At 46.8% G+C, this 72,089-nt stretch overlaps 1 protein-coding gene and 2 non-coding genes across 3 annotated transcripts; 2 read left to right on the top strand and 1 right to left on the bottom strand.

Moving 5' to 3' along the window:
- The first annotated feature begins 34,195 nt into the window (after positions 1–34,195).
- LOC147668157 (uncharacterized) lies at positions 34,196–38,825 on the top strand. The gene is made up of 2 exons (XM_086948743.1): positions 34,196–35,149; positions 38,277–38,825. Exons 1-2 carry the CDS (start codon positions 34,196–34,198, stop codon positions 38,823–38,825), a joined length of 1,503 nt encoding a protein of 500 aa, XP_086804869.1.
- A 10,584-nt stretch (positions 38,826–49,409) lies between these two features.
- On the bottom strand, positions 49,410–49,482 carry TRNAF-GAA (transfer RNA phenylalanine (anticodon GAA)). Its single transcript has one exon. It is a non-coding gene; the product is annotated as a tRNA-Phe (tRNA).
- Positions 49,483–50,107: 625 nt separating this feature from the next.
- On the top strand, positions 50,108–50,181 carry TRNAN-GUU (transfer RNA asparagine (anticodon GUU)). The gene has a single exon. It is a non-coding gene; the product is annotated as a tRNA-Asn (tRNA).
- The last annotated feature ends 21,908 nt before the right edge of the window (positions 50,182–72,089 follow it).

The following is a 72,089-nucleotide window of genomic DNA, read 5'->3' as shown; positions in this document are numbered from 1 at the left end:
ATGACAAATATTTTATTTATGTGTTGGTTTTGAAAATAGCGAAATTAATAGCTTTGGCATTTACAATGCCAATAGTTTTAACTTTCGCAAACGTGACACCTATAGCATTTGTAATGCAATAGGTGTTGTATTTACATGACTTAGATGTATTAATATTACAAATAACAATGACTTTTATTTTTTAAATAATTAATACTTAATTAAAACTTATTGTAATTTATAATGGCAATAGCTTAAACTTTTGTAAATAACTTTTGTGAAGATTATGTTCAGTGCATTTTATTGTGATGAAAATCCAACAACAGAAGTGAAATATTAACATCTTTTTGTGACATTTGTAATAAAGCTTGAAACATTGAGAGAACATATTAGAACCAGTTGTTGTTGAATGGTTGCACAGAGTGATGCTCTGGCATTGAGTGGTGCTGTGGCCTTGAGTGGTGCTGAGTGGTGCTGTGGCCTTGAGTGGTGCTGAGTGATGCTTTGGCCTTCAGTGGTGCTGAGTGATGCTGTGGTCTTCAGTGGTGCTGAGTGATGCTGTGGCGTTGAGTGGTGCTGTGGCGTTGAGTGATGCTGTTGCGTGGAGTGATGCTGTCGTGTTGAGTGATGCTGTCGTGTTGAGTGATGCTGTGGCGTTGAGTGATGCTGTGGCGTTGAGTGATGCTGTGGCGTTGAGGGATGCTGTGGCGTTGAGGGATGCTGTAGCGTTGAGGGATGCTGTGGCATTGAGGGATGCTGTGGCATTGAGGGATGCTGTGGCATTGAGGGATGCTGTGGCGTTGAGGGATGCTGTGGCGTTGAGGGATGCTGTGGCATTGAGGGATGCTGTGGCATTGAGGAATGCTGTGGCATTGAGGAATGCTGTGGCGTTGAGGAATGCTGTGACATTGAGGGATGCTGTGCGCTGAGTGGTGCTGTGCACTGAGTGGTGCTGTGCACTGAGTGGTGCTGTGGCATAGAGTGGTGCTGTGGCATAGAGTGGTGCTGTGGCATTGAGGGGTGCTGTGGCATTGAGGGGTGCTGTGGCATTCAGTGGCGTTGAGTGGTTCTGTGGCGTTGAGTGATGTTGTGGCGTTGAGGGGTGCTGTGCCATTCAGTGGTGCTGAGTGAATCTGTGGCGCTGAGTGATGCTGTGGCATTGAGTGATGCTGTGGCATAGAGTGATGCTGTGCGCTGAGTGGTGCTGTGCTCTGAATGGTGCTGTGGCAGAGAGTGGTGCTGTGGCACAGAGTGGTGCTGTGGCATAGATTGGTGCTGTGGCATTGAGGGGTGATGTGGCATTCATTGGTGCTGAGCGATGCTGTGGCGTTGAGTGATGCTGTGGCGTTGAGTGATGCTGTGGCGTTGAGTGATGCTGTGGCGTTGAGCGATGCTGTTGGATTCAGTGGTGCTGAGTGATGCTGTGGTATTCAATGGTGCTGTGGCGTTGAGTGGTGCTGAGTGGTGCTGTGGCGTTGATAGGTGCTGTGGCGTTGAGTGGTGCTGTGGCATTGAGTGGTTCTGTGGCATTGAATGGTGCTGTGGCGTTGAATGGTACTGAGTGATGCTGTGGCGTTGAGTGGTGATGTGGCGTTGAGTGGTGCTGTGGCGTTGAGTGGTGCTGTTGCGTTGAGTGGTGCTGTGGCATTGAGTAATGCTGTGGCATGGAGTAATGCTGTCGCATGGAGTGATGCTGTGGCATGGAGTGATGCTGTGGCGTTGAGTGGTGTTGTGGCGTTGAGTGGTGTTGTGGCGTTGAAGGGTGCTGTGGCATTCAGTTGTGCTGAGTGAATCTGTGGCGTTGGGTGATGCTGTGGCATTGAGTGATGCTGTGTTGTTGAGTGGTGCTGAGTGATGCTGTTTACGGTGTGAAGTATTGTGAGTCCAACGAATGGTCACAGAGTTAATGGTTGGGTAAACAAAGCCGGCGCCAAGGATAACGGGCGTGCAGCAACTACAATTAAGGAAGTAAAAACAACCAGTGAGCAATGGGAAAGGAGGTGGGCTGCCTACTAATGCGTGTGGCAACAGAGAGAGAGTGGCGCGCGCTGGGAAAGCTCTTGGCATTGCTGTGGGGGCGGTGCGAGTCTTGCCGGTATTCGAATTCATGATTTCCACATCAATGCGTTTGTTTTCGGCAGTCGTTCAACTCACTGAGCCATTAGGCCTAGTCAACCATTCAAATTCTTGTACACAAACTGAATATTGGGTCTTTCGTAGAATACAGGGGCAATGTCGAAAGTGTAAAAATAAGACTGGCTTGTGTCAGGATCCTCCAAAAGCGCCTACCATATCTTCGAACTACATCTCCCAGAATCCTTAGAAGGGGCGTGGTTCTATAAAGGCAGGGAGGACCATTCCCCCCTTGTTCGTGATTTTGTACTCGCAGTGTTTGTTTGGTGATTTCCGTGGTTAATAGCAGCGGCTCGTTTGTTCTGGAATTCGAGCAGGGAGAAGCCTGATTTTGGCATTTATCTCCGTGAAGACGGCGAGAGGAAAAAACGAAACCGCGCTTTGAAGTTTGAACTTGGAAATCCGAGTAGCGCGTTGTGAAGCGCATTGCAATCATCGGACCTCCGAGGGGAGTTAGCAGCCAAAGTACTTTCGTGGCGATAAGGAAAGTATAGACATCCAAGAAGGAGACCATTTGCAAGTGCCGTGAGTAACATATGCTTAGCGTGCCTTTAACGCGTAGCGTATGTGGAGAAACTTTGTACTTAAATTTAGTCTGCCAGTGTAAAGAACTCAGAGACGATTACAGGCGCGGCGGCGCCCTGTAACAACGCCTTATTGTTGAAGTAAAGAGAGAGCGGGGTGTTCGGGGGGCTCTATTGTTCTGAGCACCACCGCTACGAAGAAAGGCACTAGTGTCTAACACGTCAAGCGCCAAAGCGGAAGGTAGTGGGTTTTCTACACCTTGCCGTGTTTGGAGTTGTTGGTAAAGGAGCAGGCTTAGAGCGGGAGACGGTAGTAGGAAGCTACGTCTTACCGTGTCTACAATTGGAATATATTGGTGCTTTTAACCTGGAACATTTTTCACTGCCAAACACTTGACGTTTGTTTTTTGATTTAAGGGTGGAGTTCACTCTAAGTAACACGTTTATATTTTGGGCACGGAACATTTACTAGGCAGGGTACGTATAACCACAGCAGAGCGAAATTGGTGCATGTGTTCATGTGAAGTAAGAGTGTAATTGTTTTTATTGTTCCATAGGGACTCGCTGTTCGGTTTAGTCATATTCACAACACGGGAAGGAGGAGGAAGACAAGGCATTCTGAAAAGGTGACCTTTTTAGTCTACTTAGTGAGATTGAAATGAGAGTAGGTGTTCCCTTGTGATCAGTGGTAACCTGTACAATTGTGTTCTTGTCTTTCAGCCATCCCTTCCCTGCTGTCCCTTTCCGTCCCCTCCTTGTTTTGTTCCTTTGTTTTCCCTCGCCCTATCCCTCGAACACACGGTGTTTTCAGTAACCGTGTGTTGGTGAGGTCGGGAGGTGGAGTTATATGTACAACGACCGGATCCTGCAGAGTGGAGTCTGACAGAATCACGAACCCACGAATTCCATTCTGCCTGGTCCGGTTGGGGTACATATGGCCACCTTAGATGATGTATTGAGGGCTTTGGTTGTGGTTCAACAAGAATTGGCAGCGTCCAAAGCGGAGGCTGTACTTCTTAAGAATAGGGTTGAACAGTTATCAAAAAACCCTTTTTCCTCAGGTCCTTCTCAGATTCAGGTTACTGTGCCACCCCCTATTCCTTTAGCGACCCCAGAACGATATGGGGGAACCCTAGTAAAACACAAGCTTTCATGACACAAATCATGCTCCATTTCTCTTGTAAACCAGCCTCCTTCCCTACGAACCATTCCAGGGTGGCGTTTGCTATCTCTTATCTAGTGGGGGACGCGGCCAATTGGGCAGTCCCTCTGGTAAAAAGAGATGATGCCATGTTGTCCAACTGGACAGCGTTCAGGGACGAATTTGAGAAAGTTTTTGACAGAAGGGCCACTAATTTCAGCGCAGATAAGGAGTTATTGTCCCTGCGTCAGGGTAGGAGTGACTTGATTACTTATTTAACCACGTTCAACCGTTTGATTGCAGAGACTGAATGGCCCGAAGGCAAAAGAATGTCCCTATTTTATCAGGGTTTGAGGGAGGAATTGAAGAACGCTGTGGCATACATAGATCCACAACCCAACACTTGTGTAGATATGGTGAATTTGGTCCTGAGATTGGATGGTAGGCTGACTGAGCTGAGTGGGGATAGAAGAAAATGGGACAGGGGTTACAATAGTATAGTGAGTTCCCCTCCTAGAGTTCTAGAGGCATCGGAAGAAGGGGCAGAACCTATGGAAATAGGAGCTATTAGATCCCCTCTGTCCAATGAGGAGAAAGAAAGCAGAAGAGTACACGGTCTTTGTATGTACTGTGGCAAAAAAGGGCATTACGTGCGTGAATGCCCTTCTAAGCCCCATAACCCCTCTAGTTGGAACAAGAATAAAAGAATAGCTGTTTCCACTATGGGAAGGGAGACAGACAATGTGGTAGCACCTTCATCCCGAGAGAAAGAGATACCTAATTGGAGACTCACTTCCCTATCTTCACCTGGTATAGGAGTGAATGAGTCACACCTGGTTCTTAACATGTCCTTAGAGTATGAGCAAAAAAGTCATCAAGTTAGGGTTATGTTGGACACAGGAGCCACAGGAAATTTTATTGATAATGGGTTGGTGTCTCGCTTAGCTATACCCAGAGTACCTAGAGATATACCAGAGGAGGTCTTGGCAGTAGATGGACAGCCTATAAAATCGGGTCTAATAGTTGAGAAGACAGCTGAGGTAATGCTGTCAATGGATGTGTCAGAAGGGAGACATGTGGAAAAGATAACATTGAACATCATAGAAGCTCCTCAATACGAGATCATATTGGGGATGCCGTGGTTTACGTACCACAACCCTTCTATAGACTGGAGAACTCGAACAGTACATTTTTTGTCTGGGTATTGTCAGGAACATCTGGTGTCTTATGCATCCTCACCTTTAGAGGTAGTCGCATGTCAGTTCAGGGTGGCCACTTTGGCAAAGAAAGAGGTGGTCACAGTCCGCACTGAGTCAAGTAGTCAGAAGACAGACACATTCACCCGACAGATACTGCCAATCAAGGAGGGAGTGGATGATCAACAGTCTATCATTCCTACAGGGAAGGTTAATTGCATATGGAGGGCGGAGAGGTCCAGTAAGAATGCGTGGCTTAGTTCCCCTGGAAGGTTCCCCTCTCTAGCTAATTCCGGAATTGATGTAAACACTTTGCCGGTTGATCTTCCTTTTGATCTCCATTCTCAGCCATTAGTTAAGGAAAAGGTATTCATATTGCAGAAGGCTCGCAATGGGGTGCAGGGATGTTTGAACAAGGTCAAGGAGGAGTACCTGCAAGGGGTGGGATGTTCCGAGGTGCCTGCTCCTGAGAAGGTGCTGTCTTTTAGTCAAAGTTGTCTTGCTAAGCCGGGCCCTAGAAGGCGCTAGGGACGGGGACATACTGCCAGGATCCTCCAAAAGCGCCTACCATATCTTCGAACTACATCTCCCAGAATCCTTAGAAGGGGCGTGGTTCTATAAAGGCAGGGAGGACCATTCCCCCCTTGTTCGTGATTTTGTACTCGCAGTGTTTGTTTGGTGATTTCCGTGGTTAATAGCAGCGGCTCGTTTGTTCTGGAATTCGAGCAGGGAGAAGCCTGATTTTGGCATTTATCTCCGTGAAGACGGCGAGAGGAAAAAACGAAACCGCGCTTTGAAGTTTGAACTTGGAAATCCGAGTAGCGCGTTGTGAAGCGCATTGCAATCATCGGACCTCCGAGGGGAGTTAGCAGCCAAAGTACTTTCGTGGCGATAAGGAAAGTATAGACATCCAAGAAGGAGACCATTTGCAAGTGCCGTGAGTAACATATGCTTAGCGTGCCTTTAACGCGTAGCGTATGTGGAGAAACTTTGTACTTAAATTTAGTCTGCCAGTGTAAAAAACTCAGAGAAGATTACAGGCGCGGCGGCGCCCTGTAACAACGCCTTATTGTTGAAGTAAAGAGAGAGCGGGGTGTTCGGGGGGCTCTATTGTTCTGAGCACCACCGCTACGAAGAAAGGCACTAGTGTCTAACACGTCAAGCGCCAAAGCGGAAGGTAGTGAGTTTTCTACACCTTGCCGTGTTTGGAGTTGTTGGTAAAGGAGCAGGCTTAGAGCGGGAGACGGTAGTAGGAAGCTACGTCTTACCGTGTCTACAATTGGAATATATTGGTGCTTTTAACCTGGAACATTTTTCACTGCCAAACACTTGACGTTTGTTTTTTGATTTAAGGGTGAAGTTCACTCTAAGTAACACGTTTATATTTTGGGCACGGAACATTTACTAGGCAGGGTACGTATAACCACAGCAGAGCGAAATTGGTGCATGTGTTCATGTGAAGTAAGAGTGTAATTGTTTTTATTGTTCCATAGGGACTCGCTGTTCGGTTTAGTCATATTCACAACACGGGAAGGAGGAGGAAGACAAGGCATTCTGAAAAGGTGACCTTTTTAGTCTACTTAGTGAGATTGAAATGAGAGTAGGTGTTCCCTTGTGATCAGTGGTAACCTGTACAATTGTGTTCTTGTCTTTCAGCCATCCCTTCCCTGCTGTCCCTTTCCGTCCCCTCCTTGTTTTGTTCCTTTGTTTTCCCTCGCCCTATCCCTCGAACACACGGTGTTTTCAGTAACCGTGTGTTGGTGAGGTCGGGAGGTGGAGTTATATGTACAACGACCGGATCCTGCAGCGTGGAGTCTGACAGCTTGCTCTTTTCCAACTCTATTGGTTGGAAGTGGTGCACTGTCAGACTCAGACTACGCGCACGTTGTCGGAATGCCAAGGGGTGGAACCAACTGCACGTGCATTGTCAGTATGGCACAGAGTGAAAGTGACTGTGCATGCATTGTCAATATGGCATTGTGTGCAACTAACTGCATGTGCATTGTAATAATAGCCCCAGGATTGAACCAGCTGCACCTCGATTGTCAGGATGGCACAGGGTGGAAGAAACCAACTGCATGTTAGTATAGCACTGGGATGGAACAGATGGCACGTGGATTGTCAGGATGGCACAGGGTGGAACCACCCGCACATGCATTGTCAGTATGGCACAGAGTGAAACTGACTGCACGTGCATTGTTAGTTTGGCACCGGGGTGCAACTGACTGCACGAACATTGTCAGGATGGAATCAACTGCATTTGCATTGTCAGAATGGCTTGGAGTGAAACTGGCTGCCTGTGCATTGTCAGGAAGGCGCAGAGTGTAACCAATTGCACATGGAGCATCAAGATGGGACGGGGAGGGGGGGGGGGTTGCCTGTACATATGTTGTCATGCTAGCAGCGTGGTTCAATTGCCTGCACGTATGTTCTCATGCTGGCAGCATGGTGCAATCGACGGCAAATATACTGACAGAAAATGTAGTGCAAACAAAATAATACAAACACTCCTTTATGTTGTGTCTGACTATCGAAGTATTTTAGAAAAAAATAAATACTTACATCGGCTTAAACCCCCAACATAATGCTAATAGGGTGAAATACTGAGATGAACATAGTGACGTTACATTTTTACCCCACAAACATTACTGTTTAGGGTAGTATTTATTAATAATTTGAAAAAAGTACAACCTTTTGTAGGTTTGGAGTTGAGCGTAAAATTACTCTGCTCCCAGGGGAAACAACACTGAAGGAGAATGTCTCTGTGTGGCTTGGCCTCTGCTGGTGCCTCGGGCATGTTTACTGCTATCCCGTGCAAATGCAAAGCCATTAATCAAGCAGGGAGGGGGTTGATTGGGGGACGGAGGAGAAACCAGCTGCTGGGCGTGTTCGGGAAGGCAGAGGGAGACTTTTGTTTGCTTTTTTGTTTGCTTTTTGACTAGCTTATATCTTTGAGGGAGAAATTGTATATAAAGCGCCAACAGGAGTAACTTCGCATGAGGCGCTACACCACACTGGTGCCAGTGCACCTCCTGCACACGGGTAGCTATGCCACACTGGTGCAACTGCACCTGCTGCACAAGTGTAGCTATGCCACACTGGTGCCACTGCACCTGCTGCACAATGGTAGCTATGCCACACTGGTGGTACTACACCTGCTGCGCAATCATAGCTAAGTAACACTGATAACACCGCACCTGCTCCACGAATGGTAACTACGCCACACACTGGTGCCACTACACCTGCTGCACAATCATAGCTAAGCAACACTACCACTGCACCTGCTCCACCAATGGTAGCTACCACACACCGGTACCACTGCACATGCTGCACCAATGATAGCTATGCCACACTGGTGCCACTGCACCTGCTGCACAATCATAGCTAAGTAACACTGATAACACTGCACCTGCTACACAACGGCAGCTACCACACACTGATGCCACTGCACCTGCTGCACAATCATAGCTAAGCAACACTACCACTGCACCTGCTCCACCAATAGTAGCTACCACACACTGGTACCACTGCACCTGCTGCACTAATAATAGCTACACCACACTGGGACCACTGCCCCTGCTCCACTAATGATAGCTACACCACACTGGTGCCACTGCACCTGCTGCACAATGGTAGCTACCATACACTGGTACCACTGCACCTGCTGCACTAATGATAGCTACACCACACTGGTGCCACTGCACCTGCTGCACAATGGTAGCTACCATACACTGGTACCACTGCACCTGCTGCACTAATGATAGCTACACCACACTGGTGCCACTGCACCTGCTGCACAATGGTAGCTACCACACACTGGTACCACTGCACCTGCTGCACTAATAATAGCTACACCACACTGGTGCCACTGCCCCTGCTCCACTAATGATAGCTACACCACACTGGTGCCACTGCACCTGCTGCACAACTGAAGCCACCGTCTATATAAACACAGCTGTAGTCAGTAAAGAAAACCAGATCTGCATGAAAAGAGGAAACGCGAGTAATGTCTTTGGTAGAAGGAGAACACAGAACAAACACGAACGCGCGCCACTCACTGCAGACTAGTGAACGCGCCCAGAACATCTGGATTCCATTACCGCGGCCCCTAACAGCTGTAATTGATAATTAATTGCGCTCCCCTGCGCGTAACCGCACAGTATATGCAGGAAGTCTACATTGATAAATTCCAACGGCCTATGGCGTGCTGCCTTACTATAACACAGCCTTGCCAGGACCTATTGCAAAGCATATGCCACAAAAACACCATGAAAATTCTCGCGCATAATGGAATGTCTGGCATTTTTCAACTGCTTTTCTGCAAGCCCTTACAAGAGGGCTTTGAAACTCCGCCCACTTCTGACGAAGTGGCGCAGGCCTCGCCCTAAAAAGGATAAAAAAAATAATGACAGTTTCGTAATGCTATTATCATTTTATTTTGTCCTCCTGCTGGGGCAGCTTTGCATGACGGGGCAGGGCTGCAGAGCAGGGGAGGAGTGGTAGAACCCTCCTAATTGCACAATGACAGTTTGGCCGGCACTCTATGGCCGCCCAAAACAGTCATGCACACTTTCCCTGTTCTCCATGCAGGCTGCATTACAGCCTGCCTGGAGAACATGCCCAGGCCCCCAATCCCTGTTTGAGTACCGAACAACGGCTCTCAGACCAATCACAACGCTGCATTGCAGCATTGTGATTGGTCAGGAGAGCTGGCTGTGCTTCCTGGAGTCCAAGTCGGAGGAGAGCAGGAGCAGAGACACGGAACCCGGCGGCAAGGTAAGTGTATTTTTCAATTTTTTAATTTACATTGTGCCCCGCAACCCGCAACCCCCCCCCCCCCCCCCGCCACACAGTTTCTCCCTGCCCACTCACCACTTGCAAGCCGTGCTGGCCACCACTAATCAGCAGTGCCCAGAGTCCCAAGCCCAACAAAAAGGAGGTGTCAGAAAAATAGGAGGCATAAGGCAAAACTTCAGAGGATAAACCTGCAAAAAGGACCAGGTCCAACAACATCTTTCTTTCTTGGCAGATGCCCCCAAATAACCCTTTTCTGAAGTAGCTCACAGGTTTATATACAATAATCAAAATTCCCTTTAAGGAAGATATATTTTTGTTTTTGTCCTTCCTCAGTATGGCTGGATTAAGCCATTTCTGTGTGCCTATAAAAAGGCCCAAATATTAGGAAGAAAGCACAAAATGTTAATTCTGGTCACAAAAAGAACATTTTGCAAAAACGACATCCCTTAACACACTCACACCATATGGACTTAAGTACCCGGCTTCATTGCACAGGATCCACACTGATGAATGACTTCCTATGACCTAATATACAAGCAATTGATCAATGAACTCTAAAGAGGATTCTCTGTTACACTCATTGTCAATATGTAGATTTGAGCAGATTCTAATATATTTTGACTCACTCATCTGAGTACAGATCTCTTCACTCTGTTTGTACTCCTGACCCATTAGAAAGAAAGACTGATAAAATCTTAGAATATGATGGTAGTTTTGATCACAAAAGCTTGTAAAGCTTGGGGGGAATCTGATCATTAACTTCATTATCTTTTCAATCGCGTCAAACAATGCAGTAAGGTGTAACCGTTTCGCTCATTTCCTCAAACATATATTTATATTTCAGACAACCAACAACTGTCACATGTTTCTTAGCCCATATATCAGTACAGGTTCTATTGCCGCGCTATGCCACACTTCCTAATCCTTCCAAGTCCATTGTAGCTTCTGCCGCTGCCGTATGTGGTGTTCTGCAGACATTCGCGAGTCAAGGAGTACCATCAAGGCACAATAATCTAGCTTCGAGTGACTGCTTCAGGTCACATTATAGTATAACCAGAATGTATTTTTAGATAAATTGAACGCACGCTTTGCAATTTCCTTTTGGAGCCAACTAGGTGGAACCACCATGCGCTTCAATGCCATACATATGGCTTACTGTGTGCTGCAGAAGTGCCAATACAAAATATAGCAAACTGCTGAGTCTACAAGCTTTCATCTGTTAACTCAAGAATAATTAAGCCAATTAAGTGAATAAAGGCAATCTTGCTGTGGAGACTATGACAGTTTAAATACAATAGTGTGCCATCCACATGGTCAGATGCACATAGGTGGTGGGCAGCACAGGTCGTCAGACTCGCTGTAGAAGCATCACTCGCATCATATATTGAGGGTCATCTCTTTAATAGGAGGGTGTTATGTCGTATGTTTCTTTAAGTCCACGAGTCAGAATGTAGAATGGTATGATGTGTTGATTCTATGTGGGACATTCACTCTGTGATTAGCTGTTGAGATTGAAGACATCGCTTCCCTGGCTCCCACCTGTTATTTACCTATCTTTTCTACAAATAAATATATATCTTGGCTACACCCTTGGTCTGGAATACTTCACTACAAATTGGCGACGAGGGAAACTGGAGTTCTACACGATGGATACTAAATAACTGTGCATTACGAAGAAAATATTTATTTTTTAATGAAAAACGGACCGGCAAAGAATTGACGCTGTGAGTTACACTACGTTTTATATATACCGCTGTTGTCCTGACTACGCTGTGTTTTGCTGTCTTATTGTGCCTGGTATCACTCGAGATTTGAGGCCGTTGAGTCACCAGGTTACCTGCATTTTTCAACCCGTGTTCATCGTTCGGTCTGCATGCGCCAGCAAGCTTGAAGAAGACTACGCGCGTCACTATGCATGCGCGACTGTGATTGAAAGCGCATCACAACGCAGGCACGGAAACTGACGTCGGATGCAGGTCACGCAGCGTGACCCCGACGTGGCGGCCATTTTGGAGATTATTATTTACTTTTTTACGAAGGATTTCGACATTGGGACAGAAAGTCTTTAACAGTGTGTAAAATTTCACAGCGCGAAGGAAACGAATAATTACATCATACACTAAGTACATTCCGGTCAAGAATTTAAGGTGAAGTAAATAAAGGGTAGTTATTTTTGATTTGACTTTTACAACAGGTGAGGAAGTCGGGAGAAGGTTGTTTTTATTGAATTTGTATATCATATGTGCTTTATAGTGCATGGAAGAAGGTGACTGCATTGTAAGCACTGCTGATAAGGACAGAGACATGGCACAACAGAATTTTTCGATTAGTTCTCCTGAACCATTTTGGGTTAAAGGTACTCAACCCAATATTAAGTGGATAGAGTGGAAAGAATATTTCATTAATTATTTAGAAGCTGTTGATGAAACAAAGAAAATGAAACCTGAACAGAAAAAGAGAATTTTGCTACATTCTTTAGGACCTATTGGGTTAAAAACCTTTTCTAGGATGAGTAAGTCTGATGATCCCAATTTAGACGAGTTTGAGAACACTATCAAAAATATGGATAAATATTTTGCACCCAAAGTGTGTATTGGGGTCATAAGACACAAATTCTTTCAAAGGGAACAAACTAAAGAAGAAACTGTGGATGAGTGGATGGATGACCTAAAAAAACTTGCCATTGATTGTAAATTTGACAATTTACATGATGACCTAATACGTGATCAACTAGTGATGCACAACAACAACTCTGCCCTACAAGATCGTCTTTGGGTTAATGGAGATGCAACTCTAGATGACGTGGTAGCCATCATGAGGAAGTCTGAAATGTCTGGGAGGTGCGCTACGGTCGTGAAAGAAACTGAAAAAGACTGGTCCAAGACTTCTGGAACTATTTGTAAAATTCAGGGTCCTAGTAAAAATTTTCGCCAACAGCAACAACAAGGGAAATGGACTAACCAACCTACGAGGGTTCAGAATAGGAGCATAGAGGAGAGAAGATGCTACAGATGTGATAGCAAAGAGCATCTAGCTTTTAGTAGACTCTGTCCAGCGTTAAAAAAAAAATGTGGCATATGTGGACTTTTAGGTCACTTTAGTAAAATGTGTCGCAGACGTAGTAATGTGAAGTACGTTTATGAGGAAGATGTAGAGAGTATGGATGAAGTAGAAACTGAGGATGAATGTTGTGTTAAGAATGTTCGAGGGAACTATGTGATTAACATTTCAGAGGATTCCTTAAAAGGTAAACCAATTTGTGAAATATCTCTTGGTGGAGTGATTGTAAGTGTTTACGCAGACTCCGGTTCACCATACACGATTGTGAACGAAGAGGTTTGGAGGGAGAAATTTGTGAACAAGATTGGTGAGCAATTGAATACACCTGATGTTTGCCCAATCAGTTATACAGGAGATAGTATTGGTATGATTGGTTTTAGATGGCTTGTCTTTTTGTTTAAAGGCAGGTCTACAAGAGGAAAGTTGTATGTGGCAAAAGTAGGACCATCAGTTTTGGGGTGGTTTGACCAGAAAAAATTGCACATTATTTTGGACTCAAATTCAAAAGATAAAGTACTGATTTTGGATGACTGCAGCAAGATGGGGGAAGTATTGTCAGAAAGCTTTCCTAAGGTATTTAGCAATGAACTTGGTGTTCTAAAGGGGTTCGAACATATAATTATTTTAAAGGCTGATGCACAACCTAAGGTTCACAAGGTGAGACCCATACCTATATTGATAAGGGAAGAAGTTAAGAAGGAGATTCAAGGATTGCTTGCTAAAGGTATTATAGAGGAAATTGAGACGTCTGAATGGATTTCTCCGATTGTGGTTGCCCGGAAACCCAATGGAAAAATCCGTTTGTGCATTGATTTGCGCCACTTGAACAATAACATCGTGGTTGAGAAATTTCCCCTTCCCAAAATCAACGAAATGGTATCTTCCCTTAAGGGTGCAACGTGGTTCTCCACGGTTGATCTCTCTGCCGCTTACCACCAGGTTATGTTAGATCCCGATTCTAAGAATCTTACGGCATTTATAACGCCATTTGGTTGCTACCAATTCAGGCGTATGCCTTTTGGGTTGGCCTCAGCCGCCGCTGTTTTCCAGCGGCTGATGCATAAGTTGTTCGGAGACATGGACAGTATCTCCTTTTTTCAGGATGACATTCTAGTTGCGGCAAAAGACAAAGTGGGTCATGATTCTAAATTAAAACAAGTTTTGGAAACCCTACAGTCAGCAGGCCTGACTGTGGAGTTATCCAAGTGCAAATTCAGCCAGAGGAGTGTTTCATATTTGGGACACATTATAAGCGAAGAAGGTGTCAAACCCAAACCTGCATTAGTAGAGAATATTGTAAAATTTCCTGCACCTGTTTCAAAAGATGAAGTAAAAGCGTTTCTCGGCATGGCTGAGTATTGTGCCAAGTTTATAAAAAAATTTGCTGCAAAAGTTTTCAACATACGTGCACTTTTGAAGAAGAACACTAAGTTTATGTGGAATGAATTGTGTGAGGATGAGTTTAAATTGGTTAAGTTCGAGTTGCAAAAAGTGAATGCACTTGCCAGTTTTGACCCAAATATTGACTGCCTTTTAACCACTGATGCAGGCGACAAAGGCCTGGGTGCTGTGTTATCACAATGTGATTTGGATGGTAAAGAGAAAATAATCTTGTTTGCATCTAGGGCTCTTTCCCCTGCTGAGAGTAGGTACCCTATCATTGAGAGGGAAGCCCTTGCGTGTGCGTGGGCTTTAGAACATTTTCGAGCATTTGTTTGGGGCAAGCCTGTGATCATTCGTACTGATCATAAACCATTGATCCGTATCTTGTCATGTGAGGGTATGTCTGGTGCGTCGGCAAGGTTAGCCAGACTATCTATGAGGATGAAGGAGTACATTTATAAAATGGTCTATCTACCTGGAAAAGATAATCGTATTGCTGATTGCTTATCTAGACTTCCACCTCCTCTAGAGGAATGCGATGATGATCCTTGGAGTGAATACTGTGTGGCATTGGTACACGATTGTGGTGAACCTGCCATAAGTAAGATTGAATGGTTGGCTGAACAGGAAAAAGATGTTGTTTTGAAAAATGTTTTAGAGTACATTTGCAAAGGTTGGCCCAAGAAGAGAGATATTCCTGGGTTGGATGCCTTTTGGCAGATCCGCATGGAGTTGTCCTCTGAGAATGGTATGCTTTTTAGGGGTGATAGAATCGTTCCACCTGTGTCCTTGAGAAGGAAAATTTTACAACTTTGTCATGTACGGCATTTTGGAATTATGAGAACCAAGTCTGTTGTTAAGGGGATGTTTTGGTGGCCAGGTTTTGACAGCGCAATAGAGGAGTTTGTAAGGAAATGTGAGGTCTGCATGTCCGCTGATAAGACACTTAGGACCTTTAAGCCTAAAATGAGTGATGGTTTAATACCGGACTTTCCTTGGGACACCATTGCTATTGATATTATTGGACCCATTGGTGACTCCAAAGAATATGGGTTGGTTGCTATTGACCTTTTCTCCAAGTGGCCAGTTGTCAAGTTTGTTGAGAGAGTTGACACTCAGACTGTGCTTAAATTTTTAGATAAAATGTTTATCGTGGAGGGTTTACCTGTTTGTGTGCTGTCTGACAATGGTGTCCAATTTACGTCCAAGCAGGCTAAGGAATATTTTGACAAATGTGGTATTAAACATAAGACCACAGCATTGTACAACCCTAGTGGGAACGGCACTGTTGAAAGGTTCAACAGAGTGATCAAAGGCGTTATTCAGGCCTCTGTGCATAGTAAGCTAGATTGGAAGGTGCAAGTACAGAAGGCAGTTTGGTCATATAGAGTTACTGTGCAAAACAGCACTGGCATGTCCCCGTTCACCATGATGAGAGGCAGAACAGCGAGGTGTAAGTTTAACCCTGGGTGGCTTTTTGATGGGAAAATAGCGAGTTGGTCTCCTGTTGATGTTAAGGATAAATTGGTGTCTACTCATGATAGAAGCAAGGAGTTTTATGATTGTCATCATAACACTAAAGATGTCCTTGTCAAGGTTGGAGATTGGGTGAGAGTTAAGAAAACTTTTAAGGTACCTAAGGGCGTGAGTCGCTTTGAACCACCATGTAGGGTTGCTGAAGTTTTAAGGAATTCAGTAAGATTAGACGATGGAAGGGTGTGGAATCTTAAAAACATTGCCATGAATCCTGATCAAGATTGTGTAGAGGTGTTTTCTAATCCTAGTGTCAATAGTTTTGATTGGGTAGAAGATCATTTTGAGAATAGTCATGTACAGTCTCAACTTGCTAATGATTCTGTGTCTGCTTCTGAACAGAATATTTTCAGGCAACCCAGTTCTTCCTTGTGTAATGAGGGGGGAGTGGGCGAAGGTTGCAGTTCTGATGTTCAGACAACTACTCGTTCGGATGTATGTGATACTCTTCAGAGCAAGGTTGTTGATGTTTTACCTGATAAAAGAACTAGAGCTTTGCCTGGTTGGCTTAAAGACTTTGCTATGTAAATTTATTGACTTGTTTCTATTGCCCTTGTTTTTTTTTGTTGTGTTTCTTTTCTTCTGTATTTGTTTTCTTTCATTGTATAGGGGGGGGGATGTGTTATGTCGTATGTTTCTTTAAGTCCACGAGTCAGAATGTAGAATGGTATGATGTGTTGATTCTATGTGGGACATTCATTCTGTGATTAGCTGTTGAGATTGAAGACATCGCTTCCCTGGCTCCCACCTGTTATTTACCTATCTTTTCTACAAATAAATATATATCTTGGCTACACCCTTGGTCTGGAATACTTCACTACAGAGGGTTAAACATTTCTTAGTTTTTTTTTACACCTCCACTACAGCATCAGTTTTGGAAAATATTAGAAAATTGTTACAGGTGTTGAGTGCGGCCAGTGGTCGAGAAGCGTCAACAGTGAACTGTTCTCTTTCACTGAATGTCCATAATTGAAGACTGACCATCTGCAAGGGCAGTTGTAGGGCCCAGGATGGGCCTCAAACCAAACTCCCAGGCCAATTTTTGTTACACTCTAGGTGCACCGAGCACCGGCTGCTCCTTCAATAGGTTTTGTAGGAGGCACCTATTAGAGATAGGAAGATAGTTTTCTTAGCAGTTTGGATCCAAAAAGACTCTCAATTGGATTTTCAATTGTTGTTTGGATAAGTTCCTTTTCTCTATTTTGTTCTGCGTATTGTCCATTTTGGCTTAGAGAATCACTGCTTCATAGCATCTCTGCATTAATTCAAGGTGAGCTAGATTGTCCTTAATGGGATCCTCCTGCCTGTGTAGCTCCCCTTTCCTACTGTGTTTTGATCTGAGCTAAAGCAGGAGTAAACCATTCATGTTTGCTTGTACTTACTTTACACAGCACTAATGGTGCCTCTTAAGTGATGACATTAGTTAACGTGGAGCTATACAAGTCAACAAGCAAACTGAGGTCACAAATGGGCGAGTGACTATCAGCCTCCTTTGTCAGATGAGTCGCGGCTGAGCCATGGTTGACATAAACCCCTAGATTATGGCTGAGAAGAGTATGGCTTAGTCATGGTATCGACATAGGAAGCTTAAAATCAAGTGTGGACTACCACGCCGAGGGATAATAATGATACATCCTCTAGTCCTAGTTTATGTACCAGAAGACAAACTAGCATGTGACCTTTCTTGATAGTTGTTTGGGTACATAGTTGAGCAAAACATGGGGCCCGATTCACAGAACTTATTTAAGACAAAATCCTAAACGTACTACTTTTGGTATTCACAGAAGTTAGGATTTTGTCTTAAATTTGTTTTTTTAGAGGCCTATCTGTAATCTGGTATTCGGCTCATATTACATTTTACATAATTTGTTAGGCGCCTTGATGCCTTTTGGGCTAAGTTGCGCAATGTAAGATTACCTTCATTCATTCATTCAAGACAGACTTAAGACAAAATCCTAACTTAAGTCTGTCTTAAGACAAACTTAAGACAGACTTAAGACAAAATCCTAACTTCTGTGAATACCAAAAGTAGTAAGTTTAGGATTTTGGGCCAGATTCACAGAATGAATTTAAGACTCAATCCTAAACTTCCTACTATTTTGGTATTCACAGAATGCACTTACTACTTTTGGCATTCACAGAATGAACTTACTACTTTTGGTATTCACAGAAGTTAGGATTTTGTCTTAAGACAAACTTAGGACAGACTTAAGACAGACTTAAGACAGATTTAAGACAAACTTAAGACAAAATCCTAACTTCTGTGAATACCAAAAGTAGTAAATTCATTCTGTGAATGCCAAAAGTAGTAAGTGCGTTCTGTGAATACCAAAATAGTAGTAAGTTTAGGATTGAGTCTTAAGTTAATTCTGTGAATCGGGCCCTTTGTCTCTGTGAATCGGGCTCCTAGTTCTCAAAGGACCACCTGAATAACTGGGTCACTGAACTCCACATTAAAGTCCCCCAGTAAATATAGAAAAGTTAGTGAAGTCCTTTCAGAGGACAGCATATGATTATTCAAATTACAGAACATTAATTATCACATTTATTATTATTATTATTGTTATTATATTATTATTTTGTTATTTTTACTTATTATTATATTTCATTTATTTTTTATATAGAGGAAACCTTCTATATAGGGTAATCCTTGCTCAAGGAGGATATTTCCAGTGATATATAATTAGGGCAGATCATTGGGAAAAAGAGAAAAATATCAAACATAGCATTTCCGAGCTCACTAGAACTGTGTATAATGACATCCCTGGAGAATGGAATGCTATACACCATGGGAAACCAACACCACGGCAGGCAGGTGTCCACATTTGGAGAGATATACACATGAGTTAAAAGCTTCAGCATATTTGGCTCAACTAATTTTATGCAATTTGAAAATACAATAAAATCTGTTTATATCTCTCCTTGTAGTAATGTACTCTGTTTATGTATTGTGCTTTAACACATCTTTCTATGTTAATGTTTTAAATATGGCTTTCTATGTCAGCATCATTCACTGTTGGAATGCTGCTGGTTACTTACGTGATAGAATGTATGGAGGTAGGACATAGTTGGAGAGGAGTTGCACTGAGCTTGGTATAGTCCCTACTGCTGTGGCCTCTGCCACCATGTAGCTTTGGAATAAATCTACTAACCACACTCCCTGTGTGCAGCGTCGTTACTACAGAAATTTGGCAACGACTTGAGCTACATAGTGAAACACTGCGTGCACGACTATCCCTATTTTATTTCCTGCGGCAAAGGAACACTTCTCTACAACATCATAGACCAAACAAATATAGCGTGGTGAGTGAACTCCTTTTTCACGTTGTGCTCCTTGGATGTGCGCTTTGGTTTATGTACTGGTAGTCGCTTTTATGGCTTTGTCATATATACATTTTTTTTACAATGGCCATCTTGCACTGCGTCCGCAAGCCAACATTGACTTTTAAATTCTATGGCAGGACAGGAGGCTCAGATTATGCTTTCTCGATTTCTTTACTACAAACAGCAGCCAATAGGAACACAGTAAAGAAACGAAAAACTACCAATCCCATGAGCACTTAGGCAACCATAGAGAGCATATCCCTATATAAAGAACCATAGAGGGCAAGACTTCCTCTTTCTTTGCTGCCTCGCAGCCAGTTAAGTCATTTATGCTTCTTTCATGCTTGTATGTTGTACTGCTTGTATTACTTGCCTTACTTGCATTATCGTTCGTTCCGATACGCTAATTGCAGCGCTTCTGGCTTCGCCGTTTTCGGCGTCTTGTTTCCGGTTGCTGCGCTCGTTGTGTGTGTGTTTTGCCTCGGCCTCTCTGTTACCGTGTGTGTGGTGAGAGCGCGGGTCGCCTCTCTGGTGCGGGCGCTTTGTGCCCGCATTTCTAGTGGGGTGGGACGGGGACTCGAGCGGTCGCGCGCTGCAGTCGTTCGTCGCTCCTCATCCGGGCACTTCAGGCGGGCGTCTGCGCATGCGCGACAGCCCATTGTTTACTTTCCGTGTTTCTCACGGCTTATTGACACGCTTGAGGCGGCGTTTTCTCTTCAGCCTAGCCCACTGCCTGCTGGAGAGACCCCACTTGACGCCCTTTCCTGTTCAAGGGTTGGGGTTGTAAAATTGTTAGAGGCATTGCCTAGAGTGGCTTTGTTGCAAGCCTGTCCCTCCACTTTTTACATGTTCTTTTGAGGAGTGTGTGGCTCTTCCAGTCTGGCTTGCTGAGGGGTTGTCACTCCCCCTGACTGGGGCACTCCTGTGTCCTGCTGCTTATTCCTGTGGGCTTTTGTCTATACCTCGTTTCAGCCTTATTCTTTCAGACATGGCTGGCTATGAAGTGGATGACGAATATTATTACGGCGAAGAGCCTGAGGAGTCCTTTGAATATGATTTGGTAGCTGCTCTTGACCAAGGGGTGCAACACTCGGTCAATACCGCGCTGGTCCGGGCCATTGGACCATTGAAGCGTCATCTGACTGACTATGCGCAATAACAAGGTTGGATTCCCTCCTCTTCTGCTAAGCGCTCCTCAAAATCCCCGAAGAATCCTCACAAGTCAGATTTTGTCAAGTTAGCTAAATCCCTGTCTGCTGGTTCCAAGAGGGCTGCTCCCTCTACACCGGATACTGAGGATACCTCCTCCTCGTCCTCCTCTTCAGGTCCCTCTGCTTCTCCTGCAAAGAAATCTAGGAAGGAGCATTTTGTTGACGCGTCTTCTCATCCCCCGGTACTTACCTTTGAGCCCACGGACATTGTCCACCCGAATTCGAAATCCTGGCTCCCGGCTCCTGAGGTCGTAGAGTATGTTCAGGCCCACATTCGTGAACCATTTGATCAGGAGGTCCGTTCTCGTCTACGTTCAGAATGTCCTCGCCCGGATTTGGCGGACAAACTCTCTGAGACTCCTGAGGTAGACCCCACTATCCTGACTTACCTTAAGAAGTTCACGAAGGACCCCAAGAAGGGCATTGATAGATCTTGGCGCCTGTGCCAAGATAAATTGTTAGATCTCCTTGGCCCGCTTACAAAAATTCTAGACTTGGGTTACCAGGCACAGGGTTCTGCTTCTGGCATCGACCTGGACGAGCTTATTGGTTGGGCCCAGCGGGCCATTTGCCAGTTGGGAAATGCAAATTGTGCTCTTTCCACGGAGCGTCGGCGTTCCATTTTATTGAAAATGGACCCCCGTTTGACAGAACTGGCGTCTTCAGAGTCGGGCCCCTTGCTCAGGGCCTTCTATTTGGTCAGCCTTTCCTAAAAGAGTTGACAAAATTAGTTGCTACTTTCAGTGGCCTGGATAAGGCGCAATCCTCTCTCCGCAGGGCGTTCTGCCCGGTTTTTGGCAGGGCCGGACGCTCCAAGGGACGTTCGTTCGGCCGCGGATCTGGCCAACAACGTGGCACTCAGTCCCAGCAGGGAGGTGGTCAGCAGTCCTCCTACTCCGGATCACTTTCCAAATTCTACCCCCCGCAAAGGTCGTGGGCAGGCCTCTAAAGGCGGATATGGCGGTCAACAGGGAGGACGTCAGGATTTCGCCAACACAGGTGAGCTTAATTCCTTACGATACAGTTGTCCTGGGGGGCAGAGTGCAATTTTTCCTAAACAATTGGCGCACAATCTCAAACGATGCTTGGGTGTTACAGACAGTTCAAGGTTACCACATAGAGTTTTACACTCCTCCCCATCAAACACTCGCCCCTTCTCCCCTTGTTTTTTCCCAACTCGATCAGGCCGTCATCTCCAAGGAAATCGAGTCCCTTCTGGTCAAAGAGGCCATTGTGCGGACTTCCCTGCATCCTCAGGGGTTCGTCAGCAATGTGTTCCTGGTGGAGAAGAAAGGGGGAGGTTCGCGCCTGGTGCTCAACCTCAAGGAATTAAACAACGGAGTGGTCTATCGCCATTTCAAGATGGAGGGCATCCATCTTCTCAGGGATCTCCTTCGCAAAGGCGACTGAATGGTTCACCTGGATTTGAAGGACGCTTATCTGTCCATCCCGATCTTCCCGCCTCATCGCCGTTTCCTCCAATTCCAATGGTTGGGTGCGTGGTTCGAGTACACGGTTCTCCCGTTTGGTCTCTCGTCCGCTCCGTGGTGCTTCACGAAGCTCCTGCGGCCGGTCATGGAATCGCTGAGGGCATGCGGGGTGCCTCTGATCGTGTATCTAGACGACATCTTGTTGATGGCTCAGTGCCCTGTTCAACTGCAGTCCCATTTGGCTTGGACGATCGAGCTCTTGCAATCTCTGGGATTTCTAGTGAATCCTCAAAAGTCTCTTTTACATCCCTCTGAGTCGATCGAGTTCTTGGGCTTCCTAGTCGACTCGGTCTCTTGTCAACTGCTCTTGCCCTCCCAGAAGATCAGGTCTATCAAGAGGGAGTTGACATTACTGTTGTCCAGACAAAGTGTGTCCTTACGATCGATCGCTCGGATTGTCGGCCTGTTAGCTTCGTCCATTCAAGCAATCTTTCCGGGTCCCTTACACTATTGGGCCCTGCAACGCCTCAAGATCAGACACTTGCAGAAAGGTCTTCGCTATTCCGATCTTGTTCCTCTATCACCAGACGCGAAGTCAGAGATGGTGTGGTGGCTCGACCACATGGAAGCTTGGAACGGGAAAGCCCTGTTCGGATCTACCCCAGATGTAGTGCTGGAATCGAATGCGAGTCTTTGGGGCTGGGGAGCCCGGTGCGGGTCTGTGACGACGGGCGGCCGTTGGTCACAGGACGAACTGAGTCTTCGCGTCAATTGTCTGGAGCTCCTGGCGGGATCGTTTGCGATCCGCAGTCTTGCTCCTCAGGCCACCAGCTGTTGCATACTCCTCCGCATGGACAACATATCTGCGGTGCGGTATGTGAACAAACTGGGAGGGACAAGGTCGAAGCTCTTGGCCGAAATTGCGAAGGACTTTTGGCACTTCTGCCTTCAGAGGAAGATCACTCTTATTGCAGAGTATCTCCCGGGTCGCCAGAATCAGGTGGCCGATTGGAACTCTCGCCATCTACTGGACTTCAGCGATTGGCGGCTTCATCCCTGGGTGTTTCGGAGCCTGTCTCGCCTCTGGGGTCGGCCTTGGATCGATCTCTTCGCATCTCTTCGCATCTCGCCTCAACGCCCAACTGCCCAACTGCCCAGGTTTTACAGCTGGCGTCCGGATCCAGAGGCTCTGGCCACGGATGCCTTTCTTCATATTTGGCCCCCTCATCTCTGCTATGCGTTTCCCCCGTTCTCGATGATTCCGCGAGTCTTGGCCCGAGCAAAGCACTTCCAGTCAGAGGTCATTCTGATAGCTCCTCTTTGGAGGGCTCAGGCATGGTTTCCGGATCTTCTGGAGATGAGTTGCTAGACGCCGTTCCTTCTTCCACAGAAGTGGAACTTATTGTTAGATCCTCTGCTCCACCCACATCCTCTGGTTCTGTCCGGTCAGCTCCGGCTGGTTGCGTGGCGGATTTCGGGGAACGCTGGAAAGTCCCTGGCTTATCTGGAGACGCTACACGATTTATCGGGGAAGCTTGGGCCCCCAACACGCACAAGCGTTATGCATCAGCTTGGCGGCGATGGTGTGGTTGGTGTTCTGAACGGAACTTGGATCCCGCTTCAGCGGATGTTACTTTAGTAGTTAATTTTCTTGCTTCCATAGCGTCTTCTGGTTCTGCTTATAGGACAGTCAATTCCTTTCGCTCCGCTGTTTCTGCGGGCCACGATTTTGTTGACGGGAAGCCTGTTGGGGACATCCCTTGATTTCTAAATTACTTCGTAGCATTCATCTGGTTAAACCACCTTGTCCAAAGTATGTTGCTCTTTGGGATGTCTCCATTGTCTCACGTTTTCTGGAAGCTTGGCCTCACAACTCTTCCTTGTCTCATAAGCAACTTTCAGCAAAGTTGACGATGCTACTTTGTCTGGTGTCTTGTAAACGCATTTCAGATGTGCGGGCGTTGGACCTCGCGGGCGTTCGTTTTCTCCGGAAGGGGTCACTTTTACAATTTCCCGGCGCACTAAATGTAACCTGTCTTCTGTGACATATCCAGCTTTTCCTCAGAATCCACAGTTATGTGTGGTCCAATGCATAAAGGATTATGAGGTAAGTACTGCTCCTTTTCGACAAGATTTGTCTGGTCAGTTGCTGATTGCTTTGCAGAAGCCTTTTAAGCCTGTGGCGCCGGCTACCCTGGCCCGTTGGGTACGTTGGCTTATGTCTGAGGCTGGAATTGATATCTCCATTTTCAGAGCTCATTCCGCTCGGGGTGCCATGGCCTCTAAGGCTTTTTCTGTTGGTGTGAGTTTGACGGATATTATGAAGGCCGCTGATTGGTCTTCCGATACTGTGTTTAAAATGTTTTATTTCAAACCCATTGTGGATATTGCTTCTGTTGTGGTGGATCAGCTTTGAACAAGCATAATCTGAGGCTCCTGTCCTGCCATAGAATTAAAAATTTGCAAACATTCGTGACAAGAATTTTCAATTCTATTAAGGACACGGAGGCGAGGATTATCCCACCCAAATGTATTTTACTGCATGTACCATGTATATTTCTCATTGAGATGACATTGTGACATGTTTTCTTGCACTATTTCCCTACCCTTTATATTTTACCTTCCATGGTACTGGGATGGTGTATTACGGCTCTGATTTTCTTTTAGGTTCTGACCAGAAGTGAGATCCTTCAGTTCTTGTCCTGGCTTGGTTCCAGCCTTTTCGGATTCTGGATCTGTGGAGTTCTGCCTGCTCCAGTCTCCTGCTCCTTGGTCTCTTGGAATGTCTCCTGATGATCATTCTCCTGTTGCCTCCGGATGTTTCCTCCAGGCTGTTCTTCGGTTCCACGTGAATTGACTTTTACTTGACTTATTATTTTAATGGACAAAGAAAGAGGAAGTCTTGCCCTCTATGGTTCTTTATATAGGGATATGCTCTCTATGGTTGCCTAAGTGTTCATGGGATTGGTAGTTTTTCGTTTCTTTACTGTGTTCCTATTGACTGCTGTTTGTAGTAAAGAAATCGAGAAAGCATAATCCTCGCTTCCGTGTCCTTAATAGAATTGAAAATTCTTGTCACGAATGTTTGCAAATTTTTAATTCTAACGGCATCTCACGCTCCGTCCTACGCAATGGTCATTCTTCACTTCATCACTCCTTCCACAAATCAACTAGTGCGCAACTCCTCTTCCTGGGGCGTCATCATCATCATGCTACGTCCTCACGCATAGGCAAGTTACAGCGGCCATTTTGAGAGATCGGGAAAAGTCTCATAGTTTTCCTTTGTCTTCAGGGAGTTTGTAGTAATCACGCAGGTCAGAAGTGATTAATATAGTTTATTACGTCTAAATGGTGAGTTGAGGCGGACAGGACCAACTCCAACAACAACTCCAGGTCATCTGAATCATTCTAACACAGTTGCTAGGTGAACCATAAACAGTCTAAGAACAGTGACACTGGATCTTTAAAGTTAAACACAAAGTAAGAAAAATATATACAACATAAGATATACCATATATATATCTTCTCCTAACAAGAAAAAGAAAAAAAAATACTTAAACTCTATATCTGGCAGGTTTAACAATCAATCTAGAACTCTGTCTAACATCAACTTGGTCAACATGAGAAGGGACAGATGACCGACAAATCGGAACAGAATCTTTGGTACGGACTTTCACCACCCTGTTGAGATTCCACCAAGGACCTCCCATGACTTTAACCGCATTACCAACAATTTTAATGACCTTGACCGGTTCACTAAATGTACTGTCACCTTTTTTTGTATGAACCAAAGATTTTGATTTTTATCATGTCTCCAACTTCAAGTGGAGAAACTTTTACAGCCCTTTTTGTATCATACAACACTTTTTGTTTGATTTGAGAACAAGACATATTTCCATAACTGTGGACATCAATTTAGAAATATCAGATTCAGATTTCACTCATTTAGTCATCCAACCAGGTCTGAAACTGGTATTGGCCTTCCTCCCTCTTACCAACTCAAACTGAGAAATCTTCGTGAAAGAGTGAGGCGTTGTCCTGTAGAACAATACCATACTGTCAAGAGCCTTGTGAACATCATGGTTACCTGCTCTTGCCCACCTGACACACTACCCCACCACCCAATTCATCCTTTCCACAAGGCCATTTGTCTGAGGATGAAATAAAGAACTTTTCTTATGTTTAACTCCAGATTCCACAAGAAAAGATTGAAATTCATGACTGACAAATTGTTTACCATTATCAGAAACCAGCACTTCTGGACAACCCTATCTCAACCACACATCCCTCAAACTTTGATTATGCACTTGGTGCTGACTTCTCTGACAAGCTTGACTTCAGGCCATTTAGATGCGTTCGCCTAACGGCTAGGACGCTCGACCTCGGACCTGGGGAACTGGGTTCGAGTCTCGGTAATGACGCTAAAACATCCTGTGATTCTGGACAAATCACTTAATCTCCCCGTGCCTAGCAAAAAATCAATATGTGTCCTCATGTAACGTAACTGGTGCTATGTAAAGCGCTCTGACACCCGATTCTGGTCAAGTTTGCGCTAAATGAAACTCTTCACAAAAAAAAATAATAATAATCCATGAGGACTAAGACAAAGCGAAAACCACCTTGAATGCAATCATAAGGCCCCATGATGTTGATAACAAGTTTCAACCACAGACTCTGTGGACACTTAATAGGCATCAATGGAGGAACAGACACTTTAAAACACTTATCTGCTGCACCACAAACACAACAACTCAAGACTACATCTTCGGTTTCAGTTGTCTCGAATACGACACTTCGTGAGAGAACAGCCAAGATGACCCTCATGTGCCTCTTACCAACTCAAACGGAGAAACCTTCATGGAAGAGTGAGGTGGTGTCCCATCCTCGTCACCAATAAATCTGTAGTAATCATGCAGTTCATAAGTGATAAATGTAGTTTATTAACGCTACATGGTGAGTGGAGGCGGACAGGGCGGACACCAACAGCAACTCCAGGTCATCTGAATCATTCTAACACACTTGCTAGGTGAACCATAAACATTCTAAGAACAGTGACACTGGATCTTTAAAGTGAAACACAAAGTAAGCAAAACATATACAACATAAGATATAACAATTTTTTTCGACGATACGCGCATCTGGAAGCCTCTGTAAATCAACTTGGGCACCTTCACCACATTACTCGTTTTGGCTACACCTTGGTGAAAAAGTGTCTGCGTGTTTATTTATCCTACGACTACATGCACGTCTGCCATCCTTTTATGGCTTGTGGGCCTTTATCCTTTTCTCATCTATAATGGAGGAACGTTATTAGTGTTCGTCGGATACACACACACCTTGCCTCCTTCCTTATATCGTTGTGTGTCAAACCCCTTTCATCATCAGTGACACACACACTTTTGTCTGGGTGTTACAAACTATATATATATTATTCCTTTTGCAGCTCTACAAATACATTTCTGGTTCTCGTACACACATATCATATCTCTTCGTTATTTCAAAGGTGTGTAATTTCGCCTCTACAATCGTCAGAGACACACAAACTTACCTCTATGTCACATCTTCGAATTTGGTACACTAGTTTGCCTTTGCTCATAGTTTATTTTCTTACATTTATTTTTTAATTGTTATGTGTACCATGCAAGCTGTAAGCCCTCCACCAGCATTTTTGGACACTCCAGGTGAACCATCTGTGAGATAGGAAATATGGTATGATGCTTTCAAAACGTATTAAGGGGCAATAGGAGCATCCAGATTTATTGCAGACAGAAAAAAATGTCTGTTACTTCATTCACTTGGATTTGAAGGTAGATCTATTTTTAAACATTTACCTAGTTTAAGCCCTGAAGACAATGAGGGGATAGATGAATACAGTGAGACTGTGATCAAACTAAAGAACAGATTTGATAAACAGCCTAGCCTTGTGGTACTTAGACACTAATTTTTCAAAAGAAAACAGAGTGAAGAGGAGAATGTAGACTCTTTTGCATCAGTTTTGCAGAGATTGGCCTCTGTCTTTAAATTAGAAAATTTAACAGATCAACTTATAAGAGATCAATTTGTTTGCCAATGTAAGGACAAACATATTAGACAAAAACTGTTGAGTTTGTGAATCCGTCCTTAGATGAAACCATTAAGATCGCAAAGAGTATTGAAATATCTATGTTCTCTTTAAAGAAGTTATACGACAAGGGTACAGAAAGTGTTAACATTGTAGGTAAACAGACATAATATCGAATCCAAAATATAGACTGGACATAATATCGAGGAAAAAATATAGACTAGACAAAATATCGACCAGACATAATATAGACTACAAACATATCGAGTTATATCGATATTAATAGCCAAAATATCGAATCGAAAATATAGACTAGACATAATATCGACTAGATACAATATAGACAAAAGAAAATGGAAAATAAGGTACGTTTTTACTAATTTTTAATAATTGTGTAATATAAATCTGTAGCGGGTAGTGGGTTTATAGGGGAATAGGGAGGGGAGTAATTTAAATATAATTAATTAATTATGTAATTATTAATAATAATTGTAAAATAAATAATAATTGGTAATTAAATAAAAAATAATTGGTAATTAATAATAATTGATAAATAATTAATTTATAGTAAATTAGTTTCAGTAGCGGGTAGTGGGTTTATAGGGGAATAGGGTGGGAAGTAATTTAAATATAATTAATTAATTATGTAAATTAATATTAATTGTAAAATAATTAATAATAGGTAATTAAATAAAAAATATGTGGTAATTAATAATAATTGATTCGTTGATAAATAATTAATTTATAGTAAATTAGTTTCAGTAGCGGGTTGTGGGTTTATAGGGGAATAGGGTGGGAAGTAAATCAATAATTAATTATTCAATTAAGTAAATTAATTAAATTGTTTAATTAATTAATAATTGTCCATGAAATTAAAATTAATTGGTAAATACAAGTTATTGGTATAGGAAATTAAATTTACTTGGTACTGATATTTCTATAAATAATAATTAATTATGAAGTTTTGCCTTTTTTTACTGTTGCACTCACTGGAGTGGGAATAGTAATTTTTACCCCTACGCTATCCAACGCTTTCCCTACTGTAGCACCCACTGGAGTGGGAATAGTAATTTTAACCCCTATGCTATCCAACGCTTTCCCTACAGTTGCACCCACTGGAGTGGGAATAGTAATTTTAACCCCTACGCTATCCAACGCTTTCCCTACTGTTGCACCCACTGGAGTGGGAATAGTAATTTTAACCCCTACGCTATCCAACGCTTTCCCTACTGTAGCACCCACTGGAGTGGGAATAGTAATTTTAACCCCTACGCTATCCAACGCTTTCGCTACTGTTGCACCCACTGGAGTGGGAATAGTAATCTTTACCCCTACGCTATCCAGCGCTTTCCCTACTGTTGCACCCACTGGAGTGGGAAAAGTAATTGTAACCCCTACCCTATCCAGCGCTTTCCCTACTGTTGCACCCACTGGAGTGGGAATAGTAATTTTAACCCCTACGCTATCCAACGCTTTCCCTACTGATGCACCCACTGGAGTGGGAATAGTAATTTTAACCCCTACGCTATCCAATGTTTTCCCTACTGTAGCACCCACTGGAGTGGGAATAGTAATTTTAACCCCTACGCCATCCAACGCTTTCCCTACTGTTGCACCCACTGGAGTGGGAATAGTAATCTTTACCCCTACGCTATCCAGCGCTTTCCCTACTGTTGCACCCACTGGAGTGGGAATAGTAATTTTAACCCCTACGCTATCCAACGCTTTCCCTACTGTAGCACCCACTGGAGTGGGAATAGTAAATTTTACCCCTACGCTATCCAACGCTTTAGCTATTGTAGAATTCACTACAGTTGTTACAATAAATTTTAACCATTTTGCTATGCTACGGTAAAATTATTATATATGTTTATTTAATAATATTTTTTATATAAATATCTATGTATTATTTTTTTATATTTTTTTTAATTTACAATAAATATTTATTAATATAACATTAATTTAATAATTTTAAGTAAGTTTAAAATAAATATATTTATTATTACATTAGTTTTAACTTAATTTAAAGACATTTTAAAAAAACGATATTTTTACAGTCTATATTTTAGTAACTCGATATTTTAGAGTCGATATTTTGGTACTTACCTGTTTAAAGATAGCCAGTCGATATTTTGTCCATCGATATTTTATCATCGATATTATGGTAACTCGATATTTTTGAGGTCGATATAATTTCAGTGATCCAACATTGTAAGCACAGGAAAATCACACATGAAGACAAAGAGTTCTAGTTCTAATTTTGTGTCCAAAATGGTTAAACCTGATGGTCAAACTGGGAGTACTTGAAACATATGTCTTAGGTGTGGTAATCCCTCTCACTACTTCAAAAATAGTAGATGCCCTGCTATTAATGTGACTTGCAAATATTGCAAGAATGTGGGTCACTTTGCTAAAGTTTAGTCTTAAAAAAAGGGCTTGCCAAAAGCCTGTGGTGTGCGTCATAGAATCTGATGGTGAAAGTGGTACTGAAATTATTTCTGTGGTTCTAGAGGAACATACATGCATTGCGAGTGGAATCACAATTGCCTACATTGAGGCATGTGCCCCAAAGACCTTGAGTTGCTTGTTGATTCTGGTGCTCGAATCACGATGATAACAAAGAAATTATTTGAAGAAACCTGGCGCAATTCAATACAATTTTCTCCTCCTGATAGATCTCCAGTGTCCTATGAGGGACGTAAAATAGAATTGCTTGTTTTTTTTTAGGAGGACATAATGTTTAAAGGGAGAAGGATCAACGGGAAAGGTCTATGTATCAGTTAAAGGTTTGAATATACTTGATTTGCTTCACCAATGATTGTTTGGAATGATTTTGAGACCGGGTGCACGAGAACAAGTACTAGTAGTAGAATGCTGTGATAATGTAGGACAAGCATGAAAAGCCAAGTTCCTATCTGTGTTTGGTGACACCCTCAGGAAGATTAAAGGTTTTAAGCACAAGATTCTTGTCAAAGATGGTGCCACTCCTGTAAACACAAACTCGGGGGCTAAACCATATAGTGTAAGGTCTGACTTAGAAAAGGAACTTAAGTATTTGTGTGCCAAAGGCATTATTGAACCCACTGATTCCTTGTTATGGCTTTCTCCATTGGTCATAGCCCGCAAGAGGAGTGGGCAACTTAAAGTTTGTGTGGATTTGAGGTCTTTAAACAAAGAGAAACGGGTAAATTCACTCCCCTTGCCCAAAATCTGTGTCCTGTTTGCTTCTACTAGAGGCACAACATTTTTTACAAAGCTCGGTTTAGCTACTGCCTATCCCCAGGTAGAACTCCATCCCAAGTCAAAACATCTAACGGCTTTTGTGTCTCCCCTGGGGACCTTTCAATATTGCTGCATGCCGTTTGGTTTGGCGTTGGCGGCCTCTGTTTTTCAGAGAGTTATGAATAATATTCTCAATGATGTTGATGGTGTTCTTGTCTTCCAAGATGACATGTGGTTTTTGCTAAAGACGCACCTTCCCATGATCGCACACTTCACAGAGTGTTGACATTGTTCAAGGAACATGGTATTGATTTAAAGTCGGAGAAGTATGAGTTTTCTGTGAAGAAATGGTATATTCAGGACATGTTGTTTCTGATGAAGGTGTCAACCCCAAACCTGGACTACTGGAGGCCATTGTCAGCGCTGCAGCTCCTTTGGGCAAAAGCAGTATGAAATCCTTGTTGGGGTTGTGTGAGTATTACTCCAGGTGCATCCCCGATTTCGCATCTATTGTTTGCCCCATCAGTGGGCACCTCAAAAAAGGGTTGATGTTTCGCTGGGGAAGTGAGTGTGTACATGCTTTTGACTGTGTTAAGACGATGTTGAAACAATGCACAGTTCTCAAACCTTTCGATCCTTGTTACGTTACGGTCGACGCTAGTCAGGTGGGTTTGGGGGCTATACTGACACAAATGGTGGGAGGTGTTGAACATGCTATTGGATTTGCTTCCAGAGTGTTGCGAGCCGCTGAACTCCAATACTCAGTTATTGAGAAAGAACTTTTGGCATGCTGTTGGGCCATTGAGAAGTTTCGTCCCTATCTGTGGGTCCGACGTTTTCTATTACAAACTGACTATAAGCCTCTTGGTAATATTTTGGGGAGAATGTAAGCAAATGTTGTACACCCAGGATACTGAGAATGATCAGCAAACTTTTACAGTATCAATTTGATGTTAAGCATATCTCAGGGGGAATAAACTTCAGAGCGGATTTCCTTTCCAGCTATGAACCCCTTTGTTACCATGAATTCCTCTTTTTAATAGAATTCGGAAAGTGCTTTTAAACTCGTTTTTGTATGAATTCCAATGATTTTAATAACTGTGAAAAATAAACATTCTATTCTATTCTATTCAAATGTTGTACACCCAGGATACTGAGAATGGTCAGTAATCTTTTACAATATCAATTTGATGTTAAGCATATCTCGGAGGGTAAAAACTTAAGAGCGGATTTCCTTTCCTGTCTGTGTAGAAAATGATGAAAATTATGCAATCTAATTTAAATACCTTATTGATGAAGATTGTGAGGATTGTTTTGTTGCAACTTTAGATATTCCAGTGTTGAAGAGGTGTTCAGAAGAAGAGTGGAGGTCTACATTTCATGACGATTCAATCTTATAAGATGTGTGTGCTTTAGTAATGAACGGTTGGCCGAGAGAGAAGGTTTTGTCACCTCCTTGCAACCATTTTCAAAGGTAGAGAGTGAAATTATTTTGGAAGACGTTTTTCTTTTGTGAGGGGACAAGCTTAGTCCTCCACCTGTGTTCAGAGCACTCATTATAAGGAAGGCTCATGAAGTATACTTAGGGGCCATTCTTACCAAACGTTGGATCCATGATACCTTTTGGTGGACAGGCATGGAAACAGAAGTTGATGAAATAGTCAGTGGTGTTGTGTGTGTGTGGGGCGTCAGATAAGAGCCTCAAAGTGTTTACGCCTCCTCTACTTCTCATTAAATGCCCTGATGGCCCATGGCTGCAAATGGGAATTGATGTTATGGGACCATATGGCGCTTTGTCAGGTTCGTCTAAGTTTATCTTAGCTCTCATGGATTACGCTACCAAGTGGCCTGAAATTAAAACAGTCAAGGACATCAAACAAGATTAACAGAGAAGAAAGAGTGGTTGCTGTCCCATTAGGTTTCTTCTATAAACCTTCTCCTGTATTTGATAACTCACCTACCTACTTACTAGAGGGCTCACTCTGTGCATACATTTAGTATGGGCCCTACAGTACTCTGTATGAATCGATATGCCCCACTTCCCAGCTTGGCCGAACAGGACTCACTGAATGAACATGATCAGATAGAAACAAATATCAGGGAGAGAAGCCCAAAGGCGTATGTGACGGGGAGGAATCGGGTCCGCCAGGCTTACCTGTCTCACCTCTCTTTGACCAGCATACAGGCGCCTGGAGACACACGGAAGAACCGGACGACACGGACCCCGAGGATGCTGGAGAGTCCTGCTACTTTAATTGGGCGGAGTTGGACAGAGACAACGTCACAGGTCACGCCCCCTACGCGCAGGTAAAGGCCGCCCAGGAACCCTCACAGGTGTGTTATACACTCGGAGGTGCAGTAGGAGAGACGGACAGTTGGCGAGAAGAGGACGAGGTCGAGTGGAGTTTGGGAGCGGAGGAGGAGAGCCGGGAGCTGAGGAGAGAAGGAGAAAGAGGAGCGGAGCAGAGTCGGGAAACGGAGGAACATCCGAGACAAGAGGCAGAGACGAGAGCGGGAGGACGGCGAGGATTCGAAGGGACGGTCAAAGACGAGGAGAGAGAAAGGAGCACGGAGAGAGGACAGCGGAAGGGAGAAACCGACAAGCCGGGAGGCCAACAGGAAGGCGCTTCGCCCAGCCACACTTCATCGAGGGAAGTGTGGCTACCAGAGGTACGATCACGGCTTTCAGGCTGGGCGGGCTTTAAGTGGGTTAAACCACGAAAGTAATTCGGCACTCACACCCTATGCACTACCCCTCCCTCACTACCCTTCACCGTAGTCCCTAGACGGAGTTGTGCACGTGTGATCCCTCACTCCCTTCCCTGTGTTGTGGTCCAAGCCAGTAAGCTAAAACGCTGTTCTCTTTCTTCCCTGCACGGCGGACGGCACGACATCGTGGAGGAGAACGCCAGGACCACCAGTCCCAGAACCCACCGGGACGTGCGTAGAACAGCAGTGGAGAAACGCCTTCAAAGACTCTCAGACGAGGCTGAGACAGCACTGCCTTACTATAGAAAGACCGTACACCGCAAACGAACCTTTAAGTCAATAAAACCAGCGTTACCTAGATTACCGGTGTCTGTCAGTCTGTTTGAAGGGACTGTAGCCCCACCTACACCCCCGCTCAACGTACATAGCAACCCCGAGGCGCCACAAGTGGTGGAGAATGCGGGCACTCCAATAGCCATCTGGGATCCGAAGATGGAAGAGCTTCTACAACGACTAGTGAAAGGACAGGAGCAGTTGGGTTGGGCCGTAGAACAACAGATAGCTACCGCTCAGGCCGACAGAGACGCTCTCAGAGACAGTGTGGTAAAGACCCTCGGGGATTTGCAACCGATAAGGATCGATACAGCAGGCAACCCAGTGCGGAACGTAAGGCAACACCCCCCCACCCCGTCCAGCATATCCCTACAAAAGTATGTAGCAGGTGAAGATCCGGACGCCTTCCTAGTGAATTTTGAAAGAGTTGCTCTGGCGTGTGGGTGGCCCTTGGAGAAATGGCCGTTCTTTCTTGCCCCGCTATTGACAGGGGAAGCCCAGGCCGCATATCAAGTGGCCAATGGAAACGGACAGACCCCTTATGCGCAGATAAAGACTATCATTCTTGATCACTTAGGGTTAGACGCCGAAGCATATCGCGCCCGCTTCCGCAAGGAGAGAGGAACACCAGGTGAAAACCCTAAGACCCTGTTTTTTCGTCTGAAGGCAGCGGCTGATAAGTGGCTGACCCCCGCCCAGAGTACAAAGGAAGCCATAATGGACAAAATATACCTGGAGCAATATCTGGAGGCTCTGCCATTTGGGACACAACGCTGGTTAAGGCAGCACTCCAACCTGACCACAGCACAAGCGATGGAGATGGCCTCTACCTATTTACGTGCTCAACCCAGGTTACACTCTATGGAACCAGAAAAAAATGTAAGACCTCCGGTTCGGATAGACCGGAAACCCAGACCGCCTCCCGGGCTTCCTGCTCCCAGACCTCTGAACCCGGATGTGTCCCCATCGAGAGGCCCTCAATGTTTCAATTGTGGCACATGGGGCCACATAGCTAGGTTTTGCCCAAAGAAGAGAATGCAGGAGGAACCCATGGAGGTTGGCTATTTACCTCGAGCTGTTATGTTTTCAGCGGAGCTTGGAGGCGCTTATCACGTGAGTGTCCAAGTGAATGGGAGAATGGTTAAAGCTCTGTTGGACTCTGGGTGCAAACAATCGGTGATGCGGGGTAAGTTTGTGTGTGATTCCCAGGTAATGCCCGACTCCCTAGTTCACATTAAGTGCGTGCACGGAGACGTAAAGAGCTACCAGGTCGCCAACGTCCCTTTAGAGTTGGAGGGGGGGCGGCAGATTGTAGTAAAGGTGGGGATAATGGACAACCTACCAGAGGAACTCATACTCGGGACTGATAACCCCCACTTCCTAGACCTGTTTTCCGAGACACTGAAAAGGGGGAGGGTGGACCCAAAGTCAGTGCTTATAGCCCCTGAACCCTGGGAGGGTGACCGAAGTTTCCAATTTGCGCAGGCCAATGACTCTACGTTGTTCAATGCCTGGGAACAAGCTCATGCAGAGCAGGATAACCCAAGCCCCAGATACCCTCGGTTTTTGATACAGGATGACCTGTTGTACAGACAGGCGAAGGAAGACGAACCCAAGCAGCTTCTTGTTCCAGTATGCTTTAGGGACCAGATTATGTTCTATGCACATACCCATCTTTTAGCAGGACACACAGGCAGTGAAAAAACCACCCAGAACATCCTAAGAAATTTCTACTGGCCAGGAGTCTATCAAGACATCAGGACTCACTGCCAAACCTGCGACGTATGTCAACTCAAGAACATACAGAAACCCCCGGCGGTACCGTTGCAACCACTACCGATAATAGGGACCCCGTTCGAGAGGGTAGCAATGGACCTCATCGGCCCTCTTCCACGGACAACTAGAGGAAACCAATACGCTCTGGTCATTGTGGACTACGCCACCAGATATCCCGAGGCCTTTCCCCTATAGTCACCCACCTCCAAGAACATTGCCGAGAAGTTCCTAGAACTGTTCTCACGTGTTGGTTTTCCGAAGGAGGTGCTCACCGATCAAGGCACTCCCTTTATGTCGCGTGTTATGAAGGAGGTGTGCCACATGTTGAACCTACATCAGATCAAGACATCGATATATCATCCTCAGACGGATGGTCTTGTGGAGCGATACAACGGGACACTAAAGAGCATCCTAAAGAAAATGCTTACAGCAAACCAAACCGACTGGGACCGGTTACTTCCTCTGGCGCTCTATGTTATTAGAGGCCAAACCCAGAGCAGCCTAGGATGTTCTTCCTTTGAAATGCTGTATGGAAGACAACCCAGGAGTCTTTTAGACATGACAAAGGAGTATTGGGAGGCCGAACCTACTAGAGACACGAAAACACTCCTTGAGTATAGCCAGACTCTGAAAAACCAGATAGGGAAAATACGGGAACTGGCTTATTCACAACTGGAGATGAGTCAATCCAAACAAAAAACCCACTACGATAAGGGAAAGAAATGGAGAAAGCTAGAGGTAGACGATTGGGCCCTAGTGTTGCTACCCTCCACCACGAAGAAGTTTCAAACGGAGTGGCAAGGGCCTTATCAGGTCATAGAAACCATTGGCAAAACAACTTACCGGCTACGGTTATCGGGAAGGAGAAGTCAGGTCTTCCATATCAACGTCCTGAAGAAATGGCTCGGAGCCCCTCCCCTCATAGCCTATACACTACCTGATAAAGAAAACAAGAAAGAAAACACCGTACAAAATCTTGTCATCAATGAAGAGCTATACCAGGAACAGCGAGAAGGGTTACAAAGAGTCCTTAAACGATGTGCGACCATATTTTCCGACCTCCCGGGATCCACGAACCTGGCCGAACACAGAATCGAAACCCCAAAAGGGACCATTGTAAAACAACGTCCATATAGGATACCCGCCGCCAAAAGAGAAGCCATAAGCAAGGAGGTGAAAGAAATGCTCCGCCTAGGAGTCATCCGTCCATTAAGAAGCGAGTGGTCTTCACCAATCGTGATGGTGCCCAAACCAGACGGGAGCAGCAGGTTCTGCATGGACTTCCGGGCTCTGAATGCTGTGTCGTCGTTTGATGCCTACCCCATCCCAAGGATAGACGAACTGATCGAGAAGTTGGGCGAGGCCAGATTCATCAGTACCCTAGATCTCACCAAGGGATACTGGCAGGTGACACTACGCGAGGAAGACCGCAAGAAAACAGCGTTCTCAACCCCTGACGGTTTATATGAGTTTACTGTACTCCCGTTCGGACTACATGGAGCTCCCGCGACGTTCCAGAAGTTGATGAATGAGGTACTCCGGGAACACCAGGCATACAGTTCAGCTTATTTGGACGACATCATCATCTTTAGCCCAGACTGGGAGACACACCTCCGACACCTAGAAACCATCCTGCTGCAGTTATCCAAAGCCGGTCTACACATCAACTCAAAAAAATCGAGGATCGGATTCCAGAAGGTGAAATACCTAGGATACGTGTTGGGTCGTGGGCTCATTAAACCTAAAAGAGGAAAAAGTGCGTGCCATCACAGACACCCCTTTTCCCACCAACCTCTGTGATATGAGGGCCTTCTTGGGGTTAGTGGGATATTACCGGAGATTCATACCCTCCTCCGACATTGCAGCCCCACTTACAGATACCCTGAAGAAACAAACCTCAAAGTCAGACTTCCTGAATCCCACACCGGAGATGAGAAGAGCCTTTTCAACCCTCAAAAAGACAATCACCTCCCGTCCGGTGCTCACATCCCCTGATTTCACCAAACCCTTCATTCTACACACAGACGCCTCCGATTTCGGGATCGGGGCAGTCTTATCACAAACAACAGAGGAGGGACTCAAGCACCCCATTCTATACATAAGCAGGAAACTGTTCCCCAGGGAGGTGAGGTACCCCACAATAGAAAAGGAGTGCCTAGCAATCAAATGGGCTGTAGACAAGCTGCGGTATTACCTGGAGGGTCACACATTCACACTGTACACTGATCATGCCCCTCTCCAATGGATGAGCCGCAACGCCTCCAATAACCCAAGAGTCATGAGGTGGTTCTTGTCGTTGCAACCCTTTTCCTTCCAAGTACTGCACCGTAAAGGGAAGGACAATGCCAATGCTGACTATCTCTCCAGATTTCCTCTCCCCGATCGGGAGAATCGTAGGGGGGAGGGGTGTGACGGGGAGGAATCGGGTCCGCCAGGCTTACCTGTGTCACCTCTCTTTGACCAGCATACAGGCGCCTGGAGACACACGGAAGAACCGGACGACACGGACCCCGAGGATGCTGGAGAGTCCTGCTACTTTAATTGGGCGGAGTTGGACAGAGACAACGTCACAGGTCACGCCCCCTACGCGCAGGTAAAGGCCGCCCAGGAACCCTCACAGGTGTGTTATACACTCGGAGGTGCAGTAGGAGAGACGGACGGTTGGCGAGAAGAGGACGAGGTCGAGTGGAGTTTGGGAGCGGAGGAGGAGAGCCGGGAGCTGAGGAGAGAAGGAGAAAGAGGAGCGGAGCAGAGTCGGGAAACGGAGGAACATCCGAGACAAGAGGCAGAGACAAGAGCGGGAGGACGGCGAGGATTCGAAGGGATGGTCAAAGACGAGGAGAGAGAAAGGAGCACGGAGAGAGAACAGCGGAAGGGAGAAACCGACAAGCCGGGAGGCCAACAGGAAGGCGCTTCGCCCAGCCACACTTCATCGAGGGAAGTGTGGCTACCAGAGGTACGATCACGGCTTTCAGGCTGGGCCGGCTTTAAGTGGGTTAAACCACAAAAGTAATTCGGCACTCACACCCTATGCACTACCCCTCCCTCACTACCCTTCACCGTAGTCCCTAGACGGAGTTGTGCACGTGTGATCCCTCACTCCCTTCCCCATGTTGTGGTCCAAGCCAGTAAGCTAAAACGCTGTTCTCTTTCTTCCCTGCACGGCGGACGGCACGACATCGTGGAGGAGAACGCCAGGACCACCAGTCCCAGAACCCACCGGGACGTGCGTAGAACAGCAGTGGAGAAACGCCTTCAAAGACTCTCAGACGAGGCTGAGACAGCACTGCCTTACTATAGAAAGACCGTACACCTCAAACGAACCTTTAAGTCAATAAAACCAGCGTTACCTAGATTACCGGTGTCTGTCAGTCTGTTTGAAGGGACTGTAGCCCCACCTACACCCCCGCTCAACGTACATAGCAACCCCGACGCGCCACAGCGTATAACTTTGGTGGTCAAATCCAAAAAGCCATCGATCCAATCAGTCAAATTAAGCTTAGATCATGGAATATAGCAGGGGTCAAAAATAAGCTTAATGATAAGGACTGGCTAAATAGCATTAAATCACTACACTTACTGTGTCTCCAGGAGACATGGCATACCCAAGAACTATATATCGTTGGATTTGCCACAGTTTCAACCCCAGTGACACCATGAGCATCTGGGCGACCTAAATGAGGTCTGGCAATTTTATCTCCACTTTCGCGCCAATAGAACTTAAAAAAGTGTATAATAGCTCCCCCTTTTTTAAATTGGCTCTTTTAGCAATGTGGAAAACCAGATCTTTTATTTTGTTTAATGATTATAATAACATTTTAATGTTACTCGACACAAGGTTGTGGATGAGCTAGGGAAAGTACTGGCTCACTTTGTAAAGAGGGTGGACCTCGAACATACATGTATTTGGCTTGGGGATTTTAACCCGAGTAAGTGCAGCTACTCAGGAATGAGTGTCTGGATTCACAGATATTACTGGGTCCAACCAACACCACTTCACACACGATAGTTACGGGGAAAAGCTAAATGAGCTTTTATGCAAATATAATCTTGATGTCTGTGGGGCCGATTCACAGAACTAACTTAAGACAAAATCCTAAACTTACTACTTTTGGTATTTACAGAAGTTAGGATTTTGTCTTAAATTTGTCTTAAGACAAACTTAAGACAGACTTAAGTCAAAATCCTAACTTAAGTCTGTCTTAAGTCTGTCTTACGTTTGTCTTAAGACAAACTTAAGACAAAATCCTAACTTCTGTGAATACCAAAAGTAGTACGTTTAGGATTTTGTCCTAAGCTAGTTCTTTGAATCAGGCCCTTAGTATCTAGAGGTGAAGAGGACGAATCACCAAAACCACCCTTTCAAGGCAGAGGCAACCCTACATGTATTGACCACATTAAAGTGTCCACTATTGGCCTGAAACATTGTGGCCCCCTCCATACTAAATTCACTAGATACAGAGATCATGCTTCCCTGACCTTGCCCAAAAGTGGTAAAACAAACTGGCCTGAGGATAAATTACTGTTACCAAATATAGCGGTAGCTGGGAAAAACAGTATCAGCTTTAAATAGACAGGGATAACTGAAGATATCATGCTGGAAAAGGTTGTCAAAGACAACTGTGAAAGCTTTTCCATCTGTACTGGCATTAACTCCTCCCCTGACATGGTTATGGCTGCTTTCGATAAAATTACTACAGCAATTGCCTCTAACCTGAGAAGAAACAGCTCTACAAATAAGAGGCAGCCAAAAATTTGGTTTAATCATGATTGTACGCGGCTAAACAAAAATTAAATAAGGCCCTACATACAACACCCAGAGATAGACTGGAAATCAAGCGATACAGATTATTATATAAATAGGCCTTAAAACGAAGGAAGAAAGAGGTACAAGAGGAGGCTTTGTCGAAACTGAATCAGGCCGCGGACACAAGGGATTCCACCCTATTCTGGAAGGTGGTAAACCCGCCGATGCGGAAAGATGAACAAGACTCTATAATTGAATCTGTTATTGCCCCATTTGATTGGCTTACACATTTTCATGCAATTTGTAACGTATCTGCTAATAATATAGAAGAGTCAGCTCCCATATCTCCCATACCCCAATGACAGATTGGGCTAGAGGAGGTAATTTTGGCAATTAATAAAATGAAATAGGGTACGGCTCCCATACAAAAATATACACAGTTATGGGCACCTACTTTAACTCAGGTCTGCAATGCAGCTGCTAAAGGCTGCGTCCCCTATACATGGACCAATAGTATAATTATCCCGTTTTTAAAAAAGGTAACAGGGAAGATGCGAGATGCTAAGGTAACAGGGAAGATGCGAGATGCTACCATCCCATATCCCTTTTAGATTCATCAGTAAAGATCATGGGACGAATAGTCCTTGGAAGATTAGAGAACTGGGCCAATGATAACATCTTGACAGAATCCCAATATGGATTTAGGGGGAGATGGAGACGGTAGAGCAGTGTATAAATTTGAATTTAATTATTGACATATATACACTGTCCAAGGAAGAAGACATCCATTTATGCTTCGCAGACCCGAGCTTGGCCTTTGACTGTGTAAACCACCCCAATCTGTGGGAAGCAATGACTGATACGGGCGCCCCAGATGATATTGTTTCTTTTCTATCACAACTATATGCAAGATTGACATCAAGAGTAAGGTATGGGAGGGAAGGAGCGTGCACCCCAAGTTTCAAGGTGTCCAGGGGAATAAGACAGGTCTGTGTCATCGCACCCCTCCTCTTTCCTTTATACATTAATGGGATTGACAAAACCCTTCAAAAACTGAATACTGATTCCCTCGAAAATAGGCCCTCATCCAACAGGGACAAGGGTAGGATAGAGCAGTAACAGCGACAGCAGGGGAAGGGAGGGAGCAACAACAATGGACAGTGTGAGGGGGAAAGCAACACGAGGGAAGGGCGTGGACGAGGAAGGGAGCAGCAACAACGGACAGCAAGAGGAAGGTGGTGGGACAAGCCACATGAGGAAGGGAGATGGGACAGTAGAGTGCCATACACTATTGTAAAGTGTATGGCAAAAATGTTAGAGAAAGTACCTGCAGGAGCGCCAAGTCAGTGGAAGGACACTGACCGCAAACAGGAAGTTGTGCTGGGTCCATACTCTACGGTGGGACAAACACTAAAGCCCCAGAAGGAAGCAGGAGGCGCTGACCAATATGAAGCAAGGAAACAAACGTGATGTGAAAGCCAACAAATGGTAAAGAGTGGTAAGTAATGGGCGGGCTCCAAGCCTGTTTTAAGCTTTTTTTAAAAACAAAGGGGCAGATTTATGTTGGGAATGCGCCATGTTTGCGACACGCAACTGCGGCGTAAGCGTGGCGCATCCCTACGACCTATTTACAACGTGACGCATCTAGGCAGATGCGTCACGTTGTAAAGCCCTGCGCCACTTGTGGGCGTTCCGGCTCAGGGTGGGCGTTCCGGGGCAGGTGCGCCTCGCAAAAGTGGCTGAGTGAAATCTATAAGATTTCACTGAGTCACTTTCAGGCCAATGCTGCATCAAAACCCTGCGCCTGCTTGAAGCAGGCGTAGGTCTTGATGCAGCATTGTAAAGATGGGGCGCCCCCGAGTCTTGCTGGAGCTGCGTCGCGCTTGCGACGCAACTCCAGCAATGCGCCACCTTTACGGCACAGATGCGTCAAGCATCTGTGCCGTTTTTGCCCCATGGTGCGCCGCATTGTAAATGTGGCGCACCATGGGTGGCGGAGCAGCGGCGCAAAATAACTGGCGCATCCCTGGGGATGCGCCAGTTATCATAAATCTGCCCCAAAGATTTTGCCGACAGCACATGCGCTGTCTCAGGCATAATCTAAAAAAGGCTGAAAGTACTAATATTTAGAAGAATGCATGCCTCCAGTGGAACAAAAATTATTGTTTGGAATCTTACCTTGATGGTGATCAGAAGTATCTGGAAGGAGACAATGCTGATATAAACAATAATGCAGGGGAGTTACGTGTGCATTGAGACAACTAATTTATGTAGAGATCAGAGAATATTTACACCTAATTTAAAGAAGAAGCAAAAGGGAGCAAGGCTAATGGATGGCATTAAAGGAGACCATCAAAGGCTGTTAGGAGTCCTGACTTTACTACTCCTAAACTGAGAAAAATCCTAACTTTAAGACTTTCGGTATTCACAGAAGGCATTTAGGAGTCCTAAAGTTAGGACTCCTAACTTCTGTGAATACCGAAATGAGTAAGTGCCTTCTATGAATACCAAAATGAGTAAGTGCCTTCTGTGAATACCAAAATGGTAGTACGTTTAGGATTTTGTCTTAAATTAGTTCTGTGAATCGGGCCCATGTGAGGGTACCCAGGCAGACTGGTGATGGAGACCAATAGAGCACCACCGCCTATGGAAGTCCCAGTGTTGGACATAACCCCATGTCTGTACGGGCCAAGGTGGCCAACAGCAGGGTTAATCGCTTGAGAGCCCGAGTCTCACCAGTTCTGCAAGAAGATGTTATGCAACCAAAAAACACCCAACAGAAGAAGAGAAGGAAAGAGAAACAGGAGCAGGCCCTCAGGATGGGCAGGTTCAGTCTCAGGGCCACTGAGAAGCCGCAAAGAGCTGCAAAGGCAATTCAGCAGGAACAACAAACAGACAAAGAGAAGCCCCTTCAGAGTCTAGAGAGGACCCAAGATAACTCAAAGGAAAGAAAAACAACAAAGTGAAGAGCTAGAAGGCAAGGTGACAGGCTAGACAACATCAAGCGGAGCAGCCATACAACTAAATGAATCACTCACCTGTAGACAGCTTACTTAATGAGAAGAGAGCTTTAAATACTTGTGCTGCCTATGTTAACCCTGAAGAAACTGGTAACCCAGAAGTGAGTGTCTCCATCTGGTTAGAGTCCCAGACCATCTTCTCAACCTTGAGTGCTGAGTTTTACAGGCACGCTAATGCTTTCCTTTGTCGAAGGGAAGTGCTTTAAAGTCTGTTTCCTGTCCCTCAATGCATGGCTCTGACCTCCACAACACAATGCGCCACTCAGATTTGCACATTTGTTCCTGACAGGTTTTCCTACAGAATTTGCAGACATACTGAACACTTTCATAAAATCTACTCACACCTCATAAATGGCAACCGATTTCAAATCAGCGCGTTCGTGACTTTTAGGGGTTGTTCACGCAACACTGGGGTCAACTTCTGAACTCTTTCAGTTGACATTATTTTTTCAAGGCATTACTCCAAACCTAGTCAATGAAGAAGTCATTCCGTTTTTGTTGATTTTTGTGTGAATATCAGTTTATTGTATCCATCTTTTCAACAACATATGTGGGCATACTTACATGTGGGCATACTTACATCAGAATGGAGAAGCGTGGCGTAAAGCAAACATTGCTAAGGCCACGCTTCTTCATCCTGAAAACGCAGGAATGTGCCATATTCACAAGAATGCGGCGCACCCCTGCGTTTCCCCTAGCGCTGGTGCTGAGTTCAGCTGCCTAGCGCCAACACAGCCACCCGTGTACCGTAGTGCAATGCGTTGGGGGAATGATTGTTTATCTGCAGGAAGGTGCCCCTTCCTGCACATAAACAATTATTCAAGGCGTTTTCTAAGTTCTATGTGTGCTGCTTTATGCAGCAAACATAGAAGGAAATAAAGCATTTCTCCTCGTTTTGCCTGTTTAAGACCAGGTTTTTCCTGGTCTTAATTTTGGCGCCACCTCCTATTTACGCCACCGTTGTACTTAGGGGGCAGTGTCAAAATCAAAAGGAGTTGCGGTGGAACGCCCACTGCAACACCCATTGCCCTCCCCTTCCACGCTAAGTACAGCGTGAAAGGGTGCCTTATTTCCACGGCAGCGTTCGCCTCTTCCGTGCTTCGGACGGCCCCCGGCCGTCTGACGTCACGGTGGGCATGTGCATCGGACGGATGGGGGCCGTCTGATTTGCGCATGCGTAGAATTCGCCCGCACAGCGGGAATGTGCGCACAAACGAAGTGGTTAAGCCACAAAAGGTGGCATAATGCTGCCTTGTAAATAAGGCAAAGCCCCTATCGCCAACACAACGTCACTAAAAGTGGTGCTGTAGTGGCGATAGGGGCATGTAAATATGCCCCTGGTTTCAACTGCTTGTCTGATTAGATTGCCTAGGCAGAACTGTTTGTTTAAGTACTTCAGTTTGAGCACTTGTAGTATGAAGTATTGAGTATCATGATACACTACTATGCTAGGCAAAATATTGAGGACAAAATATCATGGTAAGTGCATATATGGGAGGAAAGATGTATTAACTCTGCATCTCCTATCCTGAAGATCTGTATATCCTTAAGACGTAGCTGTAGAATTAAGTATAGAAAACCGATACATAATTACGTGCAGACATTTATTTCCTCCATATGTTGGCTTCAATATTACGAAATTCCCCACTAGATGTTGTGGATGCACACCAGTTTGGGGTTTAAAAACTATCCAGCTGCAGACCCCGGACTGTCAGTCTAGACCCCTCAATCTCTTTGAAATTGATGTGGTTTTGGAATTCGATCTGAATTTGCCACTCCAGCATTCTGCATCTTTCTGTTCAGCAGTATGGCATCAAGGCAAGTGTGCATAAGGCATCCTATGATGCCAAGTTCTTGTCGGGCTGGCCTCAGCAGGAACTGCTCTCAATCGGTTTTTGACTCTGAGTCGAAGTAAGCAATCAAAATATTCAAAGCCATTGTGACACGGTATCCAGAAGCATTAAGAATTTCTCTCCCAGAGGCTGAAGCAGCCTTACCCTCACCTTGGTACCACACCTAACCTTCATCGCCTTCAGACACTATCACAGACAAGCCAGCCACAACTTCGACTTTGGGGTGTTCAATAGACACGTAACATAGGTTGGTGTCAGAATATAGTCTGACGTAAATATGGTGTCCTAAATATTGTTTTCAAAAAATATCACCCGGCTTGAGTTAACCCGTTCGCTGCATGCGTTGGCCAACGGCCGTCGTGAGCACTACCTCTGTAGTGCTGCGCACCTCCATTGGCCGACGCTGCCCCGCCCACGCATGGAAACGCCCCCACCGCAGCAGATTTTATGCTGCGGTTAACTGGTTAATAGTAGAAAGCTACACACAATGGGGCAATATACTTGTAAACAATAAATACAACATGATGTTTCTGACAACAATATTCTGCCATACGATCCTTCGTAACTTCCCACTAAGTTAGTCATTCTTATTGGTGCCTTGCTGCATGTTGCTCACTTGCTGCCTACAAAAGGGTCTCTCGGTCCATAGCATGCAGCTCCTATCCATCATCTATATGTTGATGCACCTCACCAAGACAGATTGCTTTTGCATGGAGAGCCTCTGGGAACCTGACTGCAAGTGACAAGGTGAGATCTAGTACCTGGCCTTCTAACCTGTTGTTGTATGACTTTATTCGATATAAAAATATCATAAAAGTATCAACAAATCAAATCAAGGCCATCCAATTAAAAACATCCAGAGTTAAAAGGAGCACTATCGCAATGTCATACAATCAAACAATAAAACACATTCATGTTGATTAAGAACAATGTGTACAAAATTTAAAAATTCCTTAAAAACTATACAAGTTAAAAAACAATTCATATATCCTAAGGTCCAGAGATACAATGAGAGGCCTCACTATTAATCCTTGTTTTAAACTGCATTAGCCTTCAATGACTTGCTTCTGATCAACCAGGCACAGCCCAAAAATGTTGCAGCCCCACAGATTGTACTAAGGGAGGATGTCTCGGATTTTAGGATACGCAACACCTCCCTATAGTTCCTAGCTCCCAGGTTGGTGCAAACGGGTTTCAACCATTTTCTTCTCGGGCGTTTGTACGCCAGACAGGCAAAAAGAAAGTGTGGAAGCGATTCTGTGGGAGAAGGGCAAGCGGGGCAGTTACTAGCTTTCCCAACCCTAGAATTCCACCCTACAGTGAATTCACTGAGTGGGAGTGTTCCAGGTCTTCTAACCCTTAAATCTACTCTGTTCTAGCCCTTCCCATCAGGCTTGAGGTCCTTAGCTGTCAGGATCCCTCCCTTCAGAGATGATAGGTCCCTGACAGTTCAGAAGTCTTGCAAGTCTACCTGAAGACAACACACATAAGTGTATGGTAGACTCTCTCAGGCAGCAACTTTCGACTCTAACATCCAACTAAGGGGCATATTATCAAGAAACAACGTTAAAATTATTGCCGCTTTAGCGGCAGGAAACTGCTGCTAAAGCGGCGATAATGGGCTTGATAATATGCCCTTGTGAATTCCCATAGAAGCCCATGTTCTGGTGTGAACATGGGCTTCTATTGGAATTCTCTACGGCATATTATCAAGCCCATTATCGCCGCTTTAGCGGCAGTTTCCTGCCGCTATAGCGGTGATAATCTTAACTTCGTTCTTGATACTATGCCCCTAAGAATTTATACACATACCAGAAAGTTAGATTCTGTCAAACACGTCCATGCATACAAGCCAGCCAATCATATTTATGCTCCACTGCAAGTCATCCAGTCTTCGGGCCTTACTATGAGATCGGCAGTGCGGGAGTGGGACTGCCCCGCTCCCGCACTGATAAACCAATGTTTGAACCGCCCGCCACATTAGGGGGCAGATTTAAAAGCCCATTGCACCGCCGGTGCATCAAGTTGCGTGACGCGCCGGTGGCTCAGCCTGCTAAGTGATATTTACAAGAACAGGTAAAGTCACCCTGCATGACTTAACCTTTGCTTGTAAATATTACCCCTGTTCATGCAACGCTTTGCGTGTAAGGGGCGTGAAATGGGTGTTGCTGTGGGTGGTCCCACGCAACACCCATGTCCACTGATACATTTCCAGATTTACGAGAAATCGTAAATCTGGAAATGTGTCAGAATGCGTAGCGAGGTGCAACGAGGAGAAATGTTTTCATTTTTCCTTGTTTTTATCTTCTTTCAATGCATGCTGCATTCTACAGCACACATTGGAAGACGAAATCACCTTAATTGATTGTTTTTGTGCAGGAAGATGCCCGTTCCTGCACAAAAACAATCTCCGACACGACGCAGCCATCCTTGCACCATGGTGCAAGGATACCTGCGCCGGCTCATTGCAGCAGTTTGTGCGCCAGCCTAGGAGGAAGCACAGAGATGCGACATATTGTTGTAAATATGTTGCATCCCTGTGCTTTGAAACTAACGCAGCACTGCAGAGCAAAATGACTTGCTGCACTTTCTTGTAGATCTGCCCCTAGGAGTTTTCTCCTGTCTGGCAGGCTGTACTTTAGTGTTGCCAGAGTGGTGCCTATGAAATAGGCACTTCAATGGGAACGTCAAAATCTGTTTTTGCACGGCATTGACTGCTGCAGTTCATACAGTGCAAGTACTGGTGTGCACGCACAGAGGGAGGTACATGTTGTGCCCCACTGTGTGCATCCACATGGTGTCAGACACTTTGTTTCCTCACTGCCACATTTTTTTGGGCGGTGAGGAAACTCGTTATATGCTTGACGGGGCTGCAGCGGCCCCTCCAAGCATACTGCAGCCTCAAGACTGCTGCAACACCTCCAGGGATCTCTGATCCATGACTGCTACGGTGGTCCCGGCCGGCCCCACCACCCTGGTCATAATAGGGCGGTCGGAAGACTGCCACTGCCACACCCCTACGAGTCTGGTGGTCCATGGATAGCCTTTTGCTTTCTGGAGGAGAGAAGATACACATGGGTGCTGTGCAAGGATGACACACAAACTCATGAAGCATCGCATATTTTTGAAGAGTGACTTAATCCATACCCCCTCATCAGAAGAGTCCATCCTACATGACCCCCAAGAGTTAACAGCAATGACTATTCACAAAAAAAGATGGATTATCACTACTAGAAGATGACAACCCCACCCACGCCTGATCCTTGACAATGGCGATTTTTCAATGAAATTTGGGGGCCCTTCTTGCTGGGATGATTATTAATAAAAAGACCTGTTGTGCAGTAAAATCCTGTATAGGTGCATACAAGTAATACCACAGAGCAATCTTTGCCAAATCTGCCATAATGTGGAAATCCGCACTGTGGAAAGTGGGATATCCAAGAAAAACAAGATTGGAGGAATATATTTTCCCCAAGGAGGACATTCTTACATGCAACAGAGGCAATTTTAGCCAGTTACATAAAGCATTTTTTCAACTTCAACATCGGGAATCTCCCGCCTGATTCGCGCCTGCTGGCATTATATAACATAATTTATATTATAATTGCAGTCTTGAATGGTGAACAGTTGCAGAGGCTTTTTATTCGTGTTTCTAGGTAATATTGCGGTTACCATTCATTGTATTCCTTCTGTACTTCCTCTTAACGCTAGTTCCTGGTTTTATGCTGGGCTTACTCGATGTCTTCAAACACTAACATATGCGATATCTGTACATTTGCATGAATGAAAGAAACCTTGATAAAAAATGTAAACCACAAAATATGAACTCAAGATTCTAGCGAGAAAAAGGATCAAGTTAACGATCCTTTAGAGAATTTCAAGTAAGCTAAATTGATAAATTATGGAAAGCTCTTTAAAAACATATATGGAAATAAAGTACAAATAATTGTTACCTACAGCTACAGTAGAAAAAGAACTGCCGAAACCCGGGATCGAACCAGGGACCTTTAGATCTTCAGTCTAACGCTCTCCCAACTGAGCTATTTCGGCGGATGTGAGTTGACCATTAGCGTCTTTATACTAGTTTGAATACACAGAACTATCCTGTCTTCCGTATTTTTTACTTCGTTTTTCATGGTAGAGTAATGTTATGAAGTGTATTTGTCAAGTTGCTAAAATCATATCAGTAACATAGTGCAAATGTAACCACATTTTGAAGATGAGAGTATTGTATGAAGCACTAGCTGACATTACTGGGCGGGGTCCTGGTGCTTTAAAGATGGCCGCGTCGGTGAAGCTCGTTGTGTTTTTGCTTTGATTGAAGCCGCCATCTTGGAATGGAGTATATGGTAATACAACAAAAGGAGAACTACTTTTGATAATCTGAAAACCACCAAACTCGATAAACACATTCATGCCATAAGCTTTTGTTACCTTTACAGTGCATTAGTTAAGTTTTTGGCTAAAATCATTTCCAGTGTCGTAACCTTTTTTGATTACCTAATTATTTGAATATTGTCTTCTTATTTACTTTAAGTTAGACATGTAGTACTTATTTCAGTTTCAGATACATTACTGTATGCACAAAATAAAAAAAATATAAATTATACGAAATATCAGTCATTGTTGGTCATTTATTTAAGTAAGCATTTACAGCCTGACAGCACTCACAGTAGTCTCTGTGGCGCAATCGGTTAGCGCGTTCGGCTGTTAACCGAAAGGTTGGTGGTTCGAGCCCACCCAGGGACGAGGTAGCTGTTTTCTTAATAGCACATTTTATTTGTGTTTCAGGTCTTTCTCCGAAATCGTAAAGCCGAATTATGATTATGAAAATTAGCATTTGTTTGAAATGCCCAGTTTTTATTTAATTACAAATTTCGTCTGTTCGACATGAATAGGAAATAGGGATATTGATACCGGTCGGACCTAATATTTATTAAGTGCAGGTTGCGTGTCTTTGGGGTAGTTTTTCACTCATTTACTTTTATCTTTATGCAAGATCTGCGACTGATGGTCATGGAATCACACTTAATATTACTTAAAAACATAGGGGCAGATTTACAATCCCCTTGCGACACTTTACGCAGGTGTTGCGTCACTTTTGTGACGCAACAGCAGCGTAAACAATCCAGCTAATTTACAACGTGACGCATCTAGGGGGATGCATCATGTTGTAAAGCCCAGCGTCACATTATACCTGCTTCAGGTGTAATGTATGCAGGATGGGTGTTCCCACGCAGCAAAGCCTCGTAAAAGTGACGCAGTGATATCTACAAGATTTCACTGCACCACTTCTAGGATGCCACTGCGTCAAAACCTTATGCCTGCTTGAAGCAGGTGTAAGGAGTGATGCAGTACAATAAGTATAGTCCTCAACATGCATTGCTGGAGTTGTGGCGTGCTTGCGACATGACTCCAGCAATGCGTAACTTTTGGGCCAACGGATGCGTCAGAATTTCTGACGCACCTGTCAATCCTTGTGCCATGGTGCGCCGTATTGTAAATACGGCACATCCATGGTGGCGCAAGGGTATCGCAGGCTAGCCCAGGGAAACTCACGCATCTCTACAGATGCGTCCGTTTCTTGTAAATCTGCCCCGAAAACATTATATTATTTCATTTTATCTTAACAAATCATATACTTGGTAACGTTTAACAAGTGCATTACTGAGTGAAAATAAAGATTTGGAATATTTTACTATGAAATGAAACCAAAACAGCTCGAGACAGAGAGTGAGGTGAGGCTGAGGGTAGATGTAGGAGTAGATGAGGAGGCCAAGATTGACCCACTTACTTAGCTGTAAGGGTTGGGATAGGGAGTAAAGGAAACACAAACAACCCCAGAGCTGTAAATATTATCAGAGAACAGTGTACTAAGATGAAAGTAGATAAGAGAGCAGTGGCGAAACTTGAGGCACCCCCCTGCAAAGTACATGGAAGCACCTTCCCCATGCTCCGGATCCAATCAGGAGCTCCCAGGCCAGGGTCCCGCTCCTTGTGCACATTGCCAGAGGGGGCCCATAGAGCTTGGCCCCCGTCCCGCACGCAGGAGCTGTTGTTAAGCCACTGAAGAGTAGTAAGAGTTGATAATGGATGGGTGGGTAGCAAGTGTAGAGTGCCACTCGGCCTCTACAACACAGTGCACGCCACGTCACATGCACCCTGGGCCGAGCGCTACCAGTGTGTTAAGTGTACATGATGAGGACTGCTCGTGGCTACTCCCACAACACTAAGGCAGAGTGAGTGTGTAGTTATTTAGGGGCTTGATGGAGTCCGTTATTGTGACCTAGTCAGGCCGATTACTCTGGCAACTATGTCAGTGTACTGGACCCTTGGGACAGAGCTCCTGTGCCGATGTGCCCTTCATGGCTGCTATCCATCATCTGCATACATGCCAACATGTTAGAAGAGGAAAGAGGGAGATTCTAAAAAAAAAGAATCAGGAGAATGTAGGGGCATATTAGCAAGGGTGTCATCGCCTCTTTAGCGGCACTTTTTGCCGCTAAAGCAGCAATTTTTTTGTCGCCCAATCAGCAAGCTGTCGCTAACAGCAGTAAGAGACAGCTTTCTGACGAAAGCGACCAGTTAGGGTGCCGCTTTGCATGTCAGCGATATTTATCGCTAATGACAAGCAAAGTAGGCGTTCCCGACCAACAGACCTGAAAAACAGCCGCTAACCGGCCTATCGCCTATTATCAAGGAGGCCCTGGCCCCGATTAGCGACGTAAAAAGTCACGGTAACCGGGGTCATCGCTGGTTTTCTAACACCTGCTATTTTCATGACTTAGTAATACCTAACATGGGGGGTGGATTATGCTGATACGACCACAGGGTCGTATCAGCAAGGTTTTCCCCCTTCCCCATGCAACATCGCTGGTTTTGTCACGATGTTGGCCCTTCCCTCCCGCTATCGCTGGAATATATCTCACCATAGCGCTAATTTTTGCTAATACAGCGTTAGCATGGCAATATAATCCAGCGATAGCTGGCGATGGAAATTTTCGCGCTAAGCACGCTCTGCGATATTTTTTGCAGTTTCTTGCTAATATGGCCCGTATTTCTCCAGTTGACTTTAATTGAAAGAAAAGCAATTTCAGGTGTGAGAAAGGCCAAATGAATCAATTTTTGCTTAAAAAATCAGGAGTCTCCCACCTCAATCGGGTCTATTGGCATGTATGCATCTTTCAACACTGACCAGCTCCATCTCCCCATGTGAGAGTGGAGTGTGCGGTCAGTGGTTTTCTTTCCTGCAGGGAAGGGACGCTGCAGAGGGGCCACAGCCGCTTCTCACCCCATGACGTCTGGAGCGCCAGGCAATCCCACTGTGAGCCTGCAGTAGAACACTCTGCTAAAGAATGACACTCGTAGCTCATAGTTGATGCCAACCCCATGGATCTATTGCAGGAAAAGAGTTGGGCAAGGTGAGTCCCCAATGCATACACTATAAGGGTCCTGACTTAAATGGTCTTGCTATGCTCAAATCGAAAGAGATGCACTGGCGATCCAATGGAGCTGTTTTCATTTTCATCTCTGGTTCTGCGGGAGATGATTCATAGTCATCACAGGCCATACACTTGTTCTGCTGTTCGCTGATACGGGAAGGCATTCCCGGCCGAGGATAGACCGATGGGAGTTCCAGCTGCACTGCTGCAGTTGTACATATTCAATGTTGTATACTGCCAAGGCTGCCCGGGGGGCCACGTAGGGGACCCTCCAATAGGGCAGCCGCCTTAGTGCCACAGGAAGGCACAGGAGTCAGCAGACTAGGCTCCCTGGGCTTGGGACCAGGGGGTCAGCTGGCCGCATTACTTCTGGCCGTGGGTCATGACACAACTGTGGAGAGCAGCAATGAGCTCCGCTATATTGCCGATGGGCTCCTGCTTCAAGGCCGCCATATCGTCATAAAGCACACCCTATGGAGCCGAATGGTTGATCTGGCCCAACAGGACCACCAAGGGGTTGGCATGACGAAGGCTAAGCTCAGAAGCAAGTTCTGGTTCCCTGGAATGAACAGCACAATCGATGACAAAGTGCCAAGTGGTGCCACCCGAGCCAGACAACCAAATGAGGGGAAAGGGCTGCCCCCATCACAACACAAGAACTTCACCTATATCAGTGGATCAATCAATCAATCAATCAATCAATACATTTGTAGAGCGCGTTAATCACCTGTAAGGGTCTCAAGGTCCTGGGCGGGGGTGGGGGGTGCTGCTACTGCTAGAATAGCCAGGTCTTGAGTAGCCTCCTGAAGGTTAGTAGGTCTTCGGTCTGCCGTAGGAGGATGGGGAGGGTGTTCCAGCTCTTGGCGGCGAGGTAGGAGTATGATCTGCCTCCGGAGGTAGCTCTTCAGATGCGAAGGACGGTAGCCAGGGTGCAGTTGGCAGAGTGGAGCTGGCGGTTCGGGGTGTAGAAGGTAAGTCGTCTGGTAAGGTATGCTGGTCTGGTGTCATGGAGTGCCTTGTGAGTGTGGGTCAGGAGCTTGAAGGTGATCCTCTTGTTGACGGGGAGCCAGTTCAGGTCTCTTAGGTGGGGATTGATGTGGCTGTGGTGAGGGATGTCTAGGATCAGTCTTGCAGAGATGTTCTGTATGAGTTGCAGTCGTTTCAGCAGTTTGGTCGGGGCTCCAGCATAGAGGGCATTTCCGCAGTCCAGCCTGCTACTGACGAGGGCCTGGGTGACCGTTCTTCTTGTATTGGTGGGGATACATCTGTATATCTTGTGGAGCATGCAGAGAGTGTTGAAGCAGGGGATGAGATGGCGCTGACTAGCTTGGTCATGGAGAGTGTTGAATCGAGTATAAATCCCAGGTTGCGTGCCTGGTTCAAGTTCAAGTTCAGGAATTTGTATAGCGCACTACTCACCCAGAGGGTCTCAAGGCGCTTGAGGGAGGGTGTGTGCATTACTTATCGAATAGCCAGGTTTTTAGCTGCTTTCTGAAGGAGAGGTGGTTCTGTGTAAGGCGGAGGTGAGTGGGGAGAGAATTCCAGGTTTTGGCCGCTAAGTAGGAGAAGGATCTTCCTCCCATGGTGGATCTATGGATGCACGGAATTGCGGCGAGGGCTTGATTGGATGATCGTAGTTGGCGGGTGGGTGTGTAGAAGGACAGTCGTGTGTTGAGGCATTCGGGTCCTAGGTCGTAGAGGGCTTTGTGTGCGTGGGTGAGGAGATGGAACGTTATTCTCTTGTTGACGGGGAGCCAGTGGAGGTCTTTCAGGTGACCGGAAATGTGAGCTTGACGGGGGATGTCCAATATGAGTCTGGCTGAGGCGTTTTGGATGCGTTGGAGTTTTTTCTGTAGTTTGGCTGTGGTTCCGGCGTAGAGGGTATTTCGATAATCCAGTCGGCTAGTGACCAGTGCGTGGGTGACTGTCTTTCTTGTTTCGGTGGGGATCCAACGGAATTTTTTTTTGAGCATGCGAAGGATGTTGAAGCATGAAGATGAGACGGCGTTGACTTGTCTGGTCATCGAGAGGGAGGAGTCTAGGATGAAGCCCAGGTTACGTGCGTGATCTGTAGGTATGGGTGCTGTACCCAGGGCCGGAGGCCACCATGAGTCGTCCCAGGCAGAGGGGGAGGATCCTAAGATGAGGACTTTCGTTTTGTCCGAGTTTAGTTTTAAACGGCTGTTCTTCATCCATTCGGCTACTTCTTTCATTCCTTCGTGTAGATTGGTTTTGGCGGTGTTTGGGTCTTTGGTGAGGGAGAGGATCAGCTGGGTGTCGTCTGCGTAGGAGATGATGTTGAGGTTGTGTTGTCGCGCGATGGATGCGAGGGGACTCATGTAAACGTTGAAGAGGGTGGGACTGAGTGATGATCCTTGTGGTACGCCGCAGATGACTTCGGTGGCCTCTGATTTGAATGGGGGGGAGGCGGACTCTCTGGGTTCTCCCGGCAAGGAACGAGATGATCCAGTCCAGAGCTTTTCCTTGTATTCAGACGTTGCTGAGGCGTTGTATGAGGGTGCTATGGCAGACTGTGTCGAAGGCGGCAGAGAGGTCAAGTAGGATGAGGGCAACTGTTTCTCCATTGTCCAGTAGCGTTCGGATGTCGTCTGTAGCTGCGATGAGGGCGGTTTCGGTGCTGTGTTTGGCTCGGAAGCCGGACTGTGAGGGGTCGAGGGAATTGTTGGATTCAAGGAAGGCGGCGAGCTGATTATTGACGGCTTTCTCAATGACTTTGGCAGGGAATGGGAGGAGTGAGATGGGGCGGTAGTTCTTAAGTTCAGAGGGGTCTGCTGTGGGTTTCTTCAGAAGGGAGCTGAGTTTGGCATGTTTCCAGCTTTCTGGGAAGGTAGCGGAGTTGAAGGAACAGTTGATGACATCGCGGAGATGGGGTGCAAAGATGGAGTCTGCTTTGTTGAAAATGTGGTGGGGACATGGGTCGGTTGGTGATCCTGAGTGGATGGAGTTCATCAGGCGGATGGTGTCTACAGTGGTGATTGGGTTCCAGGCGCAAAGGTTGTGAGGGTGCTGTTTTGGTTCGGAGGTGGGTGGAGTGGACTGTTCTTCGGACTGGTTTTCAAAGCTGTTATGTATGTCGGCGATTTTGTTGTGGAAGAAAGAGGATAAAGAGTTGCAGAGGTCTTGGGAGGGAGTGATGTCGTTGGTGCCGGCGGTGGGGCTGGTAAATTCATTGACAATGTTGAATAGTTCCTTGCTGTTGTGGGCGTTGTTGTCGAGTCGATCCTTGAATGCTGATTTCTTGGTGGATCGGATCAATTGGTGGTGTTTGCGGGTGGTTAGGTTGTCAGTGGTTGGGTTTTTTCTCCAGGTTTTCTCGAGAGTACGACATAACTTCTTGGATTTCTTGAGGTCATCGTTGAACCAGGGGGCCTTTTTGCTACCTTGTTTGATCTGGTGGTTTTTCAAGGGTGCTAATTCGTCAGCGCTGTGGGTGATCCATTGTGTGAATTTGGTGGCAGCTTGGTTTGGGTCCGATGATATGGCAGGAGGGTTTTGGTTAAGCGATGTGAAGAGTTGGTTGGTGGTGATTTTGTTCCAGTTTCTTCGAGGAATAGGTTGTGGAGGGTTGTGGGTCGAGGTCTTTTTGTAGCTGAAGTGAACGCAGCTGTGGTCCGTCCAATGGAGAGCTGTGGTGTGATCGAAGGAGATGTGTTTGCTGGAGGTGAAGATAGGGTCAAGCGTGTGTCCGGCAAGGTGGGTGGGGGTGTCAACAAGTTGTTTGAGTCAGAGATTGGCCAGGCTGTCCAGAAGGGTGGTGGTGTTGCTGTCGTTTTTCTTTTCCAGGTGGAAGTTGAGGTCTCCCAGTGGCATGTGGGCTGACGAAGTCAGTGATGTCTTCGTTGAATTGTGTGCGGGTTCCTGGTGGTCTGTAGACGAGGGTGCCTCTAAGTGTGGTCCTGGGGTCGGTGTGGATCTGGAAGTTAAGGTGTTCGGCGGTAGCGAGGTTATCGTCGGAGCTGGTCGTGATTCGGATGGTGTGCTTATGGACGATGGCGATGCCTCCTCCTGTTTGGTTGGTGCGGTCTTTTCGGATGATCTTGTAAGCGTCCGGAATGGCTATGGCGATGTCGGGCGCTGATGAGGTGTTCATCCAGGTTTCTGTTAGGAAGGCGACGTCTGGCGATGCAGTGTCAAGTAGGCCCCAGAGTTCAGTGGCGTGTCTGTGGACTGAGCGGGTGTTCAGCAGGATGCACTTCAGGTGGTTAGAGTCGGAGCTGTGTTTGGGGTTAGTGGATTTGGTGTTGGTCCTGATGCAGGCGAACTTGCAGGAGTGGCAGGCGAAGGGTCTATGGGTGTGTCCTGGGGCAGCTTCGCAGCATTGTGGTGTGCGTCCGGGGTTAAGGGCAAAGAGGGTAGCGGCGTCATACGTTATGCAGGTGGAGTGCGTTTTGCGAGGACCAGGGGGTCCGGTGCTGGGCGCGGTCCAGGCGCGGACGGGTGTAGACGGGCTTACCTTTGGCGCGCATGGGACGCGACCGCTGCGCGTGAATGCTGTGCGCAAAAGCATCTGTCATAAGAGGGTAGTGGAGGGGGGAGGGGGGAGGTGCGAGGGGGGACCAGGTGGGAGGCGGGAGCGGGGCGGAGATCTGGGCAGGGAGACACAACAACAACAACAAAATGGCAGGCAGCCTAAAGCGAAACAGGACGTAAATGCGATGCAAATGGCGGTGGCACCGGCACAATCAGGCACACATCAATATCCACAGGCAGCGCAGGTGAAACTGTAGTAACAGCGCACTTTGGCAATCTAGCGCTACGAACTGAAAATGATTACAATAACAATCAATGCAATCTGGCACTACGATGTTAAGCTGAATTAATGGACAGTCAAAGCAAGCTAGCGCTACTTAGATAATGTGCAAATTAATCAGGCAAGCAGTCTTGCGGTGATGCGCTACAATTAAGCATGGGCGAATTTTGCGAATTCGCAATCCGCAAATTTGCGGATTTGCAAATTCGCGATCCGCAAAATTCGCGAATTTGTGCGAATTACCGGATTTTTGTTTTTTTGCGTGTTCACAGGGTTTTTTGCGTGTTCGCAGGGTTTTTTGTGTGTTCGCGGGGCTTTTTGCGTCTTCGCGAGCCGCCTGCATAGCGAAGTTACCCATGCAGTCGTTTATGGGAGAGGGAGGGAGAGAGAGATAGATAGATAGATAAAAAGAGAGAGAAAGAGAGGGAAAGAGAGAGGGAGAGAGAGAACGAGAGAAAGAAAGAGAGGCCGGATCTCTGAAGGGCCAGATTCCTGAGTTGCCCCTACAGAACATACAGCTTTTTATTTTTAGCAAAATGCATATGAAAATTGTGCTGTAAAGGTCTCTTTTAGTTTAACCCCTCCTGACAACTCAAAATGGGTGTATTTGCCATCCTCTCCCTTCTTCCTGTTTTTTATATCTGTAAGTGCTTCCTGATGAGGTTTAATTCCTTGGACAGGTGCCTCGTTGCCTACTTGTAACTATTCTCTGACCCTGCTTCAAGGGTCAGAGCAGGGTCAGAGAATAGTTGCAAGTAGGCAATGAGGCGCCAGGAAGCAATTAGCAGCAGGTGTCCAAGTTGAAGTTAATTTGTTTGTAACCCTTTTGTAAAAGGTTACAAAGAAATTAGGTTCAACTTTTGCACCTGCTGCTGTAACCCTTGCTTGGCTGAAAATTCGTCCCCGCTGATTCGCGGATTCTACCGCGATTTCGCGAGATTCGCAGATCGCGAAATCGCGGAAAATCCGCAAATTCGCCCGCGAAACGGATTTTACGCCCACCCTTAGCTACAATACCAGGCTGCAGGCAGGCAGGGCGGGGAGCAGCGTGGGGAGCGACCGCTTCTGTTTGGAGCAGGACGGTCCGTGGGAGTTGGTGCTGCTCAGAGGGCTTCGAGGGCAGTCGGCCACTAGGAGTCGTCCCAGGCTGAGGGGGTGGAGCCGATGATTAGGACCTCCGTCTTGTCCGAGTTGAGCTTGAGACGGCTGTCATTTCTTTGTGGAGGTTGGTTTTGGCGGTGCGAGGGTCCTTGATGAGGGAGAGGATCAGCTGTGTATCGTCGGCGTAGGAGATGATGTTGAGGTCATGCAGTCTGGCGACGTGGGCGAACGGGCCATGTAGATGTTGAACAATGTTGGGGTGAGGGATGATCCTTGGGGTACGCCGCAGATGATCTTGGAGGCTTTGGATCGGAAAGGGGGAGGCGGACGCTCTGTGTTTTGCCGGAGAGGAAGGATGTGGTCCAGTTCAGTGCTTTGCCTCGGACTTTGGGAGTTTTACCAATGGACGCACAAAGGTGGTAGTCATATACAGCCACTCCAAGTATCCAGTGGTCGAATTAACACCATCCATGACATTCCTGAAGGTAAAGCCTATTTTGGAGAAGGTATTTGCCCTGTTCAGCCTGCAGGTGGAGATCAAGGCTGATAACCGCCCTCCGTTCCCAGGGCCAAGAGTTCAAGAACTACATAAATTGCATTGGAATTCGCCACAGAAATATAATGCCACAGTGGCCTCAATAGAATTGTGATTCTGAGCGATTCAAGTGCACCCTTAATAAAGCTCTGAGTTTTGGTGTAGATCAGGGTGACAACTTGAAATATTGCCTGCATCAGTTCCTAAGAGTATGCCGGCCACCTCTCACAGCGCCGCTAAGTGTGCCCCCATTTACCGCATGTTTCGGAGGCATATGAGAGATAGTATTCCCCACCGGCAACGGGTGGCAGCCTTCCACCCTGGACAAGCTACAATCGGGAGCATAGGAGAGTGAACAAATGATCAAGCAAGTAGAGACAGGGTTGCTGTGGCCCCTGCCATTAAGGTTGAATACTTGGTGCTGATCTAAGACCGCCAACTGGGCTTGAAATTCAAGATGCCATTTGAAAGAGATCCCTGACAGATCACCAATGTGCGTGGAACGATGATCACCACAACCCAAAGCGGTAAATTGGTGACCCGGAATGTGTCCTGGTTCAAAAGAGCACAGATTGCGGACATCCAAACTGCAGCCAGGGACGATCTTTCAGGAGATGACTGGGGTTCTGGATTTCAAAGCCCAGCTGGATAGACCCAAGCGATGGCTCGCCAGGATGCAAGGTTGTGCCACAGGGGTCCTCACCCCTGATGGGCGCCTGAACTAATTCGACAAAACAACAGCAAAGACAACTGGTGACCAAAGAGCCAACTATGAGAGGGACCAACTATACCACCTCAGGTCAAACCCAGCCCCCAGCCAGTCATTTAGAGACTATCAGCTAGATACATGAAGCATTTTTGCGGGCACAAACGGTGCGAATCACAGAATTCCGCCGTTTGCACCCGCAAAAATGGCATTTGAAATTCATCATTGGGTCCTGTACTCGCAATTTGAGAAATCGCAAAAAATTGCGATTTCTCAAACTGCGATCGCATTTAAGGAATCTCAATTTGAGATACCTTAAATGCTATTCATGACCCAATAAAAAATTGTGAATTCGCTATTTTTTCCCGCTATTTACCGCGAAGTCAGACTTCGTGGTAAATAGCAAAAACTGAGAAAAATGCACTTTTGTGCATTTTTCTCAGTTGTATGTTACACACACACATGTCCTTTGGACATGTGTGTGCGCAAAATGAGTCTAATTTACATTTCAGGGGTGCTACAGGGTGTCCTGTGGACACCCCTAGCACCCTTGAAATCGCATCCTTATTTGCGATTAGCAAATTGCTAATCGCAAATAAGGAATAACTCTCCATTCAATCCTATGGGCCTAATCGCAAATAAGGAATGTTTAGGAATCGCAATTTATTTTGCGATTCCTACATGAATCCCGTTTTGCGAGTCTGTAATAGCGATTCCTTATTATTCGCTATTACAGACTCGCAAAACATGCCGATGATGAATCAGGCTGTAAGTGTGGGGACTTAAACATCCAAAGCAGGGCCGGACTGCCCTAGCGGGTACCGGGCAATCCCTCGGTGCGCTGCACGGGTGGGGGCCGGTTTGGGGCCCTGTAACAAAATCGTCCAAAAACCGGACCTGGCAAAGAGCTTGGCGGTACACACAACCCCTGGGGGGGGGGGGGGGGGGGGGGGGGGGGTGTTGCCGGCCGAGCACTTTGCCAGGCCCGGTTTTGGTTCCCAGTCCGGCCCTGATCCAGACCCTCGTAAACAACCCGGGGATCAGCTTTGCTAGGCAACATGGGGAGAGACATAGAGTGCCGGTCAGCCTCTGTGATGCAGTGCATACCACGTCACGCACCCCTGGGCAGGGCTTGGCCAAGGGGTTAAATAAACTGGATGAGAACTGCTTGTGACTGTAGTAAAGCACAGTGACGATGTAGATACTTTAGGGCCTCATTCATGAACTGTGACGCATCGCTGCGAGAAAACAGCGATGCGTTACTTTTCTCTGCACCCTCCCTGCGACACCAATGATGCGTCATATTTACAGTATGACGCATCATGTCGCAAGGAGTTACAGATACGTAAATATTTCTGACGTATCTGTAGGTGAAAACATGACGCATTGCTGGAGTGTGTCACAAAAGTGACGCAACTCCAGCAATGGGTCATTACACATGGGCAAGTTCCATGTTAAATATGCCTGTGTCAGTCTTACGCCTGCTGTGAGGCAGGCGTAAGATATTGATGCATTTGCATTTGCACTGTTGTCCCGGACGCACTCCTAGCTCCCCTCCCATAGGCCTCAGCCAATTGGCCGGTACGGGGTGGAGCGTGAAGGCGGGACTTGGCATTTATAATCAGACTCTACGCGGGAAGCGGGCAATTGTATGTTTGCTGCCGCGCTGTACTCGCTAGCTTGCGCTTTTCTGATTGAAAAGCTCGCGCTTGCACTGAATTGAATTGTTCACCATTTTAAAAATTGTTTTAAAGAATTTCACCACTTACCCGAATCGCGGAATTGCACTGTTGTCCCGGATGCACTCCTAGCTCCCCTCCCATAGGCCTCAGCCAATCGGCCGGTACGGGGTGAGAGAGGAGGCAGGACTAGGGCTTATATGCAGACCACCTCGCGGAGCGCAGCGGACACGCGCAGCGGCGGCGTGCCGAAGGCGAGCCCGTCTGTGCCCGTCCATGCCCCGTCGGGTCCATGGACCAGGAGCTCTTGTCAAACCACCATATATACCTCTAAGGCACTCAGAGCACTAGAACTACCACCATTCACGCTAGCACCTGATGTCCTTGATCGCATCCCAGCCTACGGTATTCTGCAAAATCAAATGGGCCACCCTACTAATCTCCTTGCTACCCCAAGTCCCACCCTCACTATTCACCCCACTACAGTTAATTTGACTACTCTTCAGGTTCTGTACTTTAACACACGCTCCATGGGGAAGCACCAATTAGACATATTTATGTTGTTAACATCAGAAAAGCCAGATGCATTACTAGTCCCCGAGACCTGGCTTACCCAGGACTCCACACCGGATATTTTAGCGGAGCTCCCCTCAGACTATTACATTCTCCATGTAAACCGGCCTCCAGGGAAGTCAGGCGGGGGGTGGGGGGGCGGACAGCGATGATCATACACAAAAATCACAAGTTCTTCACCACGACCTCTCTAGTCTTACCTGAAGTTGAGAATATTGTCATCAATCTCGAAGCTACTTCGGGCTCTCTGGTACTGGTGCTCATCTACCGCCCCCCCCAGTCCATGCCCTCCTTCCTCCTCTCCCTTAGTGAACAGATGGCGAATCTTATTATCAATCACGCTAGAGTACTACTTATCGGGGACCTCAATTATTGGTTCAACGACGTATGCGGCGGGCCACACGCGGCAAAACTCTCTCAATTGCTCGCAAGCTTAAACATGACCCAGTTGGTATCTGCCCCTACCCACGTCAAGGGCCATACCCTTGATCAAATTTGATCAAATTTGGTCTCACAACGTCACACTGTCAACAGCAATAATCTCCCCCTGCATTTGGTCGGATCACCACCTGATTGAATTCACAGTGACCGTCAAAGGCAGGGCTAAGCCTCCTAAGGTGGCAAGAGGCCTGACCCGCAAATGGAGAACACTTGACTCTCAGGGACTCAATGACTCCTTAGCCAGAACCCTTCCCATTATCGACTCCAACTCTAACATTGATTCTATGGAAACAGACATTGCGAACTGGCTATTGGTGGCCAGTGATAAGCACGCCCCTCTCATCAAATACGCCTGTGCTAGACATGGCAATGCCCACAATTGGTTCACCAGCGGTGTAAAGGACCAAAAACTTAAAACTTCGTCAACTGGAGATGAATTGGAGGCATGGTTACTCTAAGGAAGATAGATTGCTGTACCTGGCAGCCCGTAAGGACTACACTGCATCTATTTCCATTGCCAAAGCTGCGCATTTTTCAGAGAGAATACTTACTGCCCACAACAAATCGAGGGAATTTTTTTAAATTTTGAATGATCTCAGTAGCGATGATAGAATTCTACTTAGACAGGCCCCCACTCAAGAGCTGTGCAACTCTTTGAACAATTTCTTTGCAGAAAAAATAGCGGTTATTAAGGCCAGCATTCCCCCCACCGCCCATACGGAATCTCCTGATGACATATCCAGTAACTCACCTACCTTGACTCACTTCTCAGATATATGTCACAACACTCTCTCAGAACTCATGACCTGTATCAAGTCGGGCTCTCCAAATGACTGTTGCCCTCTTTTTGTTCTTAGGGACATCTTTTCGGCCTTGCCCTAAAGTATCCTCCCTTTCCTCAATGAATCCCAGAGCAAGGGCGTAGTAGCTAGCACCCTCAAGGATGTAACTTTAGTTCCTCTTTTAAAGAAACCTGGGGCAGACCCCTCAAACTCTTCCAACTACCGCCCTATCTCCCTCTTACCCTATCTGGCAAAAATTTTGGAGGCTCAAGTGGCAAGGTGCCTCTCTAAATTCATCAAAAACTCTGGGTTCTTAGAGCCTAACCAAGCTGGCTTCCGGCCGGCGCGGAGCTAGCCAGCGACAGATATGGCCGCCTGAACCGTTGGCTCCTCCGTCTAGGACACGGTCCACTAAATAATCCTGTTGATAACGATGCCCTCTGAACACAGAAAAATCCCTTTGCTGCTCCGGAACGTGTGGTGCACACATAGACCTGAAATCGCACGAATCCAAGCGCCAGAACCGCTGTTTGGGGATGCCTGGTTGAACGGCGCCTGAGGCGGAGCTGCGGCCTCCTGGGAGCCGACTGGAAGTTCTGCCCTGCCCCGGAGGAGTGCGGCCGCGGTAAGTGCACCAGGCGAATACTGACACTGAGCCCTGAAGTGCGGCCACACGGAGGATACCGGAGCTGTGGGCGGGAGAGCAACGGAGCGTGGAGAGACCGCACGGGGGGAGACGCCCTGCCTCGAGACCCAGCTCCGGCACATTAATTGAGCGCCCGGCTTTGCCTGAGTCGCTGGGCCTCACATCTCCTTGAGACCTGCAGTGACGTGCGGCGCCGGTCGATGGAGCAGACCCCCCCCCGCTGCATGGACAATGGGACCCCGCGACGGCTTGAAAGGTGAGAGGCTGGGTCTACAGCTGGGAGAGTCGCCATATCTCCCCCTGCTCAACCACGCGAACGCTATGAGGCCTAGGGTAGGGCCTAGAAGGAGCACAGTCGGAGTGAGGCGCGACCACATGGGGGGCTGCACCCAGGCCTTCCCCCCCTCTCTTTGCCACTGGACTGGGGAATCACCATAATTGTACACTGCGGACACTGGCAGGGCCGGTAGTGGAACTACGTTTGCGCCTGTTTCGCGGTGCCACTTTGAGACTCGGAGTCAGCACCCCTGTCCCAGGGAAGACTCCTGGCCTAGGTGCTGGACAGGGTGGCCCTTCAGTTGGAATTAATCTTACCCCTCAACACTGTATACGCACTCCTGTTGCCTGCGGAGACGGCGCAGGTCCTGTGGCTGGACCGAGACGTGCGCTGTTGGGGCTTTGCTTTGACGAAGGTAGGAGATTGGGGTCCCTAGCCTTCAGCACTGGGAGCTGAACCTGTGGGAACGCTAGCAACAATCCGGCATAACATCTCTTTCATTTCTGGCGTATATTTCTTGGGCACTACAATTGGCTACTGAGACCCTGCAACACTCTGTTTGAGCGCTGCTAGCGGAAGCACGGCCCGGAGAATCGCTATGGGACGGCAGGACAGAACGCAGCCTAAACTGTCTATTGAAAACAGTAAGAAGCCCAAACCCATAGATACCCCGTCCCGCTGCGAGGATGCAGGGGTTGAGAATGCGACAGGGGGGGACACGTCTGACCCAGACATATGCAACATACTGCTAGCCATGGAGAAAAACTTGCAGGGCGGCATCGCCACTATAGAGACTAAAATGGACGCCCTCACGTATCGCATGGACCTCATGGCAGAACGGCTTGACAAACACGCCGAATGCCTGGATATGTCAGAGAGGCGCATACGTGAAGTGGAGGAAGCGCAGACGACCTTGGACTCCGAGCATAAGCAACTGGTCAAGGTGCTCCAAATTCTCTAGGACAAGGCTGAGAACCTGAAGGCGAGGTCTCATAGATGCAACATACGCATCATGGGCCTACCGGAAAGTACCCCGACTGGCAACATGGAGCTGTTCGTGGAGACTCTCTTGAGGAAGCTGTTGGGTGAGACTGCATTCTCAGGGATGTTCATCGTAGAAAGAGCGCACCACACTCTGGGCCCGAGACCCAAGCCAGGGCCCCCCCCGGCCCATTGTGGCCAAGCTTTTGAATTACAGAGACCGAGATGTTGCTCTAAAACTGGCTCGTGAGAAACAACCCCTACAGTACGAAGGAAGTACGCTTTCCTTATTTCCGGATTTCACGGCCAGAGTGAAAGAGGCCTGACGCCAATTTGTCCTGATGAAGCGGCAACTAAGAGAGCTTGGCGTTGACTATGCCATGCTCTATCCTGCTAAGCTGCGGGTCAACAGACAGGGGAGATCTACGGTTTTTACGGACCCAAGAGCACTGCAGAAAGCTATGAAGGACTGGCGCAGAGACCGGCAACACTCCACGAACGATGGACTATTGGAGGAGGCCTCGGGTGGACCCATGGACGACCAAGATTGACTTTGCGACCCCCAACTGGATGCATTGTTGGTCCACTATGGAGCTGGAAAGGTGTGAACTTCTACACATGGTCATAAGCACGGCTGCATTGCGGCCGAACTGTCACTCAGCTCCAAAGATGTATTGTCATGAGCTGCTGCGATGCTGCAGGGTAACAGTGAGTCACGAATGATGCAGGGACAAGGTGCATTTTTCTTTTTGGAGATAAGTTTGTGATATTGTCATGGCTGTTTTAGGTCTCCTGCTGCACTGAGCACTCCGTTGCTGCTATGAGGTGGAATGATAGTGTTGCAGGGGAAATGCACATATTCACCTTTTATATAATACGTGATTGATAGGGGCATGCAGATAGCTGTGGCAGCTGTGATGAGAAGGGAGGCACCTTAACTGCTATCATGTGGCCACCGTTCGCTTAAGAGGGCACTGTTTGTCATTTGACTCCTTTTTGCCTGGGCGGAGGGGCGGGAGGGGGAGGTAAGGTACCAGACTGGGCATTACCATAGTCTAATTGCTCGCAGGCCACCTACGCCCCTGTGTGTGGAACACTTCCCCTGCCTTGCCTTCTACGTTGAGGGCATTTTGCTTTTCTGTTTTGGTTTGTTAATTGCATTTGGTTTTGGTATTGGAGATGCGGGTAGCTGGGTGGGGGGTTGTGGGAGGACTTAGCAATGTTCTGGGGGGGGGGGGGGGGGTTGGGGGAGGAGGGGAGCTGGGCCGCGGCCATGTTGGGAAGGGGCAAGCGTGGGTGGGGGGAATGGGCGGGACTGCAGGTCTCTTTATTTCTGTCGTTTTTGGGTATTGTTTTGTTATTGAAAGGCTGACATTGAATTTTCTTGGCAGAGATGTGGACAGACATGCGCGTTGCTCATTGGCACATTGGATTGCACCTGTTGTAACACCCTTACTATGACCTCTGCAATGATGCAACACTTGCATGACAATGACGTAAACTCGCCGCTCGCCTCACCCCCTGCCATGACACCTCAATGACACGACAACAACACTATTACACTAATGACTTGGAACGTTAGGGGCCTCAATGACCACAGGAAGGTCAGACGAGTACTCCAGTACCTCTCGAGACACGCGATTGACATTGCATTGCTCCAAGAGACCCACCTGAGACCGGACAGTCCGACACTACATTATAGGGGGCTACATAATCACATACATGCTGCTGGCTTCACCTCGAGGGCCAGAGGAGTGCTGACTTGGGTGAACCCGAGGTCCTCTTTGACACTTACACCAGTAGACTCGGACGCTGATGGACGTTATGTGATCACAAAATGTACCGGTAAGGGCATGGCATTCCACGTGATCAACTCATATGGCCCTAACTTTGACTGCCCCTCTTACTATGTAACACTGGCCAACAAGATTAGTGGTTTGGGCGAGGGACAGGTTCTGTGGGGCGGTGATTTTAATATGACTCGGCAACCGGCTCTTGACCGATCGGATGGACCTAGTGGACGCCCTTCGGCCTCATCTCGCGTCCTAGATGCTGAGATGACCCGTTTGGGATTACAGGACGTTTAGAGGACTAGACGCCCAGAACAAGGGGGGTATACACACTACTCATCACAATATGACATTCATACCCGTATAGATCACTGGCTCCTCTCCTCGCCCCTACTCCCTATGGTACAGTCGTGCGTGGTGCTCCCCCGCACTTACTCGGACCACTCCCCGGTACTGGTCACCCATGGTGTCCCATTGTGCCGCCCCCCCCGTTTTCTTGGCGCCTCCCTCTATACGCACTGATGGATGACGTTTTTTCGGGAGGAGCTTGCTACCGCCATTGAGGACTTCTTCAACAGAAATGTCGGCACGGTAGACTCCTTCCTGACTGTGTGGGAGGCCTTTAAGGCGCACATTTGCGGCATTGCAATCTCCAAACACGCAGGTGTCCTCAAATCCATTCGGGACCGCCTGTCCCTGCTTGAGAATAGACTAAAGGATATAGAGTCGCGTCAACTGCGTGATCCCAGAGTGGACCTAACACAAGAGCTAGCGCAAACGCTTCGCGAATACCACGATGAGGCAGACGTCGAGGTAAAGCATCTTGGGAAGTATGCCATTGCCAGGTCGTATGGGGAGGGAGAGTGCCCGGGAGCGGTGTTGGCTAAGATGGCTAAACAACACAGGCACACTGTGGCCATGCCTACACTGAGGGACCCACACACTGGGGAAGAACTGTCTGAAGCTCACGTGGCGGCCCGTTTTCGGGAATATTATGCTGCTCTCTACGCCTCTATAGGGCCAGCCTTGGAGGAACGTATACTGGATTATCTCACACACATACAGTTACCCTGGCTCACTAATACTCACCGTGAGTTCCTAGTGCGTCCATTCGAGAGGGAGGAGATTTTCTGGGCGCTGTCCTCCATGAGGCCGGGTAGTGCTCCGGGAAGCAACGGTTTCCCAGCCTCATTTTACAAGATGTTCTCTGACCTGTTGATCCCCAGATTACTGATGCTTGTGGAGCAGATGGCAGAGGGGGGAGAGATGCCCCTGAAGATGCGGGAAGCAATCATCATAGCTATACTTAAACCTGGTAAGCCTCCAGAGGACTGCGCCTCCTATAGACCGCTGTCGCTTATTAACGTGGACGCGAAGATATTCGCAAAAATCCTTGCAAATCGTATCAGTCCTCTGATCCCGACGCTTGTGGCCCCTGAACAGGCTGGCTTTGTCCCAACCGCACTTTGCCCTATAATTTACGCACTGTCTTTGCAGCATTCCAACATTCACGGCAGGACGTGTCGGCGACAGCGGTCTTCCTAGATATGGAAAAGGCTTTTGACTCTGTCGATTGGCCTTTTCTCCGCATGGTGTTACAGCGAATGGGAGTCGGGGATCTTTTCATACAACTGCTAAATACGCTCTATGCTTCCCCAACAGCGCGTGCCGCATAGGAACACTGACGACTGAGCCTTTTGCTATCGGACGCGGCACCAGACAGGGCTGTCCCCTCTCCCCCCTTCTCTATACTCTAGTTGCGGAGCCGCTTGCATGCGCATTACGTGAGTACCACGGACACCAAGGTATTCGATTACCCGGGTACAATTTGATAGTGTCCACGTATGCGGACGATACCCTGCTCTACGTGCGGGATCCGGAGACCAATCTCTCGAGGGTGCTGAGAGAAGTGGTCCTGTTCAGTTTGCTTTCTGGAATACATGTGAACTGGAGTAAAACTATAATGTTCCCGCTCACTCCAGCCACGGAGAGAGTTGACTCGGATTACCCTATACAGTGGACCACTGACTCGGTCAGCTACCTGGGTATACGGTTGCATACGGACGCGGAGGTGGTCCTCAGGGAGAATTACGGAGTGGATATCTCCAAACTTGAGGACGATGTAAGTAAATGGATTGACCTTCCCATCTCCCTATTGACCCGCATATCGTTGTTGAAAATGATAGTACTCCGTTTCTTTTTTCTTTTTAGCAACATCCCTATGCTGCTGTTGAGTGCGTTCTTTAGACAATTGCATACTTTAGTGCTGTGACTGGTCTGGGCTGGAAAGCAACCTAGAGTGGCATGGGACATCCTTATACGGCCTTATGAGGACAGGGGCCTGCAAGCCCCAGACTTGGAATTATACTACCGTGCCGCCCAGGGTGCGCATGCGTATGGCTGGATGCATGGCCCAGCTAACGCTCCACACATACGCATTGAAGGAATAGTTGCTGACCCGACTCCGTTACCGGCGCTTCTGGCCCGAGCCAGAGATCGAAGAACGGGCCTCTTAGACTCCCTCAATGCTGTTACGCATGCCTGGCACCATCTTATGGATGCACAGGCTTGCTCGCTATTGTACGCCCCGGAGGCGAAGCTGGAGTGGTGTTTGTGGCTTGGCTAAATGCAGAGACAGGGGCGTCCTGTCAGCACTGGCAAAGTTGAACCTAACCACTATGGGAGATCTATTCCTTAACGGCACGGCTCGTACATGGGAGGACATAGACCTAGATGATGGACAGAACGCTCCACCTCTTACTCGCTTCCAGTTTCACAGGGTGAGACTCGCTCTCAGGGACTTGTTGGGGGAGGGTATGACGGAACCTCAAACGGTGCTGGTGTACGACTATATAGTTTCGGCTAAGACTCTGACTCATTAAATATCGCGACTTTATCGCGACACCCTAGCGGAGAAAACAGCACATTATGCTAAACCATGGTTAGCGTGGCAGACGGACTTCGAGTAGGACAAGTGGAGGTACTGTTGCGCCAACGTCAAGAGGGTATCTCTGAACGGCCGACACCGGCTATTGCATTTTAAAATCCTTAATAGGGTATACTACACCCCAGAACGACTGTTTCGATACGGTTTACGGGAAACCCCTAGATGCAAACGGTGTACAGCGCAATCTGCAGACTTCCTACACCTCGCCTGGATCTGTCCGAAGATTGCTGATTTTTGGCATGCGGTTTACGCTGAGGTGAACAGGGTTACTGGGTTAACGCTGGCCCCCACCCCGCTGCTAGCGCTGCTGAGGTACTCTAAGGATGTTGTGCCCACTTTCCGCAGGCTGGTGGATATGGCTTTCCTTGTGGCCAAGCGCTGCGTTGCACTCACCTGGATGAGAGGGCCCACCCCGACACTGTCCAGATGGTCTCAGGACATGCTGTACTGCTGTACACAAATGGGTTTGTACAGCAAGCTATTACCACCCCGTAACCGGCCAAAGAACTACTGGGCACTGTATCTGGAGAGGAGGTCCGTGGCGGACGACAGTGATCCCGGGGACACACGCTCAGACTTAGTGACGGGGACCGGAGTGCGAGCGCATCACGGCACGCTGGGGCGGAGACGATAGGTTAAGGACACTGGATGGAGATATAGCTGCTGGCGACGGTGAGGATGGGAGATGCGCTGATAACACTCACGATGCTTTTATTGCAGAGGTGGGAGGCGTTGGGGTTTGAGGCGTCTGTTGGAATGTGGATATTGCTGCTGCTATGAGGAATGCGCACATGTCGAAATGTTATTGATTTATTTCTGTAGCACGAGTGTCAACATTTTTGCCATCTGATTGTACAAATTTTGAAATGCCAATAAATAAAGTACAAAAGAAAAAAAAAAGCTGGCTTCCGGCCAGCTCACTCGACTGAGTCAGTTATCCTAGCAGTACTAGATACACTGAGAGCAAACGCAGACAGGGGGGTCCCTCATACTCTGGTGCTCCTGGATCTGTCGGCCGCGTTCGACACGGTCGACCACGACATCTTGTTGCACCGTGTCGAACAAGCAGGCATTCACGGCCCTGCATCTGATTGGATCAAGTCATTTCTCACAGGCAGAACGCAAGCAGTACGTCTCGGTACCTTCACTGCCCCTAAAATATCTACCTCCTGTGGGATGCCGCAGGGCTCGTCCCTCTTCCCACTGCTGTTTAATCTCTATATTCGGCCTCTGATTCACTCACTTAAAGCCAGGAGAATAACGCTCTTTAATTACGCTGATGACTTTCAGATTGTTTTTCCCTTGGATTCCCCCAATGCCGCTGCTGAATTCCAATCTGTGATGCTCCATACTCAGCACTGGATGAATCTCAATCAGCTAAAACTTAACCCAGGAAAGACGGAACTGGTCCTGCCTGGGAACAGCGTTGCTCATTGGGGACCACACTTCTGGCCAAGCGAATTAGCTCCTCCCCCCACCCCTTCCCTCTCAGTGAAAAGCTTAGGGGTGGTCATCGACTCTGACCTCTCACTTAGAGGACATGTGGGGCCGTGATTTCTGCTGGCCTCTTCCAATTGCGCAAAATCAGGAAGATTTCCCATCTGCTATCTCACGCAGCCCTCGTACAGGTAGTGATTGCATTGGTGCTCTCACGCCTAGAATTCTCTACCTCCCTTTACATTGGGCTACCCCAGACCTTGCTCAACCGTTTGCAAATGATCCAGAACCAGGCGGCAAGGCTAATTCACAAACAGCCAAGATGGCAATCGGCTAGGCCCTCGTTGCAAAAACGCCACTGGCTGCCCTTAGCACAAAGAGCTGCCTTCAAGACAGGCTGCTTGGTTTTCAAAGCACTGCACTGCAGCAGCCCAAAATTTCTCAGTAGGCTGATCATAAAGCACGTCCCTACCCGTAATCTCCGCTCAGCCCATCTTCATTTACTTACCACTCCCACTATCAAGTTGAAAAGGCAGGGAGGCCGCAGGT

This window comes from Lissotriton vulgaris, unplaced genomic scaffold (assembly GCF_964263255.1).
Source record: "Lissotriton vulgaris unplaced genomic scaffold, aLisVul1.2 SCAFFOLD_410, whole genome shotgun sequence".
Taxonomy (NCBI): Eukaryota; Metazoa; Chordata; class Amphibia; order Caudata; family Salamandridae; genus Lissotriton; species Lissotriton vulgaris.
Note: the sequence above shows the minus strand (reverse complement) of the source record. Positions and strands in the feature narration are given on the sequence as shown.

Coding starts and splice junctions, on each gene's coding strand:
- LOC147668157 (XM_086948743.1), top strand. CDS start 34,196: ATGGAAGAGCTTCTACAACGACTAGTGAAAGGACAGGAGCAGTTGGGT. Junction 35,150..38,276: donor AGCTTGGAGGCGCTTATCAC/GTGAGTGTCCAA, acceptor CTCTTTGACCAG/CATACAGGCGCCTGGAGACA.